The 71,141-nt window shown below is 35.1% G+C and overlaps 2 protein-coding genes and 1 long non-coding RNA gene across 3 annotated transcripts; all 3 read left to right on the forward strand.

Moving 5' to 3' along the window:
- The first annotated feature begins 36,050 nt into the window (after positions 1–36,050).
- LOC111989540 (probable alkaline/neutral invertase F) lies at positions 36,051–39,932 on the forward strand. Its single transcript, XM_024021334.2, has 4 exons — positions 36,051–36,887; positions 37,587–38,024; positions 38,432–38,990; positions 39,448–39,932. The coding sequence occupies exons 1-4, from the start codon at positions 36,051–36,053 to the stop codon at positions 39,744–39,746; spliced, it is 2,133 nt and encodes a 710-aa protein (XP_023877102.2). The 3' UTR covers positions 39,747–39,932.
- Positions 39,933–43,249: 3,317 nt separating this feature from the next.
- LOC136070542 (protein TRACHEARY ELEMENT DIFFERENTIATION-RELATED 7A-like) lies at positions 43,250–44,253 on the forward strand. The gene is made up of 2 exons (XM_065780603.1): positions 43,250–43,256; positions 43,775–44,253. The coding sequence occupies exons 1-2, from the start codon at positions 43,250–43,252 to the stop codon at positions 44,251–44,253; spliced, it is 486 nt and encodes a 161-aa protein (XP_065636675.1).
- Positions 44,254–57,428: 13,175 nt separating this feature from the next.
- On the forward strand, positions 57,429–59,979 carry LOC136070538 (uncharacterized). Its single transcript, XR_010631761.1, has 2 exons — positions 57,429–59,380; positions 59,789–59,979. It is a non-coding gene; the product is annotated as an uncharacterized LOC136070538 (long non-coding RNA).
- The last annotated feature ends 11,162 nt before the right edge of the window (positions 59,980–71,141 follow it).

Below are 71,141 nucleotides of genomic sequence, written 5' to 3' on the forward strand. Positions count from 1 at the left end.
AGTTCATCTTCTCTGAAGAAGTTGCTGTGTATTTGCACCAAAAGGTTTTGTGACCAAGCATCTTCCTAATCTTCATCATGTAGGATGAACTGAAGAACTTTGCAGCCAACCTCTCCTCCTTAGTTGGTGCTTTGAAGTCACGTACTGGGATCCACGCATTGGTTAGTCACGTACTTGGCAGCCGTGCATCAAAGGTGGAAATTGTCACTACAAATCAAGTCCAATTGGGTATTAGGGTAAATGTTCAACTGTAAGTTAGTAAGGTACATGGGATTCCTTTATTTGTAACCATTTGATTTGATAATAGTGGAGTTTCGGGAGTGGTGACCTGAAAATCACCCGGTGGAGTTTTTGACGCGAAATTTTTCCCCATTCGTAAACAAATAACTGTGTCATTTAATTTCCGCTGCATATTTAGTTTATTGGTGATTTGTTTGTGCTTCTATTTATTTGCATGTGAAATTGATTAATTAATAACTTGGCTAATTAATTAATTGGTTTAATCACAAGGGGTCATTCAGTTTGTGGCCTATCAAAACTCTCTTATGCTTCTACTCATTAATTCAATATCTATGTGGTATTGAATATCTGTGATAGAATTTAAGACTTATAAGCTTGAACTTTGAAGTATAACCTTTACATGACCAGATAAGAGACGGAAAAAGAACTACTGTGCACCCTTGGCTTGATGGTCATTTCACAAGTATAAGAGCTTGTGAAGTGTGAGGGAGGCACAGGCTATTCCAGGAGAGAGTTTCACATACACATACACTTAGATTAGGCTAGTCTAATAGAGTAAAATTCTATCTCATATAAAATAAAAGGAAAAAGAAAGTATTTTTTTTTCTCATAATTAAAATTTCAAATTTCTATTGTTTCATAACATTGTGAGTTTTTCTATAAAATAGCCTAAAGGCTTGTAGCATATATGGTCACACATTTTGAAATTTTGATAAAAGTATTAAGGGAGGAGTAATGGTATACACAAACTATTTTACAACATGTTGATGTGGCCAACATTTTATTGGTTTTCATTTATGCTCACCATTAATATCACTTTTTCATTTACTAATAATCATTTATCATATTAGCAGTTTGTAAAAAATTTTATAAAATAGTTTGTATCTCTAACATTATATTTAAGGGAAGAGTATACTTAAATTTTAAGAACAGCTTTTAGGCTAAAGATAAAATTTGAGCTTTTGCTTTAAAGCTCTTTAATGTACTGTTCCAGCTTCTTCTTCTTCTTCTTCTTTTTTAATTATTAATTGATATAAATGTTTTTTTTTTTTTTTTAAATGAGACATAATGATCCCTAATTTTAAAAGATAATGGTTACGTTAATAATAATAATAAAACAACATTGGTCACTGATTGAGTTGATTGTGTTCAAGTATGAATATATATATATATATATATATTTGTTTCTCACATCAAATGACTCTTTAACCCTTGGTTACCAAACAGTATTAATAACATTGTCTTAATTAATTGATATAAATGTTTTTTTTTTTTTTTTAAATGAGACATAATGATCCCTAATTTTAAAAGATAATGGTTACGTTAATAATAATAATAAAACAACATTGGTCACTGATTGAGTTGATTGTGTTCAAGTATGAATATATATATATATATATATTTGTTTCTCACATCAAATGACTCTTTAACCCTTGGTTACCAAACAGTATTAATAACATTGTCTTATGGTACAATGAAGTTAGAGTTAACGGTTCAAAAGACGTTCTTTCACGAAAGAAAAATGAGACTGGCCACAACAAGAAGTTAAGAACAACAACAGAATTCAAAACAAATTCTCTACAAGAAAAGACATTTTTCCCATACCAAAATATCTAAATAGAAGGATGGAAACATCAAATAATTTTGACTATCTTATTCTCTACCTCAATAATTGACCCACTATTTTTTTTTTCAAATAGTTAGTTGGTCAGAAAGGGCACTATAAAGAATTATGGCATTTGGGAGGGATTTAAAACATAGATATAGCACATTATAGTTTATGACATGTCAAATCCACAAAACGGCATGGCAGAGTTTAGGGCAATCCTATGTTCCAATTAGAAATCCAATGTTGTGTATAGGGATGGAAATTTTTGCCTGACCCGTGGATACTCGGCCCGACTCGACCCTAATGGATCAAGTTTTACCCGGTCCGATAAAGAATAGGGTTGGATTTGGGTGTTTAAAAAACCTGAACCGGGTCCAGGTCGGGTTTGGGTTTTTATAAAAACCAGGCCCGAACCTGGACCCGAACCCAACCCGATTATTTTCTAAATTACTAAAATACCACTATATATATATATATATACACACCTATAAACCCAAACATTCACTCTTCACTCTTAAGCTCACACCTCAGACTCACTTAGCTGCCTCTCATCTCACACGGTCTCAATTTCTCCAAACTCTTCTCTCACACTCTCACTCACTCTGACTCTCACTCTCAATCATTCTCTGCCGGACCACCGCCCTTGCTCTATCAGTGTCACCGCGGTCGGTCTCAATCTGTTCTGTTCTCCATTTCTCTTCTTTTTATTTATTTATTTATTTATTTTATATATATATATATATATATATTTTTTTTTTTTATAATGATGTATTTGGTATTGTCCAATGACAGTTAGTTTTTGGGTTAGCTTCAAAGCATTCTTGCATTTGTATTCAAAGTTTTCTTTGTCTAAGCTTTTAGTCAAATGATGATCTACATGGATTCTCAAAAAATAAAATAAAATAAAATAAATAATGACAGGAGCAAGTCAGCATAGGGAAGTTTGATTTGAAAAGAGCTTCTTTAGTTGTGGATTTTGGTGAGTTTGGGCTTTTAGGTACTGTTGGGTTTGTGCCAAAGTTTGTGTTTTTGTGACTTCAATTATGTGCATTTGACTTCCAATTGCTACTGTAAATTTGGGATTTTTTTGTCTAAATTTTTTTAAGTTTGGTTTTTGGGTATTGTTGGGTTTGCTTTAAACTAGGGTGTTCTTGAGGCCCCAATTTGGGCTTCAATTCTTTTTTTTTTTTTTAGGGGGGGGGGGGTGTGGGGTTGGGGCATGATTTGGGTTGCAGATTGAGCCCAAATCTGGTTGGCCTGTCCACGAAGCCTGGCGGAGCGAGTCTGGGCTCCGAAAAAAAAAATTCGTTTAATAAACGGACCAGGTCTAGGCCACAGGTATGTAAAAATCCCACCTGGACCCGACCCGTTGCCATTCCTAGTTGTGTAGAGAGAGACTTAGGTTTAATAACATCGAAAGAGATGAAAAAGTGTATATTTTTTGTACTCCAAAAATATTTTATAATTTTCTTGTGTTTATATGTCATTAAATTGCTCACTTTTGGTGGTGGTAGCTCTGCCATTTTGTCTTCATGGTTATTCATTATACATATGTAGGAAAAGTTGAAAAAGTAAAAAATAATAATTAAAAAATAAAAAATAATAATAATAATAATAATTTTTGTTTTTTTTTTTTAAAAAAAAAAACCCTGGAATAAGGATGAAGTAACTCAAATAACTTTACCATTTCTTAACTTTAAATTATGTTTTTTCAAAATACTTCTTGATATACTTTCTAAGATGAATATAACTCAAATAAGAATATCTTGTAGAAGATAGAGCATGCCTTGAAAAAACTTTTCTGATTGTCATAATATTGTTCTTATTATATGTCACTAAAGAGCTCTTGCAAAACTAGTGAGATTATATTTTTTTCCTTTTTTTTTTTCTTTTAATATGGAATTAGATCAATCAAATAATAAATTTTATTTACAATTGTAGAGTATGGTATGAAAAATAAGGACCAATGATATCTACAATTATTTTATACTATTGCTAGAGCTGTTCACAAGTAAAAGGCCCACAAATAATTAATTTTTTTGAAGATAGCTTGAACCTTCATGATTTTGTTAAAGAAGTTTTGCCCAATCAATTGCTTGACATTCTGGATCTGCTTTAAATTTGGAAAAAGAAGATTTTGTTAAAGGGGTAGCGACTAGTTTACAGTATCAGCATACACTTAGCAAACTAATAAGTAACTAACTTCATACAAAACAACAACACAGTAATTAAAGGCTACAACCAATGACTTGTAGTATAATTCCAACACTAGGTAGGTTGTTGTATGAATTCAATCTACTGCACGACTTGTCGCTTGACTGTCTTTCAGTCTTCACAATTTCATAGATTTGCCATCTAAAAGTGCCTCCAAAAATCAATGACTTCAATCTTGTCAACCTGATGAGAGAAAATTGAAGAAATTGGGCATCTCTCAGAAAAGTTAATGGGTTTCTTAATTATTTGAAACCCAGCCTAAGTCCTGATGGACCTCCACTTTTGCTTCCCATCTAGCCCACATTAAGTCAACTCAAGTACCAAAATCTAATTTATTTTCTTTCACCAACATCCATCCAACAATAGACAACGTGGTGGTGATAGGAATAGTCTATCATATTTCGGCTATATGTAATATCACCTTGTTTAGATGCGGTGGATAAGGACTATAAATTTGTATTCTTAAAATAAATTTTTGTCCCTGCTAATAGGGACGAAACTACAGCCAAGGATGCGGTGGCCGTGACCCTCACAAGAGTTTTTAAAAATCCTTTATAATAGATAGTATTTAAAAATAGGAGTTGTCCCCAGTAAAAATTCCTAATTTCGCCCCTATCTACGGATAATAATCAATTTGAGCATTGATATCTTTCCTGCTATGTTAGAAATTTCTTTCATGAATTGGAATATCAATGGATTGGAATATTGTAGGCAATGAAAATGTAGAACAATCAATGTGGGACTTACGAGACCCTTCAATCCATCATGCATAGAATATGACCCCTTGTAAGAGGGTCAACTGTGGACCTTGCCTCATTCATTCTCATAGGTAGTAAGGTGATCTACGAAATCTAACAATGGCAGGTCAGATTACTCTTACACATAAAAGCCAGATAAATATATATGTCCCATAACTATTTCTATAAATCTAAGACACGTCCATTTCATACACAATTTCACAATTTGGTGAAGTTGTATACTATGAGTGATGGATACTTTTTATCCATTTTTTTAACGGTTTACAGTCAGCCATTTCAACAAATTATAAAAATCGGTGTTAATGTGGCATTTGGTATATTTGACTCTTAAAATTGACCAGGGTTACAAGCTTTAGAAAATATTGAACGAGGTAGATAGGAAGGTTCCTCCACTTTGTTCCATTATCAAATATCCCTTTTCAAGTAGAGGGAAAAAAAATAAATAAATAAAAAGAACGAAATCTATGTAATCCCTCCTGTCCTCCTAATCTTTTGGATTAGGTATGATCTGTACCACATGACTCAACCCTCTGTTATGAAAAAAAAGAGAACCCAATAGAATAGGGATGAAATTAAGCCTAAAATATTATGATCAGTATCATGCTGTCTATATTATTTTCTTATTTTGTGAACATCATGTAGATTTTGGTCACCATGCCATGAAAATAAAATTCACCTCTTATTTGAATTTTTTTTTTAAATTTTCAATAAAGATATTTAGAATTTTAATCTCTCATTTCTTGTTATAACTATTAAAAGATTAGGAAAAAAAATTAAAAGCCTTAACAACAGTGCAATTAATTAAGGATTCAATATAGGTTTCAATTAGCTCAACTAGTAAAATCGCTGATAATTTTTTGATACAAGATAGAAATTCTACTCTAATATAATTTAAGTGTATGTGTATAAAGCTCTCTATTGGAAACTTGAACCCTGACTCTTGGCTCCCACACCCCACAAGTACTTATACTTGTGGAGTGACTATCGCACTAAGGATGCACGATGATATTGCTAATAGTTGAATAAGATATCTGCTGACACCAAAAATAGATTCGTGTCTTAATCTGAAGATAAAAAACACCATTATCAGAAATGGACATTATAAGTTGAAACTCTATAAACATAAAATAAAATTAGGGATTCAATCAAATTCATTATACGTAGCATGCTAAAATGTCCTAAGCCATTAGTATTTTTTAGCGGGGAAAATAATAAATTTGTTTAGTTAGAGTTTTGTTTTGGAAGAGGTGATGGGTTATGTTTTCAAAAAATTGGGCCTCACTTAGAAAAGTTAATAGGTGTTTTATTTGGAGCCTAGCGCAAGTTCTTCTTCAACTAAACTCTACTAAAATAGATTAGCCAATGATAATTACTCTATAATTGGAAAGTGCTGAAGGGCCCATCTAGTTCACGTTAAGTAAACTCAAGAATGAAAATCTATTCTTATTAAAAAAATCAAAATGATAATTGCTTTATAATTGAAGCAATTTTTTTTTTTTTTTAACTACTATGTTAGAAATTTCTTCATTGGTGTACGATGGATTGGAATATTGTTCACTATGAAAATTTGGAAAAATGAATGTGGCCATGTGGAGACTGGAGACCCGTTAATTCGTCATGCGCGATCCCTTTGTACGTGGGTCTATGCACGTAATATCACCTCCAACTATAGACCTTGACTTATTTATTCTCATAGATGACCCACATAATCTGACAAGGGTGGGTCAAAAGTCCATCAATCTTGCAATTCAACCATAAATCCTTTACACGAGAACTGACTTGTTTCCAAGATTAATTTCACATATTTTATATTAGACCCTAGGAAGAGAGAGTAGCGGTCAAGCATCTCGTCTACCTTATCTTAATGTTTGGGTTCTATTAGTGCGGGATGCATTAGTACTAGGGTTGGTAGGGTTATCTAGTTGCGAGTATTACTTTGATACTCTAGTTCTATTTATGTCTTTTGGTATTGTACCATATGACCGTGTTTAGGTCATGTACTTTTATGATGATTTGGATTTTATTTTGTTATATCTATTCGGTATTTGGTTTTATTTTCTTCCATTGCATTGTTTTGTGCTTGGACATGCATTAATCTTGTCATTGTTGTACTTACTTGCTTACATGGTTGGATGATCATAACTTTATTGATCATCGTAGCCATAGTCTCTATGGTTGTCTGGTGTTTGATCATGTTGCATTCATGCATACCATTCATATCATACTTGATTGTAGTGTACTTGTTACTTATTCCTGCCTTTATACTTACTATTTTAAACTTTAGGGTCTAACCTATTTTATGCAAGTGTTTCAGGTATTGGTTCTAAGTTCAAGTTCTTGGTTTTAGTCTTTAGAGTTTTGGTGTGAGTGCCTTGTTGGTCTTAGGTTTCCAACTCACATTACAGTCGTGTTTAGCATTGGCTTAAAAAGTTAGTTTTTTTTACTATTTAACTTATTTTTGCTACTATTCAGTTTATTTTTGGTACCATTCATAGGCCTCATTCTACTTTTTGGTACTATTCATGGGTCTCACTATACTATTTCAGTTACCTTTTACCTTTATCTATAATACATTCAGCAAAACATTTTCAGTTTCAACTAAATAAGTTATTCCCAAACGGACTCTAAGTCTAGAGTTTGTATTGGTGTGTTTTGTCATAGAATAGCCAAAGGGGGAGATTGAGAATTAATGTTTTATTGTTGGTTTAATTCAGTGAAAAAAGTTTGTAAGTAATGCTTTTAATGTTGATGTACTATTTTCTAGGTTTTCATGTATTTCGGGGTAGAGTACTTGAGCCTCTCCTTGAAGAATTGAAGTAACATCAGCCAGTGATCTTGCGACCTAGAAGGTGACCTTATCGTGATCTAGCTTGCATGAGAGATCCACGTGGCAGGTACTTTTGATGAGAGTGTAGATGTGCACCTCGTGACCTTAAGGGGTGACCAGCTCGTGAGCTGCACCGTCTCTGTACTCTGTTATGTACCTATCCACTGCACATCTACCAGTGCACACACATACACAACTGTGAGGCGTGCCAAGCACTTGTATGAAAAGAGAGAGCTTTTCCTTGAGAAAAATTAATTTCCCATCTTTCTTTTCCATTTCTTTCATTGTATTGATAGAGATTCTGTAAACCCCTTCCTCATTGATAAACACAAACCTTGTGAATGAGAGAACATTGGGGTCTTATATGACCAATCACACCATAATGGTGGCAAGTAAGAACAAATTTAGATCTATTCAAATCCCTAGGATGAGGACAAAACAAAGGTTTTGACTTAAGACCCTTTCTCTCTACTTTATGATTTCTTTTATGAGGAGGTATGTACACAGATTTGTCTTTAGAGATAGAACTCATAATAGGCACAAAATCGGGTTTCACAACAAGATTGCAACAAAGATTTTCTTCCTTTTTATCATTAGGTTCGACAATTAAACACTTGGCATCCATCTTAAGAGATTCTTTTTTCGTATTTAAGATTATCAACAAATTTGTTAAACAAAATAAGTTTAGCATCTAAGTCCAAACATTCAAACTCTTTTAATTTTTCAAGAGAATGTTCAACAAGTTCCTTATACATTTCAACCAATTTGTTGGATTCATTGAGTTTAGCAATCAAATCATCATTTTCGCAAAACAACTTGCTTAATTTCTCTTCTAATTTCAAAGCTTTTTTTTTTCAGGAGTTTGACATCAACAATTTTAACACCCAAGGAGTCATGCAATGTATCATCACAAGCCTGACGATAAACACTCATAGAGGCATTTTCACAAACACATGGCATTTTACATTCAACATCATCAACAACATGCAAAGAAGCATTATCCATGGCAATTAACACAAAGGGTCAAGGATCACACTTAGGTAATTAAACGAAAACAAGTGCATCCACTCTGATACCTATAAAAAAATCACTAGTATAAACACTAGAGCTAGTTTATACCCTAAAATTTTAATTTTGGCTTGATTATTTTTTAATCTAAACACACTTAATGTGGAATATACGTGATTAGCAAATATGTAAAGGGCAGTATGGAAAAGAATAGCAAACCTAGGATAACACGTGATGTGTTATCAAAGATGAAAACCAAAAAACTAGACATAAAAACCTCTTCGCAACCCTCTAAGCCAAAATGATCCACCAGTTAATAAGTTGTTCAAGGATACCAAAAAGACCATCAAAGCCTAATCTACCCAAAGTACTTGAGCGCTCCAAGCTCTAGTTACAAACGGACTTCTTAGAGTTTTGTCTTCACTAACTTCTTGGATCCCATAATACAGCCCGATTTCACTGCCAAGCCTCACTAGCTTATTTTGATTTCTCTCTACTTTAGGATTTCTTTTATGTGGAGGTATGTACTCAGATTTGTCTTTAGAGATAGAACTCATAATAGGCACAAAATTGGGTTTCACGAGAAGATTGCAACAAAGATTTTCTTCCTTTTTATCATTAGGTTTAACAATGAAACACTTGGCATGCATCTTAAGAGATTCATTTTCATATTTAAGATCATCAACAAGTTTGTTAAACAAATAAGTTTAGCATCTAAGTCCAAACATTCAAACTCTTTTAATTTTTCAAGAGAATGTTCAGCAAGTTTCTTATACATTTCAACCAATTTGTTGGATTCATTGAGTTTAGCAATCAAACCATCATTTTCACACAAAAAAAATTGCTAAATTTCTCTTCAAATTTCAAAGCTTTTTTCTTCAAGAGTTTGACATTAACAATTTTAACACCACCTAAGAAGTCATGCAATGTATCATCACAAGCATAAGGATAAACATTCATAGAGGCATTTTCACAAACACATGGCATGTTATATTCAACGTCATCAACAACATGCAAAGAAGCATTAATCACAACAATTAAACCAAAGGGTCAAGGATCACACTCAGCTAATTAAACAAAAAATGTGTACCCGCTCTGATACCTATTAAAAGCTCACTTATAAATACTAGAGCTAGTTTAGACCCTAAAATTTAAGCTTTGGCTTGATTTTTTTAATCTAAACACACTTAATGTGGAATATATGTGATTAGCAAATTAATTAATCAAAGCTCTCAAAAATTGCACGGATGAACATATATGTGCAAGAAAAATATGTAAAGGGCAATAGGGAACTCGGCTTACAAATATTTTTACAACCTTCCAAGCTAAAATGATCCACTAGTGAATAAGTTGTACAAGGATACCAAAAAGACCATCAAAGCCTAATCTAGCCAAAATACTTAGCTCTCCAAGCTCTAGCTACCAACGGACTTCTTAGAGTTTTGTCTTGATTAACTTCCCGAATCTCGCAATACAGCCCAATTTCACCGCCAAACCTCACTAGCTTATTTTGCCAAAGATCAAAGGTTTTCCAAGCTCTAAAACACTCTCCACACTTTGAATAGGTGTGGGTTATGTTTAGGTAATATCTTTTCTCAAGGTATAACAATGGGAGAGTGGAGGAGAAGAAACTACTAAGTAATTCTCACTTAAGGATTAGTATCTCTCTCTAAAAGGTGGGTGTTATGAAAACCTCAATTTCTAGGGATTTCTATCTAATAGTCTCCTTATAATTTTGTGGGTAATGAGGGTATATATAGTGTGGGTGAAGAGTATGAGAGTCACACTTAAAATCCCAATTGTCAGAGTTTCTCACAGGTCACTCATGAGTTGGCCAAGTTGCTAGTTACTCATGAGACATCCTGACTCTTGAATTTTCACATGTGCTCCTGACATGGCCTTTTGTGGGTTCTGCAATCCCAAACCAATTGCGAATTCAACTATTTTGATCAAATTTTCCCCACTTAAGACTAAACTCATTATAATTAAATCCCACTGAAAGCTCAAATAGTGTAAACCACTATAGCTTGTTTAGACCCCTAATTCTTAATTACAGCTTGATTAATTTTAAGCTTAACACACTAGATGCGAAATATACGTGATTAGCAAATTAATTAATCAAAGCACTTAACAATTGTATGGATGAACAAATAAGTGCACTACTAAAATTGAAAGGGTAGTGGGTAAAAGAATAGCAAATCCAAGATAACACGATGATGTGTTATCGAAAAGGAACTGAAGAACTCAGTGGAAAACCTCTCCACAACCCTCCAAGTCGAAATGATCCACTTGTGAATAAGTTGGAGTACAAGGATACCAAAAAGACCTTTCAAGCTTAGTCTACCCAAAGTATTTGAGCCCTCCAAGCTTCAGCTACCAACGGACTTCTTAGAGTCTTGTCTTTACTAATTATCCAATTCCCGCAATATTGTCCTATTGCATTGCCAGGCCTCACTACCTCTCTTGGCAAATACCCAATACGTCCTAAGCTCTAAAATACTTTCTATACTCTGAATAGGTGTGAGCAATGTTTTGGTATAAATCTCCTCTCAAAGTATAACAATGGGAGAGGGAAATGAGAAGAGACTAAAAAGGAATTCTCACTTAATGATGAGTAGCTCACTCTAAAATGGTGGGTGTTGTAGAAACCTTTCTAGGGTTTTCTTCTGAATAGTCTCCTTACAATTTTTTGGGTAATGAAGGTATATATAGTACAGGTGAAGGGTAAAAAAGTCACACTTAAAATATTCTAGGCAAAGAATCTCACGGGTCACTCGTGGGTTAGCCAAGTCGCGAGTTACTCATGAAAAACATCTTGGCACTTGACTCTTCAGCTTCCTGCATGTGATCCTCACATGGCCTTTCGCGAGTGTTGAGTCTTGAGCCAGTCGTGAGCCAAGTCTTGAGATTAATTGTCTTGAGCAATCTTCACCAACTTAATACTAAACCTATTATAATTAAATCCCACAAAATACAAGGAAATAAATTAATGCAATTACAATACTTTTTGTTATGGAATAAAGCCAACATAAATGTTATGTAAAAAACCATAACTTAACAACCACAAAATATAAGAAAATAAATTAATGAAATTACAACACTTTTTAAATTTGACATCTTTAACCATAACCATAACCATAACTCGTAGAAATATGATATCTTTAAACCCAATTTTAAATTTGAGTCTAATTAGGGTAAGGAATCAAAGGAAATTGGGTTGGACTTCTTTAGTTTCATAATGGCCTTGTAAAAGCAAAGCCCATTTGCCTTATTCTTTATACAAATCTACTCATTTAATTCCATTCTCCTAAAAAAGACTTATTCATGCATTAGAATTCAATTGAGCAGGAAATTAATTATTCAACATTATTCCAAAAGCAAATATAAAATGCATGAATTAACTCAAAATATGTATAATAGTCCTTTCTAATAATGATATAAACATGCGAAATTAAGCTATTATAAGTGGGGCGAATATTGTCTAAGGAAAGCAATTTATTGTGCCTCCAAGTTATCCAACTTTCTGTTTGTTTTCCATATTACTCTTTTCTTTCATTGTAAAATCTTTAATTTCCAACAGGGGAGTCTCCAATTGATGGGCCAATATAACATAAAAGGACACCACTTAACCAAGAATTTTAAGCCAATGAGTTTTGGTCCAATTATACTATACTAAGCACTCCTTCTTATTAGTATCCAATCTAGGATTTCAATACTCACCTAACAACACTAGTCACACATGAAAATTCCAACATAACTTGTTGTAGCAATGAATTTTGAAAAGAAAGACTAAAGTGAAGGTTCAAATAAACATCCAACAACCTTTTATAATATATTTTTAGCATTTTTCCATTTCAAGTCTTGCACAACTTATTAGAGAGAGAGAGATATATATATATATATATCATCCATTTCTCCATTGACTCATAGATATCCTTGAAAAATCTCAATTTCCTTAGTCTTTTACTAGAATCCTTATAGTGATGATTTTGAAGATGAACTTTCCTAAATAGGGGATGCTAGTGATGAAGGTCTCAATTTCCTTAGTCTTTTACTAGAATCCTTAAATGATTTTGAGGATGAACTTTCATAAATAGGGGATGCTAGTAATGAAGGTGGAGTGGAAGCTCATCTAGAACTTCATTCATCTACTCATCTTCATCAAATAAAGGGAAACAAATGATATTTTTCTTCTTCTTGGTTGCTCCAATTCCATATGCATTATTTATTAAATTCCACATACCAACTAATTTCTGATGCCTGAATTTTCAACTTATAATCCTTAGAGCTTGGATCATACCAATAAACACATATTTTTCACTATAATTATCAAGCTTGGACCTTTCTTGGTCTAGTATGTGCACATATGCAATGCTTCTAAACAAACATAAGTGAGAAATTGTGGGATTCTTTTTACTCCAAGCTTGCTATGTGGGGTACTTCCTCATACAATCCTTATGTGAGATGAAAATTGGACAAATAGACTGCATGAGCAGATTCATCCCAAACTTCTTGGGACATTCTCATGCTCTTTAACATTCTTTTGGTCATGTTACCACTTACCACCATCTAACACATTTTGGGATTTACAAAACACTTTTAGATAATCCAATTATCAAAAAAAAAAAATGGTAACCCACGAAAATTAAAATGACTCCATCTAGTTCGAAAAATGTCATTCTCACCATAATCTACTAGGTTTGATACCATGTTTTTGAAGTTGGTGGGCCTTTACATAATCACTTCCCAAACACTAATACACCACATATAATGGAAGAGACACAATCTTAAAGCACACCAAGGAAGATAGAATGAACGGAGAAGAAGATGAGAACTCTTTGTTTGGAACGAAGGAAAACAAGAGTACATATACTATACCATACAATCTTAAATTCAACTATATTAAATTAGATAGTTTTTTAAAATTTTACTACTCAATAGAATAACCTTTTTTTATATTAATGAATCAGAGAGTTTCATATGACATATGGCTTTTAGGTACACTAGTCGATGTCCCATGTGATGCACGAGTACCGTATAAATTTTTTTTAAAATATTTTATAAAATACTATATATTTTTTATATGAAATTATCTTTATGACCATGCATAATACTTATTATTTATATTTCTACTTTTGCCTCAACCATGAATTACCTTCCTCCTTAGATTGAAGCTTTTGAATCCAAATTTCTCTCCTTTTACAACTCAATGCTACAATGAACAACTTGTTATCATTGTAAATAAAAACTCTTGCTTTTGCTTTATTATTTAAAAATAGCTTCATCAAAGTTTATTTTGAAGGACAACTCTTAAGAAGATTGCTATCTATATTTGATTGGACAAATGTGTAGAGACAAATAATTATATTATCCAATCCATTGAATTTGACTCTTACAATTCAACATTGAACTTAGTTCTTGAAGGACATATATTTTAAGGAATTTGATATTTATGCTTAACTGGTCAAATTTTTAGAGACAAATAATAATATTATACCTAATCCATTGAATCTAACTCTTACAATTCTACATTTAAACTTTGTTCTTATGCAGAAAAAAGTAATAAAGGCATATTAAAGATTTAAATTGTTTGTCTAATTTAAAACATCAGCCTATTGTTTGGAATACAATGGGAAGAGCATAATTTTTGTTATACTCTTGATTGCACATATATCAATTGTTGCTGAAGAAACCAAATATATGAGCAAGCTAATATCATAATTCAAATCAATAGTAAAAATAAAAATAAAAAAATAAATTTTTGAATATGGCTTAATGCATTCTCACATTCATAGAACGAATGACAAATCAATAGATACTAATTTAATTGATTACACTAATTATAGATTTAATCCATTGGAGTATGTTGCAATAACATAAGTGCTTGTTGAATAAAACATCTCTAATAAAACAACTTACATATCTCAAGATATGACACTACCAAGCTGCCCTTGATGGTTCTTCCTGCCAAAATCAATCTTGAGCACAAAAACTTCGAAACAACACATTAAAATTAGACTGCATGCATTTTTTATATTTTTAAAAAATGCTTTTTTAAATTGTTCTTGGATATTTTAGTAACTTTAGCTCAATGAGGTAAATGTCAACATACTTAATTTATTTATAGTAGATATATATTTGTGTGATTTCTCCTCAAACATGTATCTTTTTGCAATCATCAAAGTGTTCATGATGTCTAAAACTTTTTAAACCTAACAACCTCAATATTAATATATCTTTACGAAATTGAAGTACAATGAAGTGAAGTATTCATGCTTTGTGTATAATGAAATTGAAGCATTGGCTTAACCCTTATACTAACTTGAAAAACCAAAAGGGAAAAGGACCAAGAAAACAACAGTTATGCTCATTCCACTGAAGTTGAAATGATAGATCCTTCTACACATATTGAATACATTGATGAGTTTAGACAGTTTTATATCTATCAAAAACAAAACATAGAAACACAAATAATTAGAAAACCCCCATAAGTTTGTTATACTTAAAATTAACCCCCAAAAAAAAAAAAAAAAGACTAAATTTTGACAATCTTAATCTATTAACAGAACTTGACAAAAATCATAATTAGCAAATAAAAAATGGCATAAAGAGCATCTTATTATATGACTACGTCACTTTATAGAGCTCCAAGCTCCAAAAGCCCATAAGAATGATAATTAGCAAATGAAAAGTATATGTAAGTAAAAGAGCATCTTAGTACAATTTATAAAATAAAAAAAAAAAAAAAAAAACCCATATAGAACCATGACCATTATGACATGAAGTAAGTGGAAGATGAGCATTATTATTGTTTATTATCTCAGGTGAATAAACATATGCTTTCTTGGAAGATTCACGTGTTCTTGAATAATTTGAATGTTATTTCAGTTTTTGCAAATTATAGAACATAGAATTTGTAATTTAGTAATGCATAGGAGAAGGCATATACTAGTTTAGGAAGAGTAGGCATTTAGTTATAAGGAAAGAGGAGTAGGCATAAACATTAGAAAACCTTTGGACGGAGGAATACGGAAAACAAAGAGATTTTTATGGTTAACATCCCTCTATCTTATCCATTAGTCTTATTTATTAATAATTTAAATCTATTGAGTTTAGTAAATAACTTATGTGGCATCTAATAAGTGTAATAAATTGAGAATGATGTATTTTATTTCAACCCAAAAAAAAAAAGAGGTTCAATTATCTTTTCAAAGAGAGTGCCACTTGGCAAAACCTTATGCTCTTTTGCATGGGGTCTCTACTTTTATATATACTTATGTGTGTCTTTATATATATATATAGGTGGAAATACTATTTTCGTCCCTAAATTTTCACTCCATTTCCACTTTGGTCCATACTTTTTATTTTTATCATTTTTAGTCCCTAAAATAAAAAACCGTTCCATTTTGGTCCATACCGTCATCTCATTAACAGAAAATAGTTTATGTGGTAAATGGAATACACAACTTAGCATTTTAAATATTAAAAAAGCCACATCAATAATTTTCCTTTTCTTTAATTATTTTAAAATAAAATAAAATTTTAGTTATCATTTAATTATTTAAATAATAATTGTTCTTCATGTTCTTTCCCCAAGAACGTGGTTGCCCAGAAAATAAGAAATTCAAGATTTTCTTCTCTTTTCTTGCATTTTCTTAGCATCCAAACAAGCAAAAACATTATACAAAATCATGATTAAACTCAGATACTCTAACACAATCAACTAACAAAACCCAAAACACTTAATCAAAAAAAATAAATAAATAAAACAAACAAAACCCAAAACACGGTCAGATAAAAAACACAATACCAAAAATACCAAAACTCAAAGCCAATCCTCATCAATAAAATACACCAAACCATGGTGACCATCAAACCATAGTGACCATTTGGGTTTAGAGAGAGAGAAGATAAGATCTCAATCAAGGTGGTTTTTGGCCATGGATCTTCAACCATGGGGTTTCGGCTATGGGTCTTCAGTCATGGATTTAGAGAAGATGAACACAAAATTTAGAACCCAGAAAATTTGAATTCAAACCCAGATTGGTCGAAACACAAAACTCAAAACCATATTTAAAACCCTCACACCACCAAAGCATCAAACACAAAAATCAAACCCATATTTTTGGCCCCCAAACACTAAATCCAAATCCAAATTTTCGGCCCCTAAACACAAAACTCAAAATCCAAATTTTCTTATTTTCTAAGAAACCAAACACAAACCTCAAATCCAAACCTTTTTCTCTTGAGAAACATTTGGGTTAGTATTTTTGTTGTTCTCTCTTTCTTTTGTCTTTGTTGTTTGTTCTTGGTCAAAGAGAGAGAGAGAGAGGGGATGAGGAACTTAGATATGGGTACGGATCTGTTTGACCTGAGAACGGGGATGGAATTGGAGTTCACCAGAGGTGGTGTATAGGCTTTTACAAATGATGATTTTGTGTTCGCTTTCAATGATAGTAACTTCTCAGACTGGCGGCTTCGGATCAAGATTATAGGCAACCTGCTCAAGAACCGGCCTAATAACGAAGGTTGTACAAGTATTTGTAACAATATCACCAATTGGGCTCGCCATTGGAAAGGAGGCATGAGGATATCAAGAAAGATACTGTTGTGGATCTCACTTTGTGTGCTGAGGAGCAAATTTTGAATGGTAACTAGCCCGATATGGACAATTGTGTGGGCTGTGAAAATCCTGATGAGGAAGCAGCTGCACTTAGATCTTGATTCATGTGGTTTTTTATTTTTGATTATGTTTTTTATTTTTTTATTTAGTTAAAAGTGATAAATTAATATTTAAAATTTAGATATTGACATGGCATTTTTTAATGCCAAATAATACTTATTATTATTATTTTAATGGTCACGTCAGGTTTTAGTGTGCCAACAATGCACTTTGTTTGCCACGTAGGCTTTTTTCCATTAGTGGGATGATGGTAAGGCCCAAAATGAAACGGTTTTTGATTTTGGAGACTAAAAGCTGTAAAAATAAAAAGTAGGGACCAAAGTGGTAATGGGATGAAAATGTAGGGATGAAAATAGTATTTCCGCCATATATATATATATATATATATTATTGCATATGAAGGGTGGGTCGTGGAGAAATGTTATATTCACAACATTTCACAACAAATCTTATGTGGCAAGCTGTTATACAGGTTGCTATTAATGGGGTAGAAAAATAATTTCAGTAATAGGTTCAAATTATAACCAATAACAACTAACTACTTATGACTTTTTGTGAAAATGTTGTAAACATAGCACCTCTCATAGGACATTTCTTTCAAATTAGACATAATTATAATAGGGTGAAATGACGTTATTTGTCCAAAAAATGTTTAATTTCTCACTATTGATAAAATAAGGGTGGCATTTACTTCGTAACACATGCTCCTTGGTCTATCAGGTGCTTCACTGCTTGAGTCTAGATACTTTCCAAATCCCCTTTTTTGACGGCTAGAGGTCGGGCCAATGGACTTATACATTTGGAATTTTTAAATCATTATTTCTCAAGTAGTTGGTGACTTGGTGTGCAAATTGAAACACAGATAACCTCAAATGCTATGAAACAAGGTCTTAAAAAATTGAAAGGTTAACTTAAACATTGCTTAATAAAAAAATTTAATTTGATACTCAAATGATAGAACAATACTACTGTGTTTCAACTATTTTATACATAGATTTAGACCCCAATAAAACAAAGTTCTGGATCCTGCCAAAGAGACAAAACCAATAAAGATTTTTTTTTTTTGGTTGGTTTCGAAAAGTATAAAAGCAAAAAGGTGCAATGAAGTCTTATCTACAGGGTGCAGACGTAACCGTCGCATATAAATGAGAGGATGGATATAGAGATATTTTCTTTTTGTTTTATTTTGAATTCTTATGTTCGGTAGTACAAAAGCAAGATAGCTGCACCAGTTTTCTCTGAACAGATCTACGTGTATTGCGTGTTATGTTTGAGAAGAATATAAAGCTCGGTCATTACTCATTAGGGCCGTTTGCATATAGATAATGGATTGGCACAATTCTTTGAAACAAAAAATCTCGTACTGTCTTATTAAAAAAAAAAAAACAAATCTCGTACTGCATGATATGATTGATATTATTGAGAAGAGAATAGCTCGGTTGGTAAATATCTTTGCTAATAAATAATGAATTCTCCCTCAAAAAAATAATAATAATAATAATAATAATGAATTGGCCTGTTCTAAGAGCATTCGTAATGAAAAACTGTATCTAATTCTATTTTACAATCTTAAAAAATTATTTTATTAATTATACCATATTATTTTATAACACACTCAGCATTTCAATTTTTATTTTTCTATTCTACTCATTAAAATAACATATATTAGCCACTAAAATAATATAATATATTGCAATACAACTCTCCCTCTCTCTTCTCCCCTATCTCTCTTCCACTTTATCAATTAAAATATATTATAATTTTTACAATTGTGCTACAGTGCTATCCTACATTTAGGATGGCATTGTAGCACAATTGCAAAAAAATTTGCAATTCTGACATTTTACAGGTCCGGTTGCCAACACCTTTTTATGCCTTGATTGTACTTTTCCCTTACATTTCCCATTTGCAATTGCCAATGGGAATGCTCTAAATCCAGCCAATCATATATAACAGATTATGGGTTCTTTTGGTAACATTGTTCTAGTAACATTGTTTGTAATTTTTAGAAATACGTGTGATTAAAAAAATATGTAGAAATACGTGTAATATTATTCAAAAACTGAAAATTATTGCTTAAAATGCCATATCAAATGACTCCTATATTTTTATTGATTTTGAAATCTAATATTGATCTTAAATACATACATATATATATACACACACTAGTATTATGCTTATGCGATGTACGGTTTAATTAAGAATCATATGTAATTTAAACAAAAGATAACAACAACTAAGGGGCTATTTGATAGTGTATTTTGAACTACAGTTTTCACTGTTTAAACAATATTAAAAGTTGATTTTAGTAGTTGTATATGTGTACTATGATTGTTTTTTTTTTAATTAATTTTTTTTAGGAAAAAAAAATTAATGTTGATATGAACAATTAGAGTGAAACTAAAATTCTAATCCCCTGGAATGCTAGAACTCATAAATTAGAAATGAAGTAGATCTCCTATTGCCAATTAAATAAATCACTTAGAAATTATAGACAATTAATAATAAAAAGATTAGATGAAGAATTTGGATTGTATTCAAGTTGAAATTTTTATCAACTTAGAAATTATCGAAGAAGAAGATCAGAACAAAACAAAAAAAAAAATTATATATATTTTAAAAAATCTAACAAAATTTCTATAATTTGGTGAAGTCACGTGTCACAACCACGGCTTCTAAAGTCCAACTTTTATTATATAGTATATAATATTGATTTGATATGATATGAAGAAAACAAGAAAATGATTCCCCTCTGCATATGTTTCCCTCTTTCTCCTTATTTTGAAACAATAATCTAAATGATCATGGACAATTGGGGTTTCTACTAGGACCACCAAAATAAAAGTAGTCTCCATAATTTATGAGATTATAGCAATTGGGATTCGATAAAATTGTACGACTGTTCCAGGGACCTCTGAGAATTGTTTTACCATCAATAACATTGAGATTACTAAAGAAACTAGCCTTGTCAGGCCCTTCTTAAGGGAAATGGCAACTGCCCATTTGTGTTGTAGTGTGCTGCCCATCTTGCATTAAGTTTGTCACCTCTCCTCCCCATTCAACCGATGAAGCGCTATTAGACAGGACCGAGAATATGGAAGATGGCCAATATCCGAAGTCTCTTTCCGCAATTCTCAACCACCAGTTTCCATTTCCATCAATGTCCTACTTCATTGTACATGTCATGCAAATCAGTTTGTAATATTTTGAATGATAAATGAAGGTATAAAGACTAATGAAAGAGAAAAAAAAAAAAATTGAATCCTTTTGTGCAAAACAACATGGACATTTAAATTCACCGTTTTAAAAAATAAGTTAGGGAAAAATAAATTGTTTATAGAAAAAAAAGATAAAAAATTTAAATTTAAAAAGTTGTATATAAAAATACATAAACCAAGAAATAAGAATTTCAAACACACTGTTACAACTAAAACCAGAAGAATTTCAAACATATCTTACTATGTGTATCTAAAAAGTAAAAGTACTTGAAAAAGTAATTAAATTGAAATATTGTACTACCTTCCAAACATAGAATTTGACTGAACGTTGGGAACCACCATAGATGGAATAAGGGGTGACGGCTGCACCCGTTGCAATCTGGTTGTCGACTTGAACAAAGCCAGGGCAGTGCAGATTGTAGCAACCTGTGGATCTATATTCATCATCCTACAGCCATGATAAAAAAAAAATTTTTTTTTTTTTTTTTTTTTTTACTTTTTTTATTTTATTTTATTTTATTTTTTTTTGTGAATGCTCTAGATCGGGTCAGGTAGGAATGGATCGGAACAATTTTTTTTTTCTTTTTTCTCTTTCTTGGCCTGTCTCGACCTGGTTTGACTAGAAATAAAGCCAGAATGATTTTTTTTTTTTTGAATTTTTTTGCTATCTTTTGGGAATGCTCTAGTGATTTCATGTCCTTGAGAGGAGAGTATTTAATTGGCAATGTCAGCCCAGCTCGCTTGGACTTCCGGTGGTTCTTACTTGGGAATTGCATTGCCATATTGAGCTGTCTAGCCACAGGCTCATAGGCTACAGCGATAATGGATCTTGTTAAGGAGCGTTGGGAGGACTTGACTGGGGAGATGCCTTTGAAGATTGTTTACCCAGTATTGGAGGGACATGATTGGAGCATTATCACTAGTTGTGACTTGTGATGCAAAGAACACGCGGTGCAGTTACCATAATGGTGGCTCTTGGCCAGGTAAATATTACGTAGAACCATCAGCTAGGAAATGAACACATTCACTTTGATAGATGAGAATATCTAGTTCATGTTGCTGTATAATCATCATATGATGATTTGGGATGTTTTTGTGGTTCTGTTGTGGGCATATGGCTACTTACAGCAGCATGCATCAAGACCGGGAGGCCTCATTTTGCGAAGCGGGCAATTGAGCTGGTGAATAATGCCTCTCTAAGGATGGCTGGCCTGAGTATTATGATGGTTAGACTGGGCGTTATGTTGGAAAGCAAGCAAGGAAATACCAAACATGGAGCATTTCTAGCTGATGATTGGAGCATTTCTACCTGGTTGCTAAGCTGATGATTGGAGAATCCTGCAAATCTAACTGTAAGGTTGAAATTTATCAACTATCTTGTTGGCTTTATTCCGTGCCAATTTGCTTGTAATTTAGCACTTAGTAACCTTGTATTTAGGTGGGATTATTGTAAGGGTAGTGTATGAGAAGATGTGAAGAAACGTTCAAGTATGTGCAAGAAGGCAGAGTTTCACAGCTAGGACTTGCGGTTGACTCGCGACTGGCAAGCCGCCAAATGCTGGCACGTGAGATGCACACAGGGGAGCTAAAGGGTCGCGTCAGCTGTGGCATTACAGGACAAAATTTTCAGGCTGGCCAGGCCGTTACGCCGCAACTTGAACTCGCAACTTGGACAAGCCGCGAGGTCAAGTTGCCAACCAGCCCTGTTTGGCAAAAACTGTCTCTTCGTATTCCAAACACACACCACTATATATAGACCCTTATACCCACTAAATTGAGAGAGCTTCTAGAGAGAATTTTGTGAGAGAAACCCTAGAGAAAAACAAGATTGCCTCATCCTCAATCTTTATCTTAGAGACTCTACGAATTCCTCTTCTCTCTTCCTCTCCATTGTTACATTCTTGAAAGGCCTTTAGCCAAATCCTTATCTCACCACACTCACGTCTGTGAGAATGTTCATTTGGTGCTAAGGGAAGCAGTTTGGAAGGAACCAATATACATTGGTTGATGCTATGGTATAGTAGCGGAATTCGGGAAGCTAAAGAAGAAATAGGTTCGGCGTAACCTCGTTGGAACAAGAAGCTTGGAGGGCTTAGGTACTTGGGTAGATTAGGCTTGGAGAGTTTTCTGCTTTTCATGTATCCCAACTACATTCTTTAGTGGATTATTTACCGCTTGGAGGGCAACGGAGAGGTTTTACGCCGAGGACTTCGGTTTCCTCTTCGATAACACATCATGTGTTGTCCGTGTATTTGCATCTTCCTTCTCTTTATCTTTACTTTCTATTTACTGCTGTGGATGTGTTTATATTTGACTTAGATTGTTTATCAATTCTGTTATAAGCTTGTTATCATGTTCCGCACATTAATTGTTTGATATAAAGCTTGAATTGATATTTTTATAATTTGGGGTCTAAACGTTCAAGGGTGTTTTATACACATTTTGAACTTCCAATTGGTATCAGAGCGGGTACACTTGTTGTAGTTTAAATACCTAAGTGTGTCCTTGACCCCTTGTGTTATTTACCATGGATGTTGCATTGTATGCATCTTTGTATGATTTGGTTGGTGTTGATTATAACATGCCACGTGTTTGTGAAAATGCCTTTATAAGTGTGAATCCTCATGATTGTGATGCTATGTTATTTGTATATTTGGATGTTATTGATATTCTTAACATCAAACTCTTAAAGAAAAAGGCTAAAAAGTTTAATAAGGATTTGAATAAGTTATTTTGTGAAAAGGATGATTTGATCGCTAAGCTTAATGAATCCAACAAATTGGTTAAAAAATATAAGAAACTTGCTGAAAATTCTGTTGAAAAGCTGAAAGAGTTTGAATGTTTGAATATGGACTTGGATGCTAAACTTGTTTTGTCTAACAAACTTGTTGATGAGCTAAAATGTGAAAATGAATATCTTAAGATGCATGCCAAGTGTTTGATTGCTGAACCTATTGTTAAAATAGATGAAATTATTTATTGCAATCATGTTGTGGTACCAGATTTTATGCTTATTATGTGTTCTACCCCAAAGGACAAATCGGTGTACATTCCTCCACATAAAAGAAATCAAAAGGTGGAGAGAAAAATTGTTAAGTCAAAGCATTTGTTTAGGTCTCAACCTAAGGTTTTGGATGGATCTAAGTTTGTGCCAACTTGCCACCATTGTGGTGTGATTGGTCATATAAGATCTTAATGTTATAAGTTGAAGAGAGAACAAAACCATGTTGTTAGATCCTTTCCCAAAAAGCCTAGTGGACCTAAACACATTGTTTGTCACCATTGTGGTGTCTTTGATCATCTAAGACCTCAACGCTCTAAGTTTCATGCTTTTAAAAAAATCAAAAGAAAAGATAAACTTGAGCCTCTTGGAAGTTGTGCTAAAAAGAGTAAACCGGATATGAGTGAAAATAACATGTTGTTAAAGAAAGTGTTTAATGCTCTTAACTCCTTGACTATGTGCATCTCCGGTTCTCATTCTTCCAACCCTTGTCTCACTTCTCATGAGACACTCATTCCAAACAATCATTTCGTTTGGATGAGGAAGGGTTCCTATGGTTCAACTTTTACTCTTTTGGTCCTTGATTTAATTTTTTTGATCTTTGTGGGACCCTTCATGCATTGCATGTTATATCTTCATGTATTTTGTGCATCTTGCATTTATTCATATGCATTGTTTTTGTTTTGATCTTACTTTTATGTCTTTGTTTTGTGTGAGTAAAAATTCAAAACCACATAAAAAGTAAAAAATTCAAAAAGTATTGATCGTATATGTTTGAGCACATATCACGTGTAAGTTTTGCCTTGTACTTTCGTACAAATGGCCTTATGCATTTACGAGCTTAACTTGTTCTTTATGCACTTATATCTTTGTGGGAAAAATCTTGACATTTTTGTATGATTGTTGTAAATCGATCTTCAAGCTTGTCATTAATGATTAGTCAATAGTCTTGTTGGTTTTGAGACATGCATAGACTTGTACCTATATATCTTCTCACTCTTTATTTTGTTGTTTTTGCTTCAAGAGCTCACCAAATTTAAATCTCAAAATGAAAAGAGATAATGAGCTGCAAAAGCCGTCGCACATACTAGTATTTGACTAGGAAAAAGGGAAAGCGACTTTTATGAAAATGTATGATGCCCAAAAGCTAAAGGCTTGTTCATCAAATTGAAATATAAAAAATTTCAGGCATCGATCTTTGAAAGAGATGTAAATATAAAAAATGATCAAATGTTATGATTTGTAAAGAAGGCAAATAAAAAGTTTTAAAGAGATTTTATGTAATCATTTTCTTGTAGGAGGTCATATATGTTCATTTCTATAATTGAGATAGACCACTTGACTTAATACTAGTTGTGTATGACTTGATTGAATTGATCATTGAAGTTTCACTCTAGACTATGGACTATTCCACATTTGATACACACACACAACACACATGCGTAATGTTCAATGAATGCCTTATTCATTTGTTCGATTGTACTTGTTTAAATGTGATATATGTGTGCTCAACTATATATGGATCAATTCAAAAAGATTTTTGATCATTTTATATGTTTTTGGAAGTGATTTTTATCACTCTTTGTGTTCTTGTTTAGTGCTTACATTATTTATACACATTTTGGTGTTGAAAAATAGGTATCAGAGTTTTTCGCGACTCACTCGCGACTGACTTGCGAGTCGCGAAACTGGAAAAATGCATTTTCCTCGCATTTTTTTGATCTCTGGCAAAGAGATTCGCGACTTACTCGCGACTTACTTGCGGGTGGGCACTCAAGTCGCGAAAAAGACTTAGAAAATTTTATGAAAATCGTTTTCGCGACTCATCTCGCGACTCACCCAGTCGCGAAACACCCAAAAACAGTTTTTTTAAGTGTTTTTCGTGAGAAAACTATTTTAAACCTCTCCCATCCTCTTTTAAACCCTTCTTTCAATATTTCTATATCAAAACCTAATCAATTTGAATGGTTTTTCATTCCATTAACATCTCTAAGGTAATTATGAACTATTTTCATTAATTTTGATCCTTAGAGTATGTTTTGGAGAGTTTTGTGCTCTTGGTTGGGATTTTCATCATAGGGGTTGGGAAAACTTTATTTTTGTCAAATTTTTGAATGTGATTGGTTTCTTTTGTTGATTTGCTTTGGTTGTTGGCCCCTTGTGGCAAAAACAGCATGTATTAAGGGTGGATTTCATGATGTTCATGCATTGTTTCACATTGTTATTCATAGTGTGCATACTAGGTGTTTGATAAAATGTCTCTTAGGCATTTTCTCGCTTGTTTGGACTCTGATGAGTATCAAACTTTGGGGTTTGTCATGTTTCCTCAGTAGGAACATGTTTGGTTCATTGGTTGTGTATTTAACACACCTTGCCCCACATGTGCATTTTCCATGCATTGCACTTTGCCACCTCTTGCACACACCTTACTACCCTTGTCATGCATTGGTTCATACATTGTTTCTTCATCCTAGCATGTCATGTTTACCTTATACTTTGTAGCATTCTGTTTTGTCTTAGGTTTGAGCTTCATTTCCTCATACATCATTGCACCCCTCATGCATCATTATCGTTGTTCATACTTTTATCTCTTGCCCTCGTTTCTCCTTGATCCTTTGTCTATTCCTGACAAAAAGGGGGAGAGTATACTCTAGAGAGTATACTAGAGAGTTTTTATCATTCCTATATGACCCGTGTGCACATTCTTAGGGGGAGAAATTCTATTTCTTGTGCACACTTGTAAGGGGAGAGATATTCCATAGGGGAGATGCATATACCAAGGGGGAGAAGACATTGTTTGGTCATGTTGCTCACATGTTTCACATCTTATTTACTTGATCGCAATTTACTTGTTACATTATACTTGTCTGTTTATTACTTGATTTACCTTGAAGGTCTAATGTGTTTTGTGCAAGTGTTTCAGGTTACAAGTATATATGTTCCAAGTTCATCACAGCTCCTATGATTCATGATAAGGGGAATGATATAATAAGGGAAGTACTTTATTGTTTATACTTGCTACCTTTGTAAGTTTTTAAGATTTTTGTTTATGTTTTTTACCCATGTTGCTTTTGTAAGTTTTTAGGGTTGTTTATGCACACTTGTAGGCCTTTGTGGCTTGTATCATGCTTTATGCAGCCTTTGTGCTTTGTTAAATAAGTACTTCTAACCTAATGTTATGCATTCGTTTTTAAGTATTGTCACTCTTGTGCCCATGTAGGATTTTTCCTAGATGCACATATTTCATGTATTGTGCATTGGTTGAGTGTTGGTCATTCAAGTAATTTGCCTTGTGTTTGTCAACTTGAATGTCCGGATATTCATTCCAAGTGTGAATGAACATTGTGATCACTTATATGAAGTGATTACTTGTTTTTGGTCTTGCCATGGCTTATTGCTTTACTCTATTGTGCTTGATCGCATTATGCTTGCTCCATTTGCATTACAAGTTTTCTGCATACAATGAACTTATTGTGTTGTTATGTTTCAGGAGTAACTTGTTCTTATGGTTCTAAAGTTTCACAGATTCTAGAGTTAGGTGTGAGTGAGTTTTCCAACTGTTCCCAATTCACGCGTTAAGTCTAGAGTTTGTTTTAGAGTTTTGTCACGGAATAGCCAAAGGGGGAGATTGTAAGGTTGAAATTTATCAACCATCTTGTTGGCTTTATTCCGTGTCAATTTGCTTGTAATTTAGCACTTAGTAACCCTGTATTTAGGTGAGATTATTGTAAGGGTAGTGTGTGAGTAGATGTGAAGAAAAACTCAAGTATGTGTAAGAAGGCAGAGTTTCGCGGCTAGGACTCGCAATTGGTAAGCTGCCAAATGCTGGCATGTGAGATGCACACAGGGGAGCTGAAGGGTCGCGCCAGCTGTCGCACTACAGGGCAAAAGTCCCAAGCTGGCCAGGTCGTTACGTCGCGACTTGAACTCGCGACTTGGACAAGCCGCGAGGTCAAGCCGCCAACCAGCCTTGTTTGGTAAAAACTGTCTCTTTGTATTCCACACACCACTATATATAGATCCTTATACTCACTAAATTGAGAGAGCTTCTAGAGAGAATTTTGTGAAAGAAACCCTAGAGAAAAACAAGATTGCCTTATCCCCAATCTTTACCTTAGAGACTCTACAAATTCCTCTTCTCTCTTCCTCTCCATTGTTACATTCTTGAGAGGCCTTTAGCCAAATCCTTATCTCACCACACCCACGTCTGTGAGAAGGTTCATTTGGCGCTAAGGGAAGCAGTTTGGAAGGAACCAATATACATTGGTTGATGCTATGGTATAGTAGCGGAATCCGGGAAGTTAAAGAAGAAATAGGTTCGACGTAACCTCGTTAGAGCAAAAAGCTTGGAGGGCTTAGGTACTTGAGTAGATTAGACTTGGAGGGTCTTCTGCTGTTCATGTATCCCAGCTACATTCTTTAATGGATTATTTATCACTTGGAGGGCGGCGGAGAGGTTTTACACTGAGGACTTCGGTTTCCTCTTCAATAACACATCGTGTGTTGTCCGTGTGTTTGCATCTTCCTTCTCTTTATCTTTACTTTATATTTACTGTTGTGGATGTGTTTATATTTGGCTTAGATTTTTTTATCAATTTTGTTATAAGCTTGTTATCATGTTCTGCAAATTAATTATTTGATATAAAGCTTGAATTGGTATTTTTATAATTTGGGGTCTAAACGTTCAAGGGTGTTTTATACACTTTTTGAACTTTCACTAACTATGATCTCTTTGATGAAGACAAGAGGATAGCCCGTCCGAGGCATACTCCCAGACACTCAGTGTAAGAGGTAGCACCATTTGTTGAGAGTTGAGAAGTGACTAAGGTTAAATCATACCGTTGGTCATTGTAGACTGCTTCTGATCAGTCAAAACTCATCTTTCTTTTTTTTTCCTGAGTGGGGGTTGAAGCAATCCAATTGTTCAAATTGAGAAGCAGTTTTGTTCATTAGTTTGCTATAACAGTTATGATCTCCAAGTTTCATTCTTCTGGTAAAAGTTTTGTTCATCTTCCATTGATTTAATAATCTATTCTGGGAAAAAAAAGGGGTTAAGGAAATTAACAAGTTAAGATGGTTTGGTTTAAGGGTGACAATTCGTGTTCACGTGTTGGGTTTATATTGCGTCAACTCCTGAGTATTCGACTATATGAATCAAAACTAACATGGCTCATTTATTAAATTGGTAAGTTGTGTCGACTAGTTTATCAAACTTTTTCAAAGCAAAAAATAAATACAAATTTCAGTATTAATTTGATTGATTGGAATGATGAAAAACCAAACATATAGATTTTTTTTTTTTAATATAAAATTCAAAACTAACAAAGTAACTGGATCATAAACAATCATTCAAAATTAAAGCATGTCGTAATATTGTAAATAATCAATACAATATGTTAAACTAAATAAATAAATCACAACAGCTAATGTCAAATCCCAACAATCAACTTAAGGAAAAAATATAAAGGTAAAGGTAAAAGCAAAGGATGATGACAACGATGATGATGCGATGGTGGCAGAGAGTTCAAAGATCAAAGTAAAAGGACAACATGGACTAGGGTTTCTAGTGAGAGAGAAAAGTGAAGGGCCAGGTGATGGCAGCTTGGCATTATAGTGACAAGAGGGTGATGGTGGTGAGAAAATAAGATGAGGTGAGGTGAGATTGAGGTTCGAGGATGAGAGGTGGTCATGAGGCTTTGGGAGAATGCAACTAGGAAAGAAAAAAAAAATTATATACATAGGGTTTTGAAGGATATATTCAGTGGCGGCGCCATGTTGTAGGTAGGGTGGTCACAAGACTACCCTGACCTGAAGATGCATCTAATTCAGATTTGCATCTAATGAAGATGCAAAATAGTTTTTTATGTGAGAAAAATTTGGATATGCATCTAATGAAGATGCAGATCCATTTTTTTTGTTTAAAGAAAAATTTAGATCTACATCTAATAAAGATGCAGATCCGTATTATTTTGAAGAAAAATTCAGATCTACATATAATGAAGATGCAGATCTGTTTTTATTTAAGAAAAATTCAAATCTACATCTAAGAAAGATGCAAATCAGTTTTTATTTAAGAAAAATTCAGATCTACATCTAAGGAAGATGCAGATCAGTTTTTATTTAAGAAAAATTCAAATCTACATCTAAGGAAGATGTAGATCCGTTTTTATTTTAAGAAAAATTCAGATCTATATCTAAGGAAGATTCAGATTCGTTTTTATTTTTTAAAAAATAAAGAATTGATTACATGCTGATTTTTGAAATTAAGAAAGAGATCATAACAATTATACAAGATTCAAGAACATGCTTTGAACAAAACAATAATTAACAATTCATGTTATGGATTAAAAAAAATACATGCATCCTCACAAAAGAGAAGCATAAGAAAAAGGGTTATCAGAAACAACATCTTGCATGGAGCACTTCTTGTTCTTAAGAGAATATTTTTAGGGTTCAAAGAAATTTATTCAATTATCTTTGAAACCTAAAAACCTTAGTTTAAAAGAGAATACCATAAAAGGGAAGAATTTGAGAGTGTGTAAAGGTGTCTATTCTTAAGCGTAAAAGAATGTTAAGAGGGGTCCTGAATGTTGGGAGGCATCCCCTATTTATAGAGGTGTTAGTTGCTTAGAAAATAAGCTAGGTTTGCTTAAAAATTAAGTTTAATCAGCTTAACAAATAAGCAAAAAACGTAGGGGGGAAAATCCTAAAAAGAAAGAAGATTTGGATAAGAGTAAGCTGATTTTTCAGATCAGAACCAGTTTCAGTATTTTGATCATATCTCTTTACTCAAATTTTGAATTAAGCTTAAATTTTGAAAACTAAAGGGAAATTCAATTCTCCACAACTTTGCCAAAAATAGCCTAGTTTGAATTTTGAGTTCTACTAGGCCAAAAGTGCCTTGGAACATGAATATGAAATCTATTACTTGATTAGCGTGTTTTTGAAGTGTTTTCCAACTCTAAGAGCTTATTTGTTTTAATCCCATGCAACAAATCTCACTTTAAGAAAAATACTCCACCAATCACATAAATTCATTTAATTAATTTTAATCATTAACCAATCAAAATTAATTTCAATTAATCACACATGATCGACTTCACTCCACACAATGCATGCTGACTGTGCAAACTTGATCATATGATATCTTTCAATCCGACAGTGTGATTTGGAAACCTGACACATCGTCGCGACCGTTAGAATCTCAAGATCATTTTTATGATATGCAATGAATTAATTAATGCATATAATGTAATCATGATTTTTGGGGTACGTGGATGATCACTCTAGTCATCTTCCTTGATTAAATCATGGGTGCAAAATTGAGTGTCTATACTTGAGAAAAACATTTAGATGAATACTTGGTCGGCTTCTTCTTCAGTCCTTCATCGTCGTCTTCTTGCTCAATTCTTGTGCTTTGTATTCTTTTCTTCTTTGTTTTATTTTTCTCCCTTGCTATTGTTCGGTCCTCCCCTCACATGAATGAAGTTATTAGAGTTTGAAATTTCAATAGATGGTAGACTACTAGATAGAAGACTACTATTAGAATAAAGTGACGAAACAAGCTACTGACTTCACTCTTTCTATTGGACCTTGGGCATCGTGTAGAAGGCTTTAAAGCCTAAATTTTAAATTATATGTTATATTACTTATTGAACTATTGTGATATTCACATCAACTTGTGAAAAGTTTTTAACATAAGAACTTATCCTTCTTGTTTTACACAATTATTTTTCAAAACACCTCATATCAGATTATTTATTTTATACTACATTTCTTTAAAATATTATTTCTTTATCAATTTTTTATTATTCTCCAAATTCATATATATATTTTTCATATTTTTTATTATTTCTTTATCAATTTACACAGCAATAGTAACTGTAGGAACTGGGAAATTGACAGCCCAAGCCCACTAAGAATAGTGATGCCTTGTCCCTTAACTCAAGCCCACACAATTGAAATTTTAAAGAGAGTAACGTAATTCTGGGACTAAGTTCTGGTCTAATCCGAGGAACTAGAAACTCTAAAGATAGACAATTCAAATAGTAATTAAGGATTTTACTGTCCTCGGGAGAATTTGAGGATTTTTTCTTATAGATGAATGGTACAAATTCTACACCAAACCTTCCCTGTTCATTCTATAGTTTCTTTTTACACTTAAAGAAAAAAAAAGATACCCCCACTGGGAGGTTCCTCTCTCTTATATATATCCTTCCTCTTGGCATCCTAGCCCTCCACCTCTATGCCTCGGGGTTTTCCTTAGGTCACTTGTCCCATAAGAGCTCGGATGAAGGTGATAGAAGGGGCTGCTAGCTGTGAAACTACTGTTCAGGTGTCATTTCCTCATTAATGTAGCTGATAAGGTTGTTGCAATGCATTCAATGTGGAGGGGGAAGGTATACCCTTTACATGAAGCTTCCTCCCACCGTCTTGGCCCTCCTTCCATGATCTAAATGGGTCCTCCTATAATGCTATCCTGCACGCCTTTCCCTTCTCGAATCGGTGAAATCCTCGAGTTAGATACATTTTTGTGGGTGGAACTATGCGACACTTCATTTTACATTCTCTTCAGTCCTCAGACGCACTACAGTAACAATGTAGCTTTTTTTTTTTTTACACAAATTTGGCTAATATGATGTAGGTGAATTTTAGGGTTAAATGTAAAAAAAAAAAAAAAAAAAAAAATCTTTTATACTATTTTGCATTAAGCTATGTGAGTGCTCTTAGTATGTTTACTATTGATTTATTGTCTAATTGTCTCTTGAGTGGGGCATGTGTGGGAGTGGGGTAGTAATTATTAAAGAACAAAATTAGACTATTGAAGTCATTGGGATGAGGCAATGTATTTACAACTTTTATACATTAAATTGTTAATAGAGTAACACTAGTTACACAAACAAAATTAAAGTATTGAGAAAAATTCGTAATGATATGCATACAACAAAAATAATGCAACAACAAAAATTAAATTTGAGTTGAATTTTTGTCTTAATTGAGTAATGCTACAAACACAATATTGAATGAATGATTGCTTAGTTATGTATATAGAAGAAATGTAATTTATAGCATTGGTAATGAAACTATCATGTAATGAATTCAAAATATGAAAACTTGTAGAATGAAATTATAAAACTTTATGTATTTGCATGCATAATTTGTGATGTTGATATATTCAAATTTTTTATTATTAAATTTTATATAATTTATGTTTCTTATGACCACTCTAAAAATTTTTTTTGGAGTTGTCATTGGATATATTAGTAAAATGACATTTAGTTAAATGAGTCAAATGAGTTTCGTGATTTGAACATAAACATAACATGTTTATTAAACAGATCAGTTGTGTCAACCTGAATATGACATGAATTTATTAAATTTCAACACATAACTTGCTAACTTTGTGTTGTGTCATATCGTGTCATGTTCATGGGTTGTGTCGAATTTTGTCACCCCTAACTTGGGTATGTGTTGTGAACAATGATTAATATACTATTGGAAAAATGTGATTTAATTTTAGTTAACCAATTAAAAAGAGTTAAAAAGACAAAAACAAACCTGAGATATCACAAATAGAAGTAGAATATTAATCAAAATCAAACTCTTTTTTGTCTCTCTATTTAACTTATGTAATAAATCCTGATTAGTTGATGTCTTAACGAGGACTCATGGAGCTAAATTTATTTAATTGAGGCTGAGGGTTATTTAAACTGGATATTCAGTTGTATCAAGAAGCTTTGGTTTTTGGGAAGTCGGATTCAAGTGAATCATTTGTCAGCATGCTGTTTGCAAACCGTGAGGCCTTACTTAAGATTGAATAATAATTATAATAATAAAAAAATCTTTTATAAATAGCATGATTTTCCCATGAAATGAATTACTGAATGACTGCACCAAATTACAATAATATTTTACATAAAAACAACAATTTTTTTTTTTTTGGGTCTTATCAACCACTTTGAATAAAATAAGATTAAGTGTTTTAATCAAATATGCACTATACATTTTGTTCATATCAATTTCTTTTTCTTTAATCTCCAAAAAAAAAAAAAAAAATCCTTTTCTTTGAATTCCATTGAAAACGTGAGATATTTCAACTTTTCTTATTTTCATTTTCATTTTCGTATCCTTCCTTTTTTTTTTTTTTTTTCCTTTCCTTCAATAAATTTTTTTTGGTTGCTATATTATGTTACTGAATACTGTTGAAATAGATCAATTTATTAGAGTGTATCTTGAATGATTCATGCATGTTTGATTAAAAAATTGAGAAAATTATTCTTTACTAACCTAAATTACACTTTGCACCTTGAACTATTCGAATGTATGTTTTGCATCTTAAACTATGATCATTGTTAAACTTTGCACCCGGGTATTAATTAATTTTATTGTTACGTTGAATGGAAATCTATAGCATGTGACTTGCACATGTGTTTTGCTTAAGTGGCACAACATTTTTTTTTTAATACAAGATAGAAATTCTACTCTAACCTAATCTAAGTGTATATATGTGTGAATCTCTCTCCTGTAGACTTGAACTTCGACCCTTACCCTCCACACCCTACAAGCACTTATACTTGTAGAGTGACCAACGCACCAAGGGTGTGCGGTGGTGGTAGTAGTTCTAAGTGTATATGTGTGTGAATCTCCCTCTTGGAGACTTGAATCTCGGCCCTTACCCTTCACACCCTACAAGCACTTATACTTGTGGAGTAACCAACGCACCAAGGGTGTGTGGTGGTGGTAGTAGTTCTAAGTGTATATGTGTGTGAATCTCCCTCCTGGAGACTTGAACGTCGACCTTTGCCCTCCACACTCTACAAGCACTTATACTTGTGAAGTGACCAACGCACCAAGGGTGTATGGTGGCGGTGGTGGTAGCTTTACTAGTAGTAGTTTCAGTAGTAGAAGATGCTGACAAAGGACCTAAAAAAGCAAATTACGTCCGCATAAGTTCTTGGTATTAAATCCTTATGTTTTTCATAGAGCAGTCAAAACTCAAAAGTTAAATTTAAGAAAAGTTTAAGTCGTTGTATTGTAATCTCTAGAGATATTATATTATGGTTGTTCAATTCTCTTCAAGAATTTGTTTCAAGTAAACTACTTAACCTGTGTTTTATGTCCATCAAATAAAATCCTTTTCATTTACCTACTATATTACAACATAGAAAATACCTTTTTTTGGCAATAAAATAGAAAATGGGCATCACTTTGCTGCTGCTTATTCAAAAAAGTAAGAAAGAAAAGCTCCCCGGTGGTAAGGTACTACATTTGTTCAGAACTTTGAATAAATTTTGATTTGGGGACTTAGGAATTTTGTTGCGAGGGTGGAGCCATTGATGATTTTGCTTTGGATATTTAGGGTTACATATATTTTGATTTGGAGAGAGAGAGAGAGAGAGAGAGAGAGAGAGAGAGAGAGCTGAGTAAAAAATAAAGAAAAAAATTTTTGTTTTTAACTGATTGGAAAAATGGTTTTTGGTCTTTTAATGTTATGCCACTTAGGCAAAACTCACATGCGAGTCATGTGCTATAGCTTTCGTCCAACATAACAATAAATTAATGTCAAGATGCAAAGTGTAGCAAATGTTATAGTTTAAGATACAAAATGTGCATTCAAGTAGTTTAAGGTGTAAAGTGTAATTAAGGTAGTAAAATGTAATTTCCTCTAAAAAATTGTATGTTCTATTATATAAGTAAATTATATATATATACACACACATACATATTTTCCGTAAGCATTAAAACTCACATGGATTTGAATTTCTCATTAAGTTAGACTCTGACTTAACATTTCGTATAATTAATTTCTTATTCTTTGTATGGCAGTAATTTTAGGGTTTTTTTTTTTTTTTTAAAAAAAAGAGAGTTTTAACCTATGGCATTTGCTCCTGATGATAGTTTTTTATTATTAGACTAAGATACCAATCTATTTTTGGTATAGGCAGACCCAAATCTGTAATTTAACCATAAAAAATTTTATTAGTTGAACTGACTAAAACCCACAATTTTAGAGCATTTAATTGTGTTTTTCAACATGTATTTTGAAGGGTTGTAATCTGTAACATTATTTTATGAATATTATCTAGTTTTTTTAGAAAATTACTATTAGTTAATTAAATCTGAAAGCATAACGGTCGCCCAACAGTAATTCTTAGCATCCCGCGCACCCTAATGGCATCTTCGTAAATATTTGCAAAAAGTAAGCCCCATTTATTCACTCAAGTGCAAAGCTCAGAGTCTTAAGAGTCTAACCGCCAAAACTGAAACTGAAACTGAAACTGAAAACAAACCAGCATTTATATAACAACCTCTCTCTCTCTCCCTCTCTCTGCAGCCAATTTCTCTGTAAACTGTACTGTACGTACACACTCTCTCTCTCTCTCTCTCTCTCTCTCTCAAGAATCTATCGTATTTCACTGTTTATCTAGATTTTTTCGCTTCCTGTTCCTGAACTCTAAAAACTCTCTATTTTTTCTCTCTAAAATGGCTAGAATGGCTCCGACTCTCGCTCAACTTTTCGCTCTTTTGAAAAACGATGAGCCAAGCGATGACTCCGAAATCGGAATTCTCTTTGGAACCTCGTCGGAAATTTTGCAAGCAGAGTCACCAGCCGGAGCGAACGAGCTCTCGGTCCGAGAAGCTGAGGTCGCGGAATGGTTGCTCGATCTTCAATACAAGGAAAGTTCGGTTTCGGCAACTGAAAATGAGTCAAGCTCGCCTGAGAATGATTCAGATCCTCTGAATAAGGAAGGTTCAAAAGCGATCGAGAAATCGCCAGATTATATAGAGATTTATCTATATTTGGACAAACCTTCTGGCTCATCGAAAAATGCAAGTCCAAAATCTGAAGAGATATCTCTAATTTCAGAGAAAGGAAGCTTGGAATCAAAAGAGAAACAGAAAGAATCCGAAGAGAAATCTCTAATTTCAATTTCCGAAGGAAGCTTGGAGTCAAAAGAAGAAGAGGAGTCTCTGGAAAAACCATCGGATTCTTCGGAGAAAGGAGAGGCTCCGACACCGAAGCCAAAGAAGAGTGTGAGGATGAAGTGCAATGAGAACGTGTCTGTGTCAGTGTCAGAGATTCCAAGCATGCCGAAGCTCATGACGCTGAAGTCGTGTCCGAGTGTTGGCATGAGCCTTGAGAGCTTTGATCAGATAGACAATTCACCGATGTTCAGATCCAACGGTGCTGGTGGTAATGGAGAGAGCAATGCCATGGTGGAAGAGGCTTGGGAGCTGCTCAAAAAGTCTTACGTCTACTATAAAGGAAAGGAGGTCGGAACACTCGCAGCTATGGATCCAAGCGCTGAGACTTTGAACTACAATCAGGTACGATAAATACTTCTTTTCTTGGAGTTTCTTGAGAATTTGAAGCATTATCTTGATTTTATGTAAAAAAAAAAAAACTATGCAATGCAGTAGTTTCCTCTGTTTCTAAGTGATAGTATTATTATTATTATTATTAATTAGGTGTGTATTGTTCTTGATATGATGATTTATGATATCTGCACTTTTGTAATTGGCTAATAGAGTAATATCTGACTGAGCATTAGTGAATGAATGCAACCCAATTTTTGGAACAGAAGATTTAGGGACATGACATTTGTGCCACAATTCTGACGTGGTTCATTTGTAGTGGATCAAATATGTTAATTTACAACTTAATTTGTTTGCTGATAAAAATTATTTGAATATATGGACTGTTCAATGAACTCTTTTTTGGAGAACCTATAAATCAGACTCTAATGACTTTGAGAAGCTTTTTCACTACTTCTCTGTTACCATTAATAATGGAATGAGAGTGACAAGGTGCCTAGACCCATCTTGGATGATCACTTGGTCTATCATTGTGTCTTCTACACGACACTTTGCATCTACTGCAGTTGTATTATCCTAATGGCCCAATTAGATCGCATTTATAATGCTTAGACTGTTGTACGTACAAAGTGTTTCAGTAACACTAACAATCCCTGATTTGCCTACCTCCAGTTGGCCCAAAAAATATTAGTCATCTGAACTTGCTTGCAGGTTTTCGTGAGAGATTTTTTTCCTAGTGGCTTGGCCTGCCTGATGAAAGACCCCCCAGAACCTGAAATTGTAAAAAATTTCCTTTTAAAGACCCTCCACCTCCAAGGTTGGGAGAAGAGGATTGACAACTTTACTCTTGGAGAAGGTGTCATGCCTGCAAGTTTTAAAGTTCTCTTTGACTCACACCGTCTGAAGGAAACTTTGATTGCGGATTTTGGTGGGAGTGCAATTGGAAGAGTTGCACCACTTGATTCTGGGTTCTGGTGGATTATACTTTTAAGATCATATACCAAGTGTACACGTGATTACGCACTGGCGGAGCTTCCTGAGGTACAGAGGGGAATGAAATTAATACTCAATCTTTGCCTCTCGGACGGCTTTGACACTTTCCCAACACTTCTATGTGCAGATGGGTGTAGCATGATTGACAGGAGGATGGTGAGTCTTTTGTTTTCCAATCATTTTCAATAGTTTCCAGAGTAGTATTTGTATGATAGGTTTTTTAGTATCAATTAAAACAATTTGATGCTAATAAAGTTATCATATCTAGTCAATTTTTCACCATCTGTGAATGGTGAGTTTTGACAGTTCACTCGATATGGCTGAGAAGCAATGATATCATAGATTTCTATCTTTCACGTTTGGGCCTAACTGGTTGTGTACATTTCTCTAAGTTGATGTTCAGCAGTTAGTGGTAGCAATAGTTTGGGTTCCAAGAGAAGTGACACTGGCACCAGAGGATGTTCTTGTGCTTGGTTCTAGCCTTCCTAGGACCCCATTCAATATATGGGTTTTACATTTTCAGTCACTTTGAATGACAACACTTTGAAATGCCTTTGAAACAGGGAATATATGGATATCCAATTGAGATCCAAGCCCTCTTTTATTTTGCACTAAGATGTGCAAGGCAGATGCTGAAACCAGAGCGTGGTGGTAAGGAATTGATTGAGCGAATTGATAAGCGGATCACAGCTCTCAGCTTTCACATACAGCAGTACTACTGGCTCGACTTTACGCAGTTAAATAAAATATACCGGTACAAAACTGAGGAGTACTCCCACACTGCTGTCAATAAATTTAATGTCATCCCAGAGTCTATCCCTGATTGGGTGTTTGATTTCATGCCCTTGAGAGGAGGGTATTTGATTGGCAATGTCAGCCCAGCTCGCATGGACTTCCGATGGTTCTTACTTGGGAATTGCATCGCCATATTGAGCTGTCTAGCCACAGGTGCACAGGCTACAGCGATAATGGATCTTGTTGAGGAGCGCTGGGAGGACTTGGTTGGGGAGATGCCTTTGAAGATTGTTTACCCAGCACTGGAGGGACATGACTGGAGGACTGTGACTGGTTTTGATCCAAAGAATACACGGTGGAGTTACCATAATGGTGGCTCTTGGCCAGGTGAAAATCGTGAACACAAAGCTCAGAATGTAAATTGCATTGCTGCTTGGTATTTATGTTATTTAAAAATAATGTTTCAGATAAACCAACACTTTGGAACCTTACTGTATCTTAGATTCTGATCTCATGCTGTGTTACTTTGTAGTCTTTCTAGTAAATAAACATCATGAATGGATTTTATGTAATCAACTACTCATAACAATCTTCAATGAATGTTTCCTTGTTGCGACTTAAAACGGCGTTTGATATGTCTGGCCTCTTTGGTTTAGATATATGGCATTTAACTTCTTAACACTTTGGAGGCAGTGTTTCCTTGTCGTTTAGGCCTTTCAAAGACAACGCATCAATTTAGAAACCATCAGCTAAGAAATAAACTGCATTTTGATAAACAAGAAATATCTATTCATATTGTGTAACAAGCTTTGTGCTGATTTGGTGGTCGGGAATGTTTTTGTAGTTCTGCTGTGGCTACTTACAGCAGCATGCATCAAGACTGGAAGGCCTCAAATCGCAAAGCGGGCAATTGATCTGGTAGAGCAACGGCTTTCCAAGGATGGCTGGCCAGAGTATTATGATGGTAAGACTGGGCGTTACATTGGAAAACAAGCCAGGAAGTACCAGACATGGAGCATTTCTGGCTACCTGATTGCTAAAATGATGATTGAGAACCCTTCCAATCTCGTTATGATCTCTCTTGAAGAGGATAAGAGGATAGCCAATCCAAGGCTTACGCGCTCTGCTTCATTTCCACCATAGAGATGAGATTGAGGTTGAATTGCAATAACAGGTATACGGTTATCACAAATGTATAACTTTAGTTATGGGTGGATAGTATCTCAGAATCCCCATTATCTTCTATTTTTTGTGAATGGTGGCTGAAACTGTCCATTTGCTGAAAATTGGAAATAGTTTTCTTGATTAGTTGCTATTACTTGTTGGATATGATCTTAAAGTTTCATTCTTTGGGTAGAAATGCTTTGTTCTTTTTCTGTTGATTTAATAATTTGGGTATTAAAGGAGGAATAAAAAAAGTTACGAAAATTATACCCAATCCTTTTCTCTAAATCTTAGCTAAATAAATTATGTCCAAGCCTTTTCTTAAACCTTTAGCTAACTAAACATACTTATGATATAGGAACAAAGATATTGCTCTTTACTTGTTCAGAGAATGTCAGAATGTGTGCTTGATACTGCTGAACCCCAATATGTGAATATCCACGATTATGACATTGGATGTGAATTGATACCATAATTTAAATTAATACTTCAAATTAATATGGCCTTTATTTTTCTTAGATACATTCCATTCTCTATTTTTTGGACAAATATATCTAAAATATGACTCAGTTTTGGGCCCTAAAATCAGGCACCTTGTAGGTTGTAGACCATTAAACTGGATTCTGCAATCAGAACTTTTGTCTTGCTATTTAGAATTTTGACAAAATCTAACATATCTGTATATAATATTCCAGATGATTTAGAAAAATTCATGATCGTCCAATACAGATGTAGTATGCAATTAGAAGATCTACCTATTTTTTAAGGAAAGTTAATCTCCAAAGTCCAAACTGGTTTTGAGAAAAATTCCTTCAACACATACATGCCTGTTTAATGAGTTATGTGACTTGTTTAAATAATACACATGAATGGTTTATAGATCAACATGTAATTGGTTGGAGGCTTGGAGCAAAACTTTGTCCTTTTGTATGCATCATATTTGTGAGGTATGACTCAAAGTTGAGTACTAGTGGATAATTCTTGAATTTGTTTTGGAATCATTTATGTTTCAGATGGCCATAGATTTTGCATGTGAAGAAGGAATGACCAGATTAATTTTCTTCTTTCTTTCTTTTTTGGTTTTCTGTTTTGGATTGGGGAATGTCTGCAATGGATTTTCAGGCTAAAATCAGTTAGTTTCCTTAGCTCTGTACAACTTAACTTCTTGCCTTCGAAGTGCACAACAATGTTCCATGCTCTGTTAATCCTATTAGGCCATTTCTTATGCCTCCTGAATCCAAACGAATCGCTTTGAATATAAGCATAATTTAAGATCATTTTGAACTAACAGAGTTGTAGGAGATTTATGGCATAATTGCTAGTACTTCATGATTTTTGTGGCTAACAGGAGGCTGTCTGTTGTTGACAATTGACATTAACTTGGTGTCACATGCTGGCCGATATTTAGTTAGTCTGCAGATTGTCTAAATCTAGCCTAAGAAGTTTGAAGGAGTTGGCTAGTTAGTTAATCAAACAATAAATAGCTGGTAGAATAACTCCTTAATGTTCGCGTTTGACTAGGTTTCATTTAGAAATTTTCTAGATTCAGTTAGTGTTAGTATCTGGCCTAGAACCGAATATGTTTTCCCCAAGTTTTTGGATGAGATATTATTTTCTACAATTGAAAAGTACTTTTAAAACAAACTGTTAAAAGTGTATATCATTGCTTGATGCATTGCAAATACAAACTGTTACCAATACGATTGATGAGCATTACTTTGTGCTTTGAATTAGGCCCGAGTCCTCCTTTCCTAACCAAAAATTCGTTAGCAGTAATTATCATCATGGCGTTTGTTGTTGGGTAGGACTTTAGGAAGTTAAGACTCCAGTGCTTAAACATCTCACACCCCACTTGTGAAATGTCAAATGTCATAGTCACTTGCGCAATGGCTACAAATCAGCCGTTTCATCAATTTTGTCTTCTTTCACTCGCTAGATGTTCGTCATGTTATTAAGAAAAGATAGATCATGACTTTTATCGTCATTTATTCTACTTTTTTTTTTTTTTTTTTTTTTTTTTGATAGGCATTTATTCTACTTTCATTTCATGCAAATTCGCCATATCAGTGATTGTTGGGATTGGGGATATTAGAAAGAAAAAAAAGGTAATACCGAAGTGTGCGAGGAGATATAAAAAAAAAAAAAAAAAACAAAAAATCGAACCACCAATCAAAAGGATTTGCAATCATAGCCATATGAATTTCAGTGATCATATCAATATGTATGCCACTTACCATAGCAACAATATCCTCAATGACATTTGTTTCAATGGCATTGCCTTCTTCATCCTTTTTCTTGTTCTTTAAGAGTTTACATTTGCGAATGTAATGGCCTTTCTTTCCCCAATGGAAACATGCTCGATTCTTCTTGTCCTTTTTGGGATTCTTGGAATTGTTCTTTTTGAAACTACTCCCACTTTTGTTCACTTTCAAGTGCTTATTGGTCTTAGTCGAACTCCTACTTTGAACATTGTTCACATTCACTTTAGAATAGGTGTTAGTTACATCTCTAACCCGACTTTCCTCTTCAATTCAAAGATGTTGTCCGAATTGTTCTAAAGTGAGATCATCTGACATATGCAGAAGCTTCTTCCTAAAATTATTCCAATTTGGTGGGAGTTTCGCAATGATTGCACCCACTTTGAATGATTCAGGAATATTGATTAATAAATCACGGAGTTTATTGACCAAAATCTGTAACTCATGCACTCGATCTAAAACTGAGACATTATCAAGCATTTTATAATCAAAATACTTCTGAATAATAAAATTATTTGTACCTATTTTCTCAGTTTTGTACTTTGATTCCAAAGCATTCCAAATCTCTTTCGGTGATTTCATTGATGTGTAGAGATCATAGAGACGATCCGAAAGAGTATTGAGAATGTGCCCTCTGCATATCAATTCATCTTCCTCCCGTTTCTTTCTTTGTGCCTTAATCTCATCAGTATCTTCATCACTCGCAGGAGGAAAAGGCATCTAATTCGGGTCCAAGACATAGAAAAGTTTTAGTGCAGTAAGTAGGAATTTCATCTTATCTTTCCATCGAGAGAAATTAGTTCCATCAAAGCGATCCAATTTCACCAACTCATGATTCAACATCTTTAATGCTGAAACATCACTTACTCCTTCCATCGTAGGAAATATTGTCTAAGATTGTTAGGATTATTACACAGAGTAATAATGGAAGAACAAGATTAAAAGAAAAGACAAAAGGAAAGTAGATAACTTGGAGGCACTATATCATTTTCCGTAGACAATATTTGCCCCCCACACTTTTGTTGCTAAAGGGTTATCGCAAATTTGTCTCCAAGATACAACCAAGGTGTTGGATTCTACAGATAGAAATTCTATAGAATGACCACAGGATTTCTTGTGTTTCTTTTGTTTCTCTCCAACTTTGAAATTGTGAAAAATTAGTTTTTCAAGAGAACATAAGCCTCTATTTATACCCATAGGATTATGTTTTATGAAAAGACACATATGGAGAGTTAGTTATTTCATGAAACCTCATTATGTTTCATGAAAAGGCATATATGGAGAGTTAGTTATTTCATGAAACCTCGTTATGTTTCATGAAAACGCATGTATGGAGAGTTAGTTACTTTTTCATAAAACGGTTAACAAAGATTGAAACCTCGTTACGTTTCATGAAAAGGCACGTGTGGAGAGTTAGTTACTTTTTCATAAAGTGGTTAACAAAAATTGAAACCTCTTCAATCTTTCTTAATAGTCACCAGAAAATTCTAGAAAATTCAGATTTCAAATTTTCACTTAGAAAATTCCAAAACTTGAATTTTCACTTTATGAAACCATATTCTCCAAACTCAACCATCATTATTACAACCTATCCTTGTATATACCTATATATACAACACTATATTTGTTCCATCAATGTTTGAGAATATAGATTTTGGGAGGATCAATTTTGAGATTTCGCCTAAAAATGGTCATGTTCCTCCATTTGGGCCTAGCAAGGGAATGTATGACTCTTCTCCACCTCTTCAGGGTTTGCCCAAAAAGGCCATTATCCTCCATCTGAGCCTAGCAAGGGAACGTCTGACCCTTCTCCTCCTCCTCTTCCTCGTGGTTTGCCCAATAATGGCCACTATCCTCCATCTGGGCCTAGCAAAGGAATGTCCAAACCTCATCCCCTTCCTCATGGTTTGCCTAATAATGGCCACTATCCTCCATCTGGGCCTAGCAAGGGAACATCCGACCCTCTTCCCCCTTCTCATGGTTTTCCTAATAATGGCTACTGTCCTCTATCTGGGCCTAGGAAGGGAACGTCTGACCCTCCTTCCCTTCCTTATGCTTTGCCCAATAATGGCCACTATCTTCCATTTGGGCCTAGCAAGGGAACATCCAACCCTCCTCCCCCTCCTCATGTTTTGCCCAATAATGGCCACTATCTTCCATCCGGGCCTAGCAAGGGAACGTCCGACCCTCCTCCCCCTCCTCATAGTTTTATTCCAATTAGGGACTAAGAATATTGGATCTTTGAGAACTAAGCCTTTTATTTGTCCACACAATAAGTATTACCTGAATGTCACCTCTTTCTCAAACTCTGCATTGCATAGCATGATGGGACAATAACTCTCCAAGTTCGTCCATTAAGCTCGTCCACATAACAGAGCACGCCCGTTAAAATGCTCGTCCAGGAAGAGATCGTCCTAGTAGAGTCCTGGTCAATCTCGTCCTGGAGAGCACGTCTTGAACAATGACGTCCTGGGTAAGATCATGACTCTTCACTACGAACCGTTGCCAGCAACGGTTAAAGAAAACAGAGCCAAGCAATATAACTTCGATGGCAGTTATGGAAGTTATCTCCAAGCTTTCTGGACTCCGCAACAACGGGGGAAATTACATAAAAGAAATAACCGCTTATACAGACTATATAAGCATTCTACGAGAAGGTAAAGGGATCCAGTTCTTTTTTCCAACATACTTGGAATTACACAAAATATTGACTTTGCCAACAGAGGTTTTTTGGCCGGCCTTCACCGGTCTCCTCTGATTTCTTTCTTTGTTTTTTCAATATTCGTCAACACCCTCTTGATCGTTAGCGCCCTAGAGTTTCAGCCCACTGATTTCTGAGGAATTATCAGTTGGCGCCGTCTGTGGGAAAGAATATTTGTCACGCTCGAACTTTATTTGTTCAGTTCTGCAATTTCTTTCTCGAATAAAGGGTTGAAATGGTTCGGACAAGATCAAGGGCTACTAGTCCAGGCCCTCAAGAGAGTAGAGACGCTTCCAGTAATCCCCGTCGCAGCCACCAATCGGCGCCTATCATGCAACCATCTTTTGTTCAACATGTGCAGTCGATGGCCACAGCCATGGCAGAATTAACTCGTCAAAACTAGGAATTGAGAAGAGAAATTAATCTAAGAAGGCAACAGTATGAGGCCTATGGAGAAGAGCATGGACAGAGCCAAGGAGATGGAAGAAATGCAAAGCCAGAAAGCCAATCAAGGGGTACTGCACCAAGATGGGTGCCACATTTGGAGAGGGAAATGGACCAGATGAGGAAGGTTATGGACGAGATGAGGGGGAACATGAGGAGGACCAATCCTGTAGAAGATTTAGTTCACAGAACTGATTCTCCCTTTACGGCGTCCATCAATGGCCATCCCTTGCCACCAAAGTTTAAGATGCCTTCTTTAGACTCATATGATGGGATGCATGACCCCTTTGACCATATTGCTACCTTTAAGACTACTATGCATCTTCAAGGGGTTGTAGATGAGATAATGTGTAGAGCCTTCCCCACTACCCTCAAAGGGCCCGCGCGAGTGTGGTTCAGTGAGATACCCCCAAATTCGGTAAGTACCTTTGAAGAGTTAAGCAAGTTATTTGTTAATAATTTCATTGGAGGACAAAGGCACAAACGTTCCTCGTCTAGCCTATTAACCATAGAACAAGGAGAAAATGAGAGCTTGCGGTCCTTCATTACTTGGTTTAATAGAGAAGCCTTGGCGGTAAATGAGATGGATGATAAGCTACTGTTAGCAGCCGTCCATAATGGGATCAATTTTGATCTATTCATTCACAAGCTTTATGAACAAGAGCCCCAGACTATGGCTAAACTCATCCATTCGGCCCAGAACTTCATGAATGCAGAAGACGCAATTATTGCCAAGAAGAGGAAAAGAATGGAAGCGAATGCTCAGCACCACTTCGAACAAGGTCCTTGTCCAAAGAAGGGACAAACAGAAGATAGGAAAGACCGAGACAATAAGAAGGCAGGTCTAGTGCGGAATCAAAAGTATACGTGCGGAATCAACAGACACAGATAATGTTTCGATTTAAAACAGCAAATTGAGAATCTCATTAGACAAGGGAAATTGAGAAATTTCCTTGGACGAGATCACAAAGACGAGAAGTTGAAAGGGAAAGTAGAAGAGTCGTCGCGACCTCCACTTAGAGAAATAAGAGTAATTATAGGAGGTTCAACAGCTTAGTCGTCTAAGTCAAGAAGGACATACCTGAAGGTAGTTCAGAATGTTCAACTCTCTGGACAATTTACCAGTACGGGAAACATAGACGAACAGGTGATCACTTTTACGGATGAGGATGCAGAAAGAATTCATCACCCTTATGACGATGCTATTGTCATCACCTTGGTTATTGCTAATTATACAACCAGAAGAGTATTGATAGACAATGGAAGCTCAGCAGATATTCTGTATTATCCAACTTTTCAGCAAATGAGGGTTGGACGAGACCAACTCCGTCTAGTACACTCGCCTCTAGTGGGTTTCGAAAGAATGACGGTACAGCCTGTTGGCACTGTTACGTTGCCAGTGGTAGTGGGGGAATATCCGCAGCAGGTAACCAAAGATGTAAATTTCCTTGTGGTAGATTGCTCATCCTCTTACAATGCTATAATTGGAAGACCAACTTTAAATAGTTGGAAAGTAGTCACATCCACTTACCACCTGTCAGTTAAATTCCCTATGGAGCACGGGGTAGGACAAGTGCAAGGAGAGCAGTTGGCAGCAAGGGTGTGTTATTTGGCCATGCTCGCCATGGACGAGCAACAACAGATGATGAGCATTGAAGAAAGGAGAATTGTGGCTGAACCCATTGAAGTGTTAGAAGATATTTCTTTAAATGAGAGTAATCCTGAGAGGTGTACCAAGATTGGGGCAGATCTAGAAGAGAAGATTAAGAAGGACATTGTCCAGTTTTTGAAGAAAAACACTGATGTATTCGCTTAGAGTCATGAGGATATGCCAGGCATAGATCCTAGTGTCATCACTCACCGTCTAAACGTATGTCCTTCCTCCAAGCCAGTGCGACAAAAGAAAAGGGTGTTTGCCCCTGAGAGAGTAATGCTGTTAAAGACGAGGTTCAGAAGTTGATGGCAGCAAAGTTTATACGAGAAGTATACTATCCAGATTGGCTGGCCAATGTAGTAATGGTCAAAAAGGCGAACGACAAGTGAAGGATGTGTGTAGATTTTACTGATCTAAACAGGGCTTGCCCCAAGGACAGCTATCCATTGCTGCGCATTGATCAACTAGTGGATTCCACTGCAGGCCATAAATTACTTAATTTTATGGATGCTTTCTCAAGATACAACCAAATAAGGATGGACGAGGCCAACCAGAAGAAGACATCTTTTGTTACTAGTCAAGGCTTGTTTTGTTATGAAGTAATGCCCTTTGATTTGAAAAATGCTGGAGCAACATACCAAACTGGTCAATCACATGTTTCGTCCTCAAATTGGATGAAACATAGAAGTCTATGTGGATGACATGCTGGTGAAAAGCCTAGACAAGGGAAAGCATCTGGACGACCTGCAGGAGACCTTTAATACACTCAGGCAGTACAATATGAAGTTGAATCCCACCAAGTGTGCTTTCGGGGTAGCGTCAGGAAATTTTCTTGGATTTATGGTTTTGCATAAAGGGATCGAGGCAAACCTGGAAAAGATTAAAGCAATTTTGGATATGAAGCCTCCGTAGAGTATCAAAGAAGTCCAGTCTCTTACTGGGCGAGTTGTTGCCCTTAACAGGTTTGTTTCTAAAGCTACTGACAAGTGTTTACTATTTTTTAAGATTCTAAGGAAAGCATTTGAGTGGATGTACGAATGTCAAAGAGCCTTCCAAGACTTGAAGACGTACCTCGTTATAGCTCCGTTGCTGAGTCCGTCTGTGATGGGAGAAGAATTATTTTTATACCTGGTAGTGACCCCATATGCCGTGAGCTCAGCATTAATAAGAGAGGAAGGAAAAGTACAAAAGCCAGTATACTATACTAGCAAAGCATTAAGGGGAGCGGAAGGATGATATCGACTAATAGAAAAGCTAGCTTTTGCACTTATCACGGCTTCCAGGAAGCTAAGGCACTACTTCCAAGCCCATGTAATTAATGTCATGACAGACCATCCACTTAAGAAAGCCATGAACAAATTGGAAGCCGCAGGATAGTTAATCCAGTGGGTCGTCGAACTCAGTGGGTTTGACATCCGATACCAACCAAGGCATGCTATAAAGGCTCAGGCCTTAGCAAACTTTATTGCGGAGTTCACACCAAGCTGCAATGATATAGAAGGAATGGAAGACGGTAAAAAATGGGTCGTCCATGTGGATGGTTCGTCCACACAACATGCAGGAGGAATTGGAGTGGTTTTGCAATCCCCTGAAGAAGATAAGTTGAAGCATAAAGTCCGTCTGCAATACCAAACAACCAACAATGAAGTTGAATATGAAGCCCTCCTTAAAGAGTTGAAGCTGGCTAAATCTGTGGAAGCAATGTCAATACTCATCCTAGGAGATTCTTAGTTGGTCATGGGTCAAATAAATGGGATGTATGAGGCAAAGGAAGAACGAATGAAGAAATACTTAGAAAAAGTGTTGCGGTTAGTGAAGAAATTCAAAGAAGCTAACTTTGTTCAAGTCCCAAGGGAGGAAAACGTGGAAGCAGACACATTAGCGAAGGAAGCCTCAACGATTATAGCCATGGATGAGTTTGATGAAGTACAGTACATCCCAAGTATAGATCTTCCCGAAGTGCAGCAAATAGAGAATGAAGAAAATTGGATGACCCCAATAGTATCGTACTTAAAGGACGGAAAGCTTCCAAAAAGGAAAGATGAAGCCAGAAAACTCAAGGTTAAAGCAACCAGGTATGTCCTCATGGACGTACAAAAAAGGTTTCTCTCAACCTTATCTCAAGTGTCTAGCTCCGGACGAGGCGAACTATGTAATAAGGGAAGTTCATGAAGGAGCCTGCATAAATCATTCAGGAGCCAAATCACTCATCCATAAAATCGTCCGTGCAGGGTACTATTGGCCAACTATTCAAGCTGACGCAAAAGCTTATGTCAAAGTATGTGATCAATGCCAACGATTCAGTAATATCCCCAAACAATCATCAGAGTATCTCACCCTGATAACGGCCCCGTGGCCATTTGCTCAATGGGGCCTAGATATCTTAAGTCCTTTTCCTCTTGGAACCAGATAGATGAAATTCTTGGTGGTAGGGATAAACTACTTCACCAAGTGGATGGAAGCAAAACCCTTAGCGAATATTACACAGCAGAATGTGAAGAACTTTGTCTGGAAAAACATCCTATGCAGGTTTGGGGTGCCCAAAGTGTTGGTATCTGATAACGGACGACAATTTGACAATGCCCTTTTTAGAGATTTCTGTGAACACTTTGGAATCCAAAATCATTATTCCTCCCCCGCCCACCCTCAAGCCAATGGTCAAGCAGAGGTTGCAAACCGATCCTTGTTGAAAATCATCAAGACTCGGTTTGAGTGGGCAAAGGGAGGATGGCCAGATGAGCTACCTAGTGTCCTTTGGGCATACAGAACGACGGTGAGAACCCCTATAAGGGAAACTCCTTTCAAGTTAGCCTATGGGAGTGAAGCAATTATACCTGCGGAAGTGCACATGGCCAACCACAGGGTGACGATGTATCAAGATAAAGAGAACGAGAAACAACTCTGTGTAAACCTCAATTTGATAGATGAGGTAAGGACGGATGCAGAACAAAGGATGGCAAGGTATAAGAACCTCATGGCTAGGCAGTATGATGTAATGGTGAAGCCAAGACGATTCAACATAGGCGATCTCGTCCTGAAGAGAGTTTCTCTAGCCACTAAGAACCCAACTCATAGGAAATTGGGACCTAATTGGGAGGGACCCTACAGGGTTATCAACTGGAAGAGACAAGGATCCTACTACTTGGAGGCCCTAGACGGGAGGAAACTGGAACATCTTTGGAATGTTGAACACTTGAGGAGGTATTACTAGTAGTGCCCACCTGGACAAGGGTTACCCTGGACGAGCTTGCTTAACCATATAAGGAGCTTGTTTATCTACATATCTTTAGTATTATTTTATGATGTTATTTTATTACTATTATGATGTGGTTATGGACAAAATTAAGAATTTTCTTGTATTTTTTTAACTTTTAAGAAGACACTACCTCATGAGCATGTGCCTCGTCTGTGAACAATATTTATTCTATGTACATAATGTTTGTGTAAATTCCTGATTTCCATACTACTTTTGTTTAAACCAACTCAAAAGAAGGCTGAAAAGCCCAAGACAAGAAAATTCTCTGGACGCGGAGAATTAACGTCAAGCTTTTCTAAAAGCAAAACAAAGTATCCTCATCCNAAAAAAAAAAAAAAAAAAGAAAAAAAAAAAAGAGAAGAAGAATGAAAATTTTTAGTCAAGACGAGGTATAGATGTTACCTTGAAAAGATCATGAACCCCAGAGTGTTCAAAGTCTTTAAGGGACATGTCATAGCAAACGTTTATATCTTCGTCAGAAACGGCGTTCTTGAAACATTCCCAGGCCAGATCTTCATTTTCAATAATATTTGAAGGGACCTTTTGGGAAGGTTGAGACGAGGTTGACACAGTCATTTTGGACGGAGGAGTCTTGGACAGGGTGGTTTCAATAGGAGTGGACGAATCAACATCGAACACTTTGGCAGGCTGATGGGACGAAGGAGGATTAGGCTTGACTACTTGGGACGAGCCATGCCTGGTTTTCTTGCCTCGTCAGTTGGGAAGATTTTTCAAATCTAAGTTTTTTGACAAAGTCTTCTTTTTATCTCCAGCTGATGGACGAGCTTGAAATTCAGGCTCAAGATGAGCCCCTTCACTAGTTACTTCTTTTCCTTTATTTCCTCTCATGGGTGCCATTCCTAAAAATAAAAAATAAAAAAAAATAAAAAAAAATAAAAAAAAATAAACGGTGCAAGGAATGTTTGGAGTTTGAAACTTACTTTTTCTCACAGTAATTTCGTGTGCAAGTGCTACTTCGGACGGGTTAAGGCCTAATCCCCACTTGGCAAGTCGTCTAAGATTAACTAAGGAATGAAAAATCCCTATCTGTGTATGGATGAGCCCTGTGGACATGGTCACGATGCAACTTGTTCAAGGAAGGTCGTTCAACAGCTGTAAGGAAACAAGTAGAAATTAAAAAATAATAATAGTAAAATAATAAATAAAAAGGAAGAGGGGGAAAGCTAAGGGACTTACACTCAGGACAAAGGTTCCCTAGGTCCCCAGTATAACGACCAAATGTATCCTGGCCAACGTCTATAGGATTCCCAGCCTAGAAGCAGGGGACAAAGAAAAACTCCATCTTCCACTTTCTGTCAGACGAGGCCAAGGATTTCACCAGTCTACAATCTCTACCTCTGATTGTGAATTGATAAAAGCCAGGGGATTGATGAATTTATGAGGTTTTATAACAGTAGAGGAACTCGTCCACGGTAAGAGGACAGTCTCCTCCAAACACTTCCCTCCACAAAATTTGCATAGAGATAATCAATCTCCATGCATTTGGGTTAAATTGGCATACTCCTAAACCTAACCTAACTAATAACTCTCTAGTAAAAGCATTTAAAGGAAATCTAAGACCCCCCAAAAGATAAGCCTCATACACACCTATCCCAAAATGGGGGTTACAACACCACTCTTCACGGACAGGCAATCTAGGATTAAATTCGTCCGAGATTTGGTACCATTCCCTAAAATTGTTTAGTCTTTCCTCATCTGTCTTGGAAGGGATATCTATAGCACAACTGTACACAGTTATCTCCGCCTCGTCCGAGGGACTAGACGGAGGGATGAAGGACGAGGTGCTTGCCTGGGACCCTAAGGCTTTTCTAAGTTGTTCTTGTACTACTTCTATAGGAAGCCCAGGGACTCCTGAGACATATTCCTCGTCCGTGGTGTTTCCCTCACTACTATTACTAGTGTTACCAGAGCTATCACTACTCTCGTCATAATATTCGTCTATAGCTTTCTTTGTACTATTGCTAGACGAGAAGAAAGTTATTTTTGACATTTTTGAAAATTTTTTTTTTTTGGAGAAACCTAAAAGACGAGGAAAGAGGGAATACCTGGCTCTAGGACAAACAGAGACTATGGACGCGAGGAAACTCCTAGACGAGGCTCTAGATGATGAATGTCAAAGAAAGAAAATCTCAGAAGTGTGAAGGGCAGTAGATGCATTCCACTATTTATAAATAGCTGACCTGGGCATATGAAACGACGCAATCAATCAGATGATGACACGTGGTCTTCGTCTTGAAAAAATGAATCGACGAGACTGGCCACCATTGAAATTATGACACGTGACACATCTAATTATGGAAAGGAGCTCGTCCATCCTGAGAATTGTGTTACTATATTTTCTTGGACGACCCATGGACAAAGGGGCAATTGATGGTGTAAAGGAAGAGTCTAGTTTAATCTTGTCCATATGGGCCGTCCATGACAAAATGTAAAGAAGGGGACGAGTGGCTCTTACACTCGTCCCTCTTACACTCGCCCCTCCTCCCCTTTCCCTGCTGATCCCTGAAGCAAAGCTCGTCCGTCCTTAGTGATGGACGGACGAGGTTGCTGAACCTTAAGCTCTTGATGACTTCAGCTCTTTCAAAAGCCAAGGATGGGTCGCGTCGTTATGAACCAAACCCTTGGCTAATTGTTGAGCACAAGTCTCGATGAGGTAACTTCCATGGCAGTTATGGAAGTTATCTTATAATTTCCTGAATTCCTCAATAACAGGAACGATTGTTAAATGAGTAACTGCTCCACGGACACTATATAAGCATTCGTGAATGAAGAACAGAGGTATGAAAAACATTCTTCACAAAAAGAACTCTAAAAATATTCTCTTTCAACTTATAAAAGTCACTGACTTTGGCATTGGAGGATTTTGGGCCGGCCTCCACCAGTCTCCTCTAATTTTACGTTTGTTTTCTCAGGACTCAACCTCAAGATCAACAACACGCAAGACTTTCGGCCCACTGATATCACAGGATCCATCAATAATCATTTTGGAATGGAGCTGATAATGTTAATTTCTTAGTCAATATAATTTGGAAAGGATTATGTTTTATACACTTTTAAGTAGGGAGGAAGATTTGAATCCGAATGTTTCCATTGAAATATCAAAAATGCTATTTGGCATGAAGAAAATAATTTCACAACGCCTATCCTCTATTTTTCTCTAAGGCTATTTCTCGGTGTCTTATATTAAGTAGTTAGTGTTGCTCCAATATATCATAATCTCTAGGAACTTTGTGGCTTAGTTGATGAAGATACAAATCACCTACTATGAACATCAATCAACAATATTACTTTCCATTTTTAGGGGGTGTCCAAGTCAAGTCAAGTTGATTTGAGGCTTAGTCTATCATTCAACATGACCATGTCGGCTAGGGGAGGACGGAAGCCATTATTGATAAAATAAAAACGTTATCTTGACCATTTGGAAGTCCACGGGAGCTGGTCAAATGAAATTGAAACCAATTAAGGGTGAATTATGGTTGCAGATTTGGCGATAATGGCACAAATTTGAGCCATTAATTGTTAAGAGAGATGAAGAGATCTTTGCCAAGTTCTGGTAGAGATGTCACTAGGAATGGGGTTATGAGAGTGCTAAATGGGAGAGAAAGTAAGTTTTGGAGTATGGTAATAGAATATGTACAACAAAAACATATTATAAATCAGATTTGTGTAATAGCAATTAAATTCTATATATAAATAATTATATATATACACACACATAGTTGAGATGAGGTTGGGCAAGCAAAACTCGTCCTCATCTTGTCATCTCTTTGGAGCAAGAAAAATTAGCACAAAGCAAGATGAATAAAGCAATGTTGAGATTTTTTAACATCCCTAGGGTTAGGGCTATCCAAAGACCTACTAGACTCGCCCATCCAATCCAATCTGACTTGAAGACTCGTGGATGGTTTTGAATGGTGGGACAATTGATTGTGGTCTTTGATACTTGAAACCAATGATTCTTGGTTCGAGTATCAATTTGGGTGATTTCTCACCTTGCCCAAACCGACCTAATTGAAAATAACATAACAATCCAGCCATATTTAGAGATTGGGTGCCATTCACTCATTGATTGGATCAAAACTCAATCACTTCCCATCCTTTTTTTTTTTTCCTTTTCATTTTCAAATTCAATATTCAGTCCTCTCTCTCTCTCTCTCTCTCTCTAAAAAAAAAAAACAACTATCATTCACTTGAGTGACCTGGTTATCCATTCAATTGGTGGGTTAACCTCAAACCCAAGTCAACTTTAACCTATGTTTGTGTAGATGTAAGATCTACCCCATATGAGAGGGCAAATACAAGACAGAACAGTGTCTTGAGTCTAGACAGTCCTAGTCAAATTTATTGACAGCAACATACACCTGTTTGGATGGCCCAACTTTCTTCAAAGGACTGCGGTCCTTGTATTGAATGCTCTGTTACCTTTACCTGTTACCTTTAAAAAATAAAAAATAAAAAAGCCCAAATGATAAAATAGAAAATTAGAGAGAAGAAATTATTTTTGTTACTTCCAATGCATTTAGAAAAAAAAAAAAAAAAAAAAAAAAAAAAAAAAAAAAAAAACGTCAATTTTCGGGCAAGTGCCCATATAACGGACAAAGACGACGTTCTGTTACATTTACGTTCACATCCTATCTCCTCCTATCTTTACACTATTATCCTCTCTCTCTCTGAAAACAAAATCATCAAAGAAACGAAGAAAAGATCCGTCGATGGAGAAAAACTGCAGCTTCATATCGTGCGAAAAGATAGATCGTGCGGCCAACTGGGTAGGCTCCAACGTAGCCTCCGCCTTCTTCGCCTCACTGGAACGCTGCTCCTGTATCAACCTCGGCACCACCGACCTCGAAGAAGAAGAAATCGACGAGGCCCATGACCGACCTTTCTTGCTCTCCAAGCCCATCATCTCCGACTCTGAACCCAACAAGCCCAAACCCACCATCGCTGTAGCTTCCAATTGAAACCCATATTAGAGTTTGTCTGTGAATTTTTTTATTTCTTGTGTACACTAAATCCCACGGTTTTTGGGGTTTCAATTTCCTTGTTGCTTTATGAAAAATACTAGGTTGTGTTTGCTATTCGTATTCTTTTGTTGTAAAAAATTAATTAAAAAAAATGTGGAAAACAATTTGGTGTCAAGTTTGTGCAATCTGTTGTATGCTAATAATGCACTTTGATGATGTATGATTTTTTTTTTTTTTTTTTGCTAAATTCTATATGGATTTTGGTGGGTGTTGAATTAAATTTTCTTCATTACAATTTTGTTGTTTTGGGTCACTCATTGAAAAGCAATGTGCATTAGTAATCCTTGGAGATCTGAGTTGAGGAAAGCCTTTTTAGTTGTTATTGGGTTGTGATTAATATGGAAAGCCTGTAAGTTTCCATATTAATGTGTTTGGTATTGGGTTGTGAGTAATTTCCATATTAATGTTTTTAGTATTAGGTTGTGATTAATAATCAAAGTACAAGTTCAGTGATTTAGGTCATCATAATAGTACAACCTGTTGTAAAATATAGGAAAAGTTTATGATATGAAGTACTGTGATTGTTGGAAATTGTTTGTAGGTTCATCAATCCTTGGTGTACTTTCCTGCATTATTTTGAATCATCAGTAACTTGAGGGGAGGCAACTGCATTTCATGTTCCCTAAAACTTAGGATTCTAGAGCTTTGATACCAAAGCAGAAATGTAGTAATGCTAGGTTACGTTTGATTGCATTTGACTCAAATATTGGATGTTTGAATTAAATCACAATCCTTACAATATATACCCCAAATTGCCGTGGATGTGATGTGATTCACTAGTAACAATCTAGTACACCTTATTCCATGTTGTAATCTTCTGTGTTTAATACAACCTTGATAGAAGTTGGAGCTGCTTGCATTCGCCACACCCAAAGGCTTGGTTCTCTAAAGACTAAATACTTCTGTTTCTTGCTTTGAGGGAGTAGGTTGTCTAAGGTGGCCTATAAATCTGTCTGCATCCTATGGTTTATGTTACTTCCTATTGTAAAATGTTTGTCAGCAGGAAAAGAGTTGATAATCAGGGTTCTGCTGTTTAAAAATACAGCAGAGGGTATAAAATTTTGTGAGTCTTGTATTTTCTGTATTAGAAGCTGAACAAAGAGAGAAATTTTCACTGCTAATGTTGCATTTTGTAGCTATTCCTGATGTTCTTTCTCTAACTTGTAGTTGTTTATTGTGTTTGGTCAACTGGATTCCAACTCACTCTTGTGCAGCAGGCTCCTTATTCAAGCAAGACATGATAGCATTCATAGAATTTGTGGCATTCTAGGATGTTATTGGATGTTGGGATGTAAGCATGTACATGTGAATGGAGACTCTTCTAGGAATGGAAATGGATTTGAGTCTTTTTTAGATATTATTTTATTTTGTAAGTCAATTGTATTTTTATTGTCCAATTACATTTTTATTTGAGGTCCTAGTAGTTTATTAGGTTATTAGTATTTTAATTTTAGAAGCAAGGTTATATTTGTAATAAGAAATTAGGGTTTTCTATGCTAGTTAGAATTAGGGTTTAGTATTCCTATATAAGCAAACTATTGTATTCCTATCAAAAGGAGATTATTTTGATGAAGAAAGATTTCTATTGAAATTGTCTCCATGGTCTAGTGTGGACTCCAACCACCCCTAAGTGTTGACTCCTTCTATCCTTTACTTTTGTATTCTTTAATTTTCTTGTTGATTGTTTTGGTTTGTCCTGCACCCTTCTTTTCTTAATTTGTTGGGACATTTATTTCTGTCTTTTTTTTTTTGGTTTCCCACAGTGTTTCCTCAAGGTTTTCAACCAGAGACTAATTACTGTTCGTGTCGGGTGGGCCCACAAAGGGGTAAAGCACTGGCCCAGGAAATTCTTTTCAAAGTGCAGGTAGCAAGACTCGAACTAGGGAGCACTCCTAGTCAAGCCTAGTACAAGTCTTTTATATATATATATATATAGGAAAAATGTCACCTACAAATTCAAGGCTCTGTCTTTTATATATATATATATATATATCTAGGAAAAATGTCACCTACAAATTCAAGGCTAAGACTCGACAGAAGGTACTTGGAAATGAAATGGCAGGTCTCTTTATGCTGACTAAATAATTTTTTTAATAAGAAAAGTCTGCAATCTTTTCACTTTAGATGTTTGAGATCTTGTAAGGTAATTTGAAACTCTGTCAAACATCTTAAGAATAAGGGTTGAATGTGAAAACAAATGGCAGAAAATATATGGTTTTTGAAAATTCGAGATGACAAGAATTGCCTGAGTCTTTTTTTTTTTTTTTGGGGGGGGGGGGGGGGGTGGTNTGTATGCTAATAATGCACTTTGATGATGTATGATTTTTTTTTTTTTTTTTTGCTAAATTCTATATGGATTTTGGTGGGTGTTGAATTAAATTTTCTTCATTACAATTTTGTTGTTTTGGGTCACTCATTGAAAAGCAATGTGCATTAGTAATCCTTGGAGATCTGAGTTGAGGAAAGCCTTTTTAGTTGTTATTGGGTTGTGATTAATATGGAAAGCCTGTAAGTTTCCATATTAATGTGTTTGGTATTGGGTTGTGAGTAATTTCCATATTAATGTTTTTAGTATTAGGTTGTGATTAATAATCAAAGTACAAGTTCAGTGATTTAGGTCATCATAATAGTACAACCTGTTGTAAAATATAGGAAAAGTTTATGATATGAAGTACTGTGATTGTTGGAAATTGTTTGTAGGTTCATCAATCCTTGGTGTACTTTCCTGCATTATTTTGAATCATCAGTAACTTGAGGGGAGGCAACTGCATTTCATGTTCCCTAAAACTTAGGATTCTAGAGCTTTGATACCAAAGCAGAAATGTAGTAATGCTAGGTTACGTTTGATTGCATTTGACTCAAATATTGGATGTTTGAATTAAATCACAATCCTTACAATATATACCCCAAATTGCCGTGGATGTGATGTGATTCACTAGTAACAATCTAGTACACCTTATTCCATGTTGTAATCTTCTGTGTTTAATACAACCTTGATAGAAGTTGGAGCTGCTTGCATTCGCCACACCCAAAGGCTTGGTTCTCTAAAGACTAAATACTTCTGTTTCTTGCTTTGAGGGAGTAGGTTGTCTAAGGTGGCCTATAAATCTGTCTGCATCCTATGGTTTATGTTACTTCCTATTGTAAAATGTTTGTCAGCAGGAAAAGAGTTGATAATCAGGGTTCTGCTGTTTAAAAATACAGCAGAGGGTATAAAATTTTGTGAGTCTTGTATTTTCTGTATTAGAAGCTGAACAAAGAGAGAAATTTTCACTGCTAATGTTGCATTTTGTAGCTATTCCTGATGTTCTTTCTCTAACTTGTAGTTGTTTATTGTGTTTGGTCAACTGGATTCCAACTCACTCTTGTGCAGCAGGCTCCTTATTCAAGCAAGACATGATAGCATTCATAGAATTTGTGGCATTCTAGGATGTTATTGGATGTTGGGATGTAAGCATGTACATGTGAATGGAGACTCTTCTAGGAATGGAAATGGATTTGAGTCTTTTTTAGATATTATTTTATTTTGTAAGTCAATTGTATTTTTATTGTCCAATTACATTTTTATTTGAGGTCCTAGTAGTTTATTAGGTTATTAGTATTTTAATTTTAGAAGCAAGGTTATATTTGTAATAAGAAATTAGGGTTTTCTATGCTAGTTAGAATTAGGGTTTAGTATTCCTATATAAGCAAACTATTGTATTCCTATCAAAAGGAGATTATTTTGATGAAGAAAGATTTCTATTGAAATTGTCTCCATGGTCTAGTGTGGACTCCAACCACCCCTAAGTGTTGACTCCTTCTATCCTTTACTTTTGTATTCTTTAATTTTCTTGTTGATTGTTTTGGTTTGTCCTGCACCCTTCTTTTCTTAATTTGTTGGGACATTTATTTCTGTCTTTTTTTTTTTGGTTTCCCACAGTGTTTCCTCAAGGTTTTCAACCAGAGACTAATTACTGTTCGTGTCGGGTGGGCCCACAAAGGGGTAAAGCACTGGCCCAGGAAATTCTTTTCAAAGTGCAGGTAGCAAGACTCGAACTAGGGAGCACTCCTAGTCAAGCCTAGTACAAGTCTTTTATATATATATATATATAGGAAAAATGTCACCTACAAATTCAAGGCTCTGTCTTTTATATATATATATATATATATCTAGGAAAAATGTCACCTACAAATTCAAGGCTAAGACTCGACAGAAGGTACTTGGAAATGAAATGGCAGGTGCAGAGAAGTTGTGGGTAGAGCAGCGGCAATGGTAAGTAATCTTTATGTTGCATTTTTATTGTGTTTCTATGCCATTTATAGAATGGGGGGGGGTGGTGTGGTTTGATATTTGAGTGAATCTGGAAGATGGGTTTAGGGTCAGGAATGAAGTGTTCACATTTAGTCCAGCTATTGGATAAGATTAGGACTGTTTTTTTTTTTTTTGGGCCAATAAAATAGGATGCTTTAATCCATTTAATGTTAGTCATGTGACCTTTAAAAAAAAAACCATGTATTGGACTCGTGTCCAGAACTCCAGTTGGAGGTTAAATTTGTGCAAGAAAGCTATAGTGTTGTAGAACCTATCATGTTGAATCGTTGATTTAGCTAGATCACAGATTCACAATCTAGAATGAGAATTCGTAAAACTGTTGATACCATTTACATGCAATGTTTCCAGCACTCCAGTTGGGGATTAAATTTGTGGAAGAAAGCTAAAACATCTATCAATTATCATGTGGAATGGAGCGTCGTAACTGGAATTGCAATTGTTGATGTTGTCGTATCTGTTTGGGGAAAAAAAAATCTTGGAATTGTTTTTATTTTTTTATTTTATTTTATATATATTTATTTATTTATCAATTTTGATCATCAATTGGTGTTTGTTCATTATACTCAAAGAAAGTAGTAAGCAGTCACTGTATGCTCTCGTGTAAAGCATAAATGAATTAAGTTTATGAACGGCTCGTGGTAGCTGGAAAGCTTCTTTGTTTAGCAAACAAGTTAAGTTCATGCTCAAGTTTAAGCTTGACTATTAAACGAGTTAAACTCAAACATAATAATGTATTTATGCTCATCAACATGAAGCTCAATATAATCATATATTATATTATATTATATTAGTTGTTTAAAAATATATTTATTTATAGTTGAGATCGGATTGTGTAAATTTGTAAATAAGTTCATATGATATCGAATTTTATTTGTAATTTATTGATAATATAAACAATCTATTTGTTGTAAAAATTCAAAGATTTGTGAAAGAGAGTTGCTACATCTACAATATTTTTACAACAAATCATAGGTGATTAATTATTATTGGTTCAAATTTGAATCTAACACTAAGATTACTTTTTTGTCCCAACAATAACAATTAGTAACAACCTGTCACTTAAAATTTATTGTAAAAATGTTGTAAACATATCATTTCTCTTTGTGAAAAGGGTAAACAAAAATTTAGCCGTGGTTTACTATTACTATATAAGACAAAAGAATAAGTTAATCAAGCTAGAAAACGAACTAAGATTGAACATATGATCTTATTTGATAATAAATTCGAGTTCAACTTGTGTTCAAAATAAAATTAAATGAATAAGCTTAAACTTTTATTGTTCAGTTTGAAACGACTTATTTACATACTATAAATACTATAATTGTGATTGTGCTCTTTTGACTTGATGAATACATTATCTACTTACTTTATTTTAAAAAGTGGGTGTTAAATGTTGAGTGAAGATGGAAAATGGGTTTGGGATGAAACATTCACATTTAGTCCAGCTCACAATTGGATAACATAGGACATGGCATGTGTTAAGTGCTTCAATTCACTGAATGTGACCTAAACACAAGTGTCAAAAAAGTCATGTGTTGGGCTACAGACTATCTTGTATATTGTATTAGGGGAAAATTATACTTTACCACCCTAAATTATACACCATATTACACTTTGCATCCTTAACTATTCGAATACACACTTTGCACAATTGCATTACTTTTACAGTTAAATTACACAGAAATTAATAGCACATGACTTGCATGTGATTTTTACTTAAGTGGTACATTGTTTAAAGACCAAAACACCCTATTTACAAAAAATTAAAAACAAATGCTTATTATTTATTTTCAGGTCTTTCTCTCTCTCGCGTGCGTGCACGAACACAAGCGCTGCAAATTTTGAAACCACCGCCAGAAACGTCTTGACCTTCAACGGTTGCCTCCGTACCCATGCCGCCACCGTGTAGATCGGTGTCTTCGCTCCCTTTATTGCCTCTCTCTCTTTTTGACCCTTCGTGTACGTTGGTTTATTAGTTTTTGATGTGTGTAGGAACTGTGAACAAGATAGTGTTTTTGTTTTTTGGGTTCAAATCTCGGAGACTCTTTTTGATTCGTTGAGTTTGATTTAGTTTTAGTTTTATTTATGGGTTGGGTATTGGGGTTCAGTTCAACCACTTCTTCTTGGTCCTACTATCGTTCTAGTGCCCAGCTCACTTAACAAGTCGTTGATTTAATGTTTGAAAGGAGTTCATGGACACATCTAAAAGTGGACTTCAAAGACCTGTTGGGCGAGAGAGAGAAAGACCTAGAAAAAAAAAAAAACATTTTAAATTTTTTTTTTTTTTTTGGTAAAAAGAGTGTTTTGGTCTTTAAATAATGTGTCACTTAAACAAAAATCACATGCAAGTCATATACTACTAATTTCTGTTTAACTTAACAGTAAAAGTAACAGTGGGGTGCAAAGTGTGATAGTTTATGATGCATAGTGTAATCTAGTATATAGTTTATGGCAATAAAGTGTAATTTCCTCTTGTATTAGAGTACTCACAGCTTTATATGATAAGATATTTGCTTATGCCCTTTGTCTTGAGAATTGAAAATCTAGGTTTTGCAAGGGTTACCTTTAAACAAATTTAAAAGGTTTCGCAAGGATTGGTACTCGGTATTAAGATTTTTGATATGCAATATTAGTTGTAAAGTTCATTAGCTTCTCAATGAAAGCACTTAATATTAGAGAAGAGCATCCTATAGTAGAAATTATATTTCAAATCTAAAATATATTTAACAGTGGATATATAATGGCTATAAAGGATTTCTATTTTGATTTCAAAGGATGTAATGCTATAATGCTAAAATGAGGTGGAAATCAATAAATCAAATTACATAATGAACTGTGATGGCAATTTTGCTGTATGGAAAAGATGTAGAAATAGAATTCTCCCTTTGCTCAAAAGATGCATTGGCCATTTTGAGGGATGCTCGTGAAGAACGTTTATGGGACATCGAATTGGCCTCTGTGTATAACAAAAACAGAAAAACTCCACACTTTAAAGGCTGATAACAAGACCTTAACATCCTCAATTGTACTTTCAATTTTTTAATCAAGAATTGAAGGATCTTGCATAATATTATGGAGTTTCAAGGTTTATGACATAAATTTTTAGAATGAACTTTGGTTAAGTTCTAACTTCTAACCACACCATTGATCAAATATATTGTTATCTTAGCTTCAAAAACACACACATGTATGGTGTATTTTGCATAATAAGGTGTGGGGTTTGAATGGACATCCACCTCGAGAACACTGGTTGCTTTTACAAAAAGGTTAGAATCGTGTAGAGGAAAGTGAGGAACCTATAGTCCTATACCATATTCAGGCTTGCCCTTTATCAATTCGCCATCTCATTTCATTTGAATTTTTTTTCCAAATCATTATCTCTTATATTTGAAACCATTCTGATCTGATGGCTGATGATCCTATCCTATTGATGATAGTCGATTAGAATAATAGCTACACGTACACACAATCTAACTGGCCATTTCATTTTTTTAATTATTATTCACTAGTACTAGTATTATCCTTATCATTAGACCTGTCATTTCATTTTGATCATGTCCATCGTAAATATTCTGCTGGTAGTTTCATTATTATATAAAATATCAAATTTTTTGACACATAATTATCTTGCTCAGCAGTTATAATTAGTTGTTTATTACTCGACTCATTATTTATTTATTTATTTTTGGTCGTTGCTCACTATTTTTCACATAAACAGTTGTAAACAAAAATGGTGGATTAATTTGTGGCCTTAAAATTTTTGATATTCTACGACACAATGCATAGTTTGTTTGACTCACGTACTTTCTTGAGATATCTACAAATACAATACAATATTGGCATGAACTCTGTCCCTCCTTGTTTCCCGTCTCTCACACACCTATGCTTATAGTTATAGGATGACGCAAATTAGAGATTTGTATTCTGAGTTTCTGACATTAGAAGATACCCCCACCTTAGCCTAAAGGGTAAAGGCTATAATTATATAGTTCTCTCTCTCTCTCTCCACATGCTCTCTCTAATCTGATCTGTGATTTTGTTGTAGAGAGAGAGAGAGAGAGAGAGAGATGGATGGATGGATGGATGGGTGACCAAACGAAGCTCAATCTCCACAGCCAAAACACATGGATCAAACCGTCTAATCAATCTTGACCGTTCAATATAACGTATCTGAAAAGGACCCCTCATCCATCTGAACCTTCCAGTTTGGAATAGTCTGTTATCAGCCCAATCTTATGTGACAGAAATGTGTGAAGCCTCGATTGGGGACATGAGAATATCAGAATTTTGTTTTGTTTTGGGATTAGATTTTGATGGTGAGGGATTTTCAATGCTTTTTTAATTACTACTTTCCAAAAAAAAACCTCAGCTGTGTCTTTGTGGCAGTATCAATGAGGTAAACGAGGCAATAATAGTGTGCTAGTATGTGTTCTGTCATCTCAATCCTCTCTAGCTGTTCTTACCTCATTTCAGTTCAAAAGTTTGTCATAATTTTTCTGGGCATTTCTGGGCATTTTAAATATTGGCGTGTGATTTCCTTGGGCGGCTATTGGGTGATTGGTAAAGTGCTTAAATAACAATTTTTAATATTTAAACATCATAAATATTTTCAAAATATTTTTTATTTTCAAAACACTTGCGTACAAGTCTGCAACCTCAAGCGCCCACTGCTGTTCAGTCTTTCCATCTTCTTGTTTCACGTGAGAGTATGCTATGGTTTCACTACGTACATCATCACATTTATGCTGTTGAGGCTTCATCTAGTTGTCGGAGTGATGCTGTATAAAATGGAATGGTGTTGTTGCTTCATCTACTTCAAATTTTCAACTTTCCCATTTATAATAGGATTTTACTAACCGGACCCTAATATCATATACTCATATAATATTTCAATAAAAAAACAAAATTTCTTATATAATAAAAGTTGGGTTTAAAAACCGTATTTGCACCTAGTAATTTTAATAAATTACAGAATTTTTTTTTATATATTTTAAGAAAAAATAGATAATTTTTCTTCTCTTATAATTTCTAAGTTGATAAAAATCTTACTTTAATTACAAATTTAAATTCTATCTTAATTTGATTATAATCCAAATTTTTTAGATAAAGTTATGTTGAGTTTAACTTCTTCTTTTTCTTTGGATAATTTTAAACTGATTATAACTATAAAAAATAAAAAAGGCAAAAATACATTTTTAGTTCCTACATTTTGGATTAATTTTTATTTTGGTCTCTATTTGATTTTGCTACCATTCCAATCCCTAAAAATAGAAAATCAATTCTATATTGAGCCCTGCTGTCAACCCATTAATTGAAAATTCATACGTGGCTGACGGAGTGCAGAGGTGGCATGTTAGATGCTGATGTGGCTAATAAAATAATATTAAAAAAATTTATTTGACTTTTAGAAAATGACATGTCAGCATTTTAATTAATAAAAAAAATCAATTTAAACTGAAAAAATTTAAAACCAAAAACAAAAGCAAAAACAAAACTTTTCAATTTTAAAGATTGAGAAAAATATTTATAGCAATTATTTCAATTTTTCTTGAACTTTCTTAAGAAATAAACACTAAATTAACACTCCTTCACATTGAACTTTCTTAAGAAATAAACACTCCTTCACATTCTATGTTGGCGTTTTTGTGTTTGTGTATGTATCTATTTCATTTTCTTCTTTCTTTTAACATAAACCAAAAAAGTAAAATCAAAACAAAAATAAATTAATAAATAAATGTTCTCTCTCTCTCTCTCTTTGTGTTTGGCTTCTATTTCTTTTTCTTCTTTCTTTTCAGATACAGGTTCATGACTTGCTCTCAGTAATGGACTTTCTATTATGGTGACGGTCTATTTAGGACTGATATAGGGTCGGTTTTACTACCACCCGTAACCCGACCCAATAACAATCAGGTTTATCAGGGAGAAACCCGACCCAACTCAGAAAGTATGAGTCTCGAGTCGGGTCAGGTGGTCGGGTATTGCGTCGGGTCTGTCTTTTTTTTTTTTTTCCAAAAAAATGCACCATTTCTACAATAAAATTCTCTCTTTCTATCTCTCTTTCTCTTTCTCTCTCTCTCTCTTTGCTATGGTGGCTGAAAGGTAAAACCCTAGACAATGAACAAGGCTGAGTCTCCAACGAAAAAAATGCTTTCAACAACAACAACAATAGCAACAACAACAGCTACGACCATTCACCACCTGCGCACATTAGCATGTACCACTCCTTTTAAGATTCTCATTCTCGTTCTCTCTCTCACGACTCCACCATGTCTAGGTCCGTCTTTCTCTCTCTCTAGCTCGAGATTTTAGGGTTTATTTTCTCAAATTTTAGATTTTTTTTTTTCAGAGTTCGCTATACTTTGCTAACTCGTTCCTCCATTTTTCTTGGAATCTTGCGAAACTCGATGCAAATATCAGTCTCTCTTTCTTCTTCTTCTTCTTCTTTTTTTTTTTTTTTTTCTTTTTCTTTTGGGTTCTTAAAGTGTTTGATTTATGGTTTATCTTTGCTATTTTAATGCAATATTAGCTGATTTCCTTTGTGTTAATTGACAATATTTTAGTGTTTTACTTTTCAATTATGGTGAATCTTAATGTATTTTAGTTTATTTGAAATAGTTCATAATGGGGTATTGGATCGGTTTCGCTTGTATGATACTTTTTTTTTTTTTTTTTTTTTTTTTTTTTTTTTTTTTTTTTTTTTTTTTTTTTTTTTTTAAAAAAAAAAAAAAAGGAAAAAAAAAAAAAAGGAGAGGGCTTACGTTTACGAGTTGTAACCTCGTATGCAAGGGCTTCAATAGAAGGCTCAGGACCTAAATCCCAAATAGCAAGACGTCGAAGACTTACTAAAGAATGGAACGCCCTATCAGTGTATAGACGAACCTTCTGGACGCGTTCAATGTAATGCCTACTTAAATGAGGTCGTCTAACACCTGAAAAAAAAGGGAAGACGGAGAGCTTTGAGTTAGAATTTTTAAACAATTATAAAAGAAAAAAATGAAAACAATGAATACCAAGGATAGGACGAGCATACCTTCAGGACGAAGGTTCCCTAACTCCTCTATGTAGGGAGGAAATAGGTCCTTGTCAACCTCAGTAGGGTGTCCAGCCTAGAAACTTGAGACGAAGAAGAACTCCGTCTTCCAGTTCCTATCTAAGGAGACTAAAGACTTAATTAATCTACAATCTCTTCCCCTGGCAGTGAATTGATAAAAACCAAGGGATTGGTTAATTTCTGAGGGCTTGTAGCAATAAAGGAACTCGTCCACAGTGAGAGGACAGTTCCCTTCAAACACCTCTCTCCACAAAACTTGCATGGAGACGACTAACCTCCATGCATTAGGATTAAATTGACAAACTCCTATACCTATCCTAGTCAACAGCTCCCTAGCAAAAGTATTTAGAGGTAGCCTAAGACCCCCTAAAAGATAAGCCTCATAAATACCTATCCTAAGACGAGGCTGATAGCACCATTCTCCCTCGACGGCTAATCTAGGGTTAAGCTCGTGTAGGATTTGGTACCATCTCTGAAGTAAATTTAACTTACTATTATCCGTCCTAGAAGCTATCCCTATGGCACAATTGTAAATTATCTCAACCTCGTCTTGATTAGTAGACGAGGGAGCGCTCGTCCCAGCCTTGAAACCTGACTCAGATCTCATCCTAAGTTCTTCCTGAAAAACTTCTAAAGGGATTCCAGGGAACCCAGACTCATACTCGTCTGTAGTGTTCCCTTCACTACTACTATCACTATCACTAGAACCACTAAAACTACTAGCATTAGTATACTTGTCTATAGCCTTATCCACGCTATCACTAGACGAGGAAAGTACAACCTCAGCCATCTTAAAAGAAAAACTAAGGACGAAGATAAGGAAAATACCTGGATCTAGGACAAAGAAAGGCTATAGACGTAGGAAGCTTCTAAACGAAGATCTAGGACGAGGAAGGATGAAGAGGGAAATTTCAAAAATGAGGAGGGTAACGGAGATATTCCACTATTTATAGGGAACAAACCCTGGCACCTGAAGCGACATGACCAATCAACAAGTGACACATGGCATGCTCCTCGGTTAGATCAATCGACGTGATTTTTCACTAATGAGCTCATGACACGTGGCATACCAATTTACAGCTGAGGACATACATGTCTTACATCTCTTTGGACGACCTATGGACAAGGGGGGCAACTGATGGGACAACAACTCTCCAAGTTCATCCATTAAGCTCGTCCACATAATAGAGCACGCCCGTTAAGATGCTCGTCCAGGAAGGGATCATCCTGGTAGAGTCCTAGTCAATCTCGTCCTGGAGAGCATGTCTTGAACAATCACGTCCTGGGTAAGATCATGACTCTTCACTACGAACTGTTGCCAGCAACGGTTAAAGAAAATAGAGCCAAGCAATATAACTTCGATGGCAGTTATGGAAGTTATCTCCAAGCTTTCTGGACTCCGCAACAACGGGGGAAGTTACATAAAAGAAATAACCGCTTATACACACTATATAAGCATTCTACGAGAAGGTAAAGGGATCCAGTTCTTTTTTCCAACATACTTGGAATTACACAAAATACTGACTTTGCCATCGGAGGTTTTTTGGCCGGCCTCCACCGGTCTCCTCTGATTTCTTTCTTTGTTTTTTCAGTATTCGCCAACACCCTTTTGATCGTTAGCGCCCGAGAGTTTCAGCCCACTAATTTCTGAGGAATTATCAAAGATAATAATTTTCATGAAATTTCACTTGTTGAGATATGGCTACTACAAGTGAGACATCCAGAAGAATTACAAAGTTCTATAAGAATGCACAAGTGCATAAGTGAACGAAATTTCTTGTGGATAAGTGTGCAAAAGTGAAGGCGCTTTTGGAGATAATTGTGTATTTGAAGTGGATTGAATGCTTAGATATTTTGAAACAGTTCTAGGGAATTTAAACATGTGGAACAGTGGAATTTAATATGATGCGTATTAGAAACTTTTATGCAGTTGGCTAGTCTCTTGTTCGCCATGATTTCTTTGTCTTGTAAACTTCAGCTAGATATTTACTACTCAGTAATGCTTATCTAATTTTATCAGTGGGTATGTATCTAACATGAAATGTGGACCCTATCTGGTGTGCATCAGATATGTGGTGGCTTCATCAAAACTTTGTAAAAGCTGATGTTACATTATGTATATATGACTTTCAGAGTGACTATAACTCTGTATACATGACTTTTAGAGAGATTTTTATTTGTTTCCATATTGTCTATGATGGTGACGAACTTTTAACAATCATGATGGCTTCTCTATTGAATTAAGCTTCAATAAGTTTCTCATTCCATGAACTACTAATTCCAAATGCCACATGTATTAATGGTACACGTATGCCTATCATAACAAATTGAAGCTGGAGTTAATTCAAGATGTCGAAAAGTGGTCCATTATCAGTTTACTTGAGATTATGATGCTCTACTCTTACTATGTCTACTATATATCAGAAACTGCCTGAGCTAGAGAAACGTTTGATAAGCTTGAACCCTGGTGACAAGAATGTAGTCAAAACAGAAATTGAAGTTACTTCATATATCAGCTCTATATCAAGAACATTATATAATTTGTGTTTCAGTTTGTCGCCTTACACTTTTCCATTTACAATAAGAATCTTTTTACATAGTATAATAAAACTATTTTGCTATTACTTTATATATTGAACTTTGGAGTTAGAGAAGGACCAAAATGATCCTTGAAAAAAAAAATTCAAGTAAACAATATTTAATTGCTTTGAGATGGACCAAATAAAATAAATATTATTACATATTTTCAAAATCTAGCCATTGAATTGTATATTTTTTACGCTTTTAATACATATGTCAATTTGTCGTTTTCCTCCAAAATTTTTGCAAGATTTCTCTTTCCTCAAGCCGGTAAGTCTCTTTTGCCCCTCATTTTTTAGTTTATTTGCATTTTTCATGCATTTATCATGCATTTTTCCTCATATATTCGGACCTATCTCTTTTTGGGATTTTTGATGTTTCAAGCCCAATTTTGTGAAATTGATCAATGGGTTTTTATGGGGACAAGCTATAAACATGTTCTTGATAGTTTAATTTGATCAATTTTGGGTTTTGTGGAGAATTGAAATTTCTAGGGTTTATAATTGTTCCGAATTGGGGATTTTGTTCAATTAGGTTGTAATTGATGAAATTGGCTTGTTGATTGGATGTAATTAGGCATTATTATGTATTGTATTTTGTAATGCTTAATTCATCAATGTGCTTCAAAATTTTTCAAGTGGTTTTCAAATTTTTGGGGTTTTTGGTTAGAAACTCTATGCTCGAGCCAATTTTGTGCAATTAAACTTAAAATTGAACTTTGTTTACTGCATTAGTACATGCATCATGCCATTTTAACTGTTCATGCATCATATAGTTTTTTTTCTATATTTTTTTTGGTGCTAACTTGCAGTCTGCCCTTGGTTTTTATTGTTTCTCTTTTGGTTTTCTCTTGTGTCTCTGTCCTTTCCTTAGCATCATGCCTAGGAAAACTAGGGCTCGTAGGTCTATCCCTTCACCTACTCCTTCCCTTCCATCCTTTGACCGTGAGAAATTTCCTTGTGAGAAAAATCAGGAAATCTTTGAGAAGCTGAACCTTAGGCGTAAGATTTGGTCTGAGCGGTCTGTCATTCTAGATGAGTTGGATCCTGCCATTAGGGCAAACTTAGAGCGTAGGGGCTGGCTACCCTTGGTGGATATTTCTGATCCTCCTCCACCTGCTACCTTGATTCGAGAGTTCTACTCGAACATCTCGATCCCCGTCTATGATTCCAACACTTTAGTCAAGAGTTGGATTCGAGGCGTAGAGTACACCATTACTCTTACAGTAGTGGCTGATGCTCTAGGTGTACCCTTGGTCCAGCACCCTGTCTACCCTTATGATGAGTCTCCAGTTTTGAGTGATGCCATGTCTTACATCACTGGGTCATCTATCCAGTGGGGTTCTGATCCTAGGATCACCACTGCTGAGCTTTCTGAGTTACACTATCTTTTCTTTAGGATAGTGTGTCACTATTTCTAGCCTATTTCTCATCTGTACACCATCCCTCTCGATAGGTGTGTATTTTTGTACGCTCTAGTTACTGATGCTCCTATCAGTTTTCCCTATTTGTTCCTTCGTTCTTTGAACATAATGTATAGGAGTTCATCTTCTTCTCATGCCCTTGTTCATCCAATTTTTATCCATAGGATTCTTCTTTATCTTGATCTTAGTGGTTTCCTTTCCTCGGAGCCTGTGCATGTCATTGGTCCAATAGGTGCATCTTTTCTTAGACAGAGAGCTGCTCACCTTCGAGCTGACTCTAAACACCCTAGGTCTACGCCTTCTGGGTCTGCACCTCCTCCCTCATTTTCTACAGGTCTTTCTGGTGAGGATGTTCCTTATCCTGATGCTGCTGCTGCTGTTCCTCCACCTCCATCGGATAACTTTGATATCCGTCATACTTTGGAGACTGTCATGACCGTTCAGGCGGCTCATAGTCAAATTTTGGTGGACTTGCTTGACAAGATCCGTGCGTTGCAAGCTGATCTGGCACATCTTCGTTCACCCTCACCACCTTCTTTTGATGATGGATTGTGATTACCCTTTGGCATTCCGTCACAAAAAGGGGGAGTAGAGTTTGTAGAGGAGTTTTGTAGTTAGGGAGAGTTTTTTTTTTTTTTTTTTTTTTT

Source organism: Quercus suber, unplaced genomic scaffold, assembly GCF_002906115.3.
Source record: "Quercus suber isolate HL8 unplaced genomic scaffold, Cork oak 2.0 scaffold_240, whole genome shotgun sequence".
NCBI lineage: Eukaryota > Viridiplantae > Streptophyta > Magnoliopsida > Fagales > Fagaceae > Quercus > Quercus suber.

Excerpts from the sequence above, each read along its gene's own strand:
- LOC111989540 (XM_024021334.2), top strand. The coding sequence starts at position 36,051 with ATGGCTCCGACTCTCGCTCAACTTTTCGCTCTTTTGAAAAACGATGAG. Across the intron at positions 36,888-37,586 it reads AGACTTTGAACTACAATCAG|GTTTTCGTGAGAGATTTTTT; the intron begins GTACGATAAATA and ends ACTTGCTTGCAG. Across the intron at positions 38,991-39,447 it reads TAATGGTGGCTCTTGGCCAG|TTCTGCTGTGGCTACTTACA; the intron begins GTGAAAATCGTG and ends ATGTTTTTGTAG.